Source organism: Talpa occidentalis, unplaced genomic scaffold (assembly GCF_014898055.3).
Source record: "Talpa occidentalis isolate TD23 unplaced genomic scaffold, MPIMG_talOcc4v2.1 talOcc4.4, whole genome shotgun sequence".
In the NCBI taxonomy this organism is placed as follows: Eukaryota; Metazoa; Chordata; class Mammalia; order Eulipotyphla; family Talpidae; genus Talpa; species Talpa occidentalis.
Window position 1 is genome coordinate 67488899 of NW_023604295.1, and position 72089 is coordinate 67560987.

At 35.9% G+C, this 72089-nt stretch overlaps 1 protein-coding gene across 1 annotated transcript; it reads right to left on the bottom strand.

Annotated features, from left to right (window-relative positions):
- Positions 1 to 26441: 26441 nt before the first annotated feature.
- Positions 26442 to 44145, bottom strand: LOC119258152 (DPY30 domain-containing protein 1-like). Its single transcript, XM_037526638.2, has 2 exons — positions 43993 to 44145; positions 26442 to 26990 (listed from the first exon to the last, which is right to left on the bottom strand). Exons 1-2 carry the CDS (start codon positions 44143 to 44145, stop codon positions 26466 to 26468), a joined length of 678 nt encoding a protein of 225 aa, XP_037382535.1. The 3' UTR covers positions 26442 to 26465.
- Between the last annotated feature and the right edge of the window lie 27944 nt (positions 44146 to 72089).

Consider the following 72089-nt stretch of genomic DNA (forward strand, 5'->3'; position numbering starts at 1 on the left):
ATATTTTATAAAATATATAAAATATATTTTAAAAATAAAAGCTAAATTTACTTATCTTGACTCAGGATCTTTCATCATAATTCTAAATTGTAATGATTTCCTATTCTGTTATTTAATTTCAATATTTTCTCTGACTTGTGTGGTAATGTGACCAGACTTATAAAAAGATACCTAAAAGATGTAGGGAAATACATTTTATTTACACTTTCAACTTTCTTTCTCTTTAAATGTTTTGATGAAAAGAGAATGATTATGCCAATACAAATGTGATAGATGTGTGAAGAAATTGAAATGCTAAACTTGGTGAGTTACATTAAAATTTGATATGGAACTATTTAAGTTTATTAGGTAAAGATTTTGCATAATCATATTTGGCTTTGGAAATATCATTTAGAATTCAGTGCAGGAAAACAGGTGATAATGTTTGATGACTAAAGGTCAGAAACATTGTTTCAAGATTTACATAGATGTGATTACACTGGACTTCATAAGAAATTAGTTGCAGAAATGATGTAGGAGTCAAGGATGCAGCTATGCTGATATATGTAATACAAGACAACAGTCAATTTAGGACAAGAAAATCCAGTTTTGATCATGGTCAACATGAGCTGTCAGAGAGATCTTACAGGTTCTGACTCTTTCTGCCTGCATACAATTAGTTCTGATCAAACCAAACTGGTTCAAACTAGTTCTGACTCCAGACTGAGTAAAACCATTTCCAAATCAGGTCAGACTGCTTCTGAGCCAATCAGTTCAATTCTCACTGTATAAAACTGGTTCAAACCTGTTTTGACTGGTTCAAAGTGTTTCAAGCTGATTCTGACTACATAAAACCACTTCTGACTGATTCAAACCATTTCTTACTGGCTCAAACTGGTTTCAAATCATTTCTGACCAGTTCAAAACAGTTCTAAGATGAAAATATCAATTCTGACCAGCATAAGCTGGTTCAAACCAGTTCTGACTGGTAAAAAAATGATTCAAACAGTCTGACTGGAAAAAAACAAATCATACCATTTCTGACCAGAAAAAAATGTTTCAAACTAGTTCTGACAGTTCAAGCTGGTTGTGACTGAGAAAAATTGCTTAAAACTGGTACTGACAGGTTTAAAACAGTTTTGACCAGAAAAAAAAATGATTCAAACTAGTTCTGACAGGAACAAAACTGGTTCATACCAGTTCAAATCTGTTTTGGCTTTTTCAGAATAGGAAAAATACTGGTTCTGACTAGATAGAACTGGCTCAAACCCTTATGACTTTTAAAGCAGTTCTGGCAGGTTATAAATAGTTCAAATTGGTTCTGAACAGTTCTGACAGTAACAAAAAACTAATTCAAGCCATTTCTGACAGGGCAAAAAAAAAGGTCCTGAAAGTTTCAAACTGATCCAAACCAGTTCTGACCAGAAAAAAAGGTTCAAACTGGTTCTGACAGGTTCAAACTGAAAAAAGCCGGTTCAAGCTGGTTTTGACCAATTCAAACAGGAAAAAGCCTGTTTAAACTGGTTCTGACAGGTTCAAACCAGTCCAAACCAGTTCTGGCTAGGAAAAAAACCAGATCAAACCAGTTGTAACATATTCAAATATGTTTAAATTGGAAAAAAGCATTTTCAACTGTTGCTGAACAGGTGAAGCCTGTTCAAACCAATTCCAGTCCTGACTGGGAAAAATGAATCAAGCTGGTTCTGACATTTTTGAAACAGTCCAAATCAGTTCTGACCAGAAAAAGCCAGATCAAACTGGTTCTGACACATTTAAATATGTTCAAACTGGAAGAAAGCTTCAACCAGGTGAAACCTGTTTAAACTAGTTCCCATTCTATCCAGAAAAAAAATCAGTTTTAGTAGATTCAAACCGGTCCAAATCAGCTCTGACCAGAAAAGCCACATCAAGCTGGTTCTGGCACATTCATATATGTCCAAGCTGGATAAAAACAGTTTCCATTGGTTGTGACCAGTTAAAACCTGTTCAAACCTCTTCTGACCAGTTCACACTGGCTCTGACTGTATAAAACTGCTTCAAACCAGTTCTGGTGAGTTCTGATTGTCTCAAACTGTTTCTAATTAGTTCTGACTAGATAAAGCTTGTTCAGGCCAGTTCTGGCTGCTTCTAATCAGATCAAACTGGTTCTGACAGGATAAAACCAGTTCAAGCCGGCACATTTTCAAACTGGTCTGACAGGTTCATACTGATTCAAATGATTTCTGAACAGGGAAAAAAAAAGTTTCAAACTGGTCTGACAGGTGTAAATATATTCAAACCAGTTATCACCAGAAAAATGCCAGCTCCAATCAGTTGTGACAAAGAGAAACCAGTTCAAATCAGTTCTGACAAGTTCAAACTAATTCAGAATAGATAAAACCGGTTCATACCAGTTCTGACAGGTTCAAGCCAGTTTAGACAGACTGGTTCTGGCTCTTTCTAACTGGAAGAAAAATGGTTCAGACTAGTTCTTACCAGGAAAAACAACAAACAAGCAAACAAACAAACAAATAGGTTCTTTCAGGTTCAAACTACTTCTGACCAGAAAAAAACAGCTAGAACTAGTTGAAACCAGTTCTGGTTTTTGACTGGAGGGGGAAAAAAGTTTCAAATTAGTTCAAACATTTTCAAATGGTTTTGACAGATTAAAACCTGTTCAAGTGGCTTCTGACCAGAAAAATCCAGTTCAAGCTGCTACTAGCTGGGGGGGTGGGGGGGGGAATGCTTCAAACCTGTTCTGATAAGTTCAAACCAATTTAAACAGGTTTTGAGTGGTTCTGACTGGTTCTGACCAGACCAAAATGAGCCTTACTGCTCTGACTGTATAAAACTGAATCAAACTGCTTTTGACTTCATGAGACTGGTTCAATCCAGTTTACCAGATCAAAATGGTTTCAGTCAGTTCTGTCAGGTTCAAACCAGTTCTGAATACATGAATCTAGATCAGTCATCCAAAGGAAGGGCAGAAATGAGAATACAAAAATCCAAGTGCCTGGGGTAACACAGGATGTAGCGGTTTAAAGAAAATGGAAAGAACAAAGTGTGTCAAGGAAAAGACTTGGATAAACTTTCTCAAGATGCTGGAGTAAAGTAGTTAAGGCTGGGGAATGTAAAAGGGGTCAACAAAAGGTCATTGTGAGAGTATTTTCTGGAAAGAAATAATTTGTGTCATATACTGCTGTAGAATATAGTGAGGCTTTTGAAATGTATGAACTATGTGTATCAGGTTGGAAATGTAACACTAAGGAAAAAATTTAATATGTACAGTTACATGCTATGCATACACATTTTTGAAATACAAAAATATATAATTAATACTGTGTTATACACACATATACATACACACACATGCAGACACAGCTCAAGGTCACCCAGAGATATTACAGAAAATAGTAACATAGTTCATTCAGACCACGAAATTGTCAAGGAGACAAAGCATTCTCATGATTTTTGTGCAAGTTGGAACACGGCTTTATGAAGATTATTTAATATATATCACAGGACCTCCAGAGTTGAAACTTGTCTTTTAAATCAACTATTCCCCATGATATTATTGTACAAAAAATATCAAAATAGTATGGTCTTGTTTTTCTCATCTGCATGAATCACCAGAAATCAGTTCCACCTTAGAAATTTCACTCTTCAAAACGAACCTCTACTCGCTACTGTGACACACAGACTGTATTTGGAAAATAAACTCAATTGCAAAGCATCAGTTTGTCTTCGATCTTCATTATCTGTGAGTGTTTATTATTGTCCTAGAAAATTATATTACAGTTTTCTTTTAATTATCTTCCTGAGGATTCACCTCATTTCCTGATGACAACTGGAAAACATCCAAATAACTACCAGCCATAATTATGATATGTTATTTATTCAGAACCTTCAGCAGCTAGAGTAATAAGCATTAAGTTCATTAAGTTTAGTTTCAAATTGTGACACTTTCCTCACATTATCCATAAAATATTAGAGTATATCTATCTATGTGAAAATCAAGGACTTTATATTGTTGGCTTAATAACAATGGTTTTGTAAAATTAGTTTTTCAATTGATTTAAAATATTTGTGAATAATATGTACATTAATACATACAGATATAGGAGTCATGCTGCCACTTCAGTCATTCTATATTATAAGGAAAATAAGCATATAGTTGGTTAAAGAAGAAAGACTCCCACAAGATCCTGAAGATTTCTTTGTCTGGAAGGAGAGGATTTTTTTTTTTTTTAAAGATTTATTTATTTATTTTCACAAGCACTGGGTACAGTCAGAAGAGCGGGAGGGTGAGAGAATTCACCAGAGCCAGAGCAGGGAGCAGAGCAGGCAGAAGGACCGAAGCACACTGCTGAGGGGAGCAGCGGGCGGCAGGAGAGGTCTGCGCGCCATGTGGGACCCTCCTCCGGTGGCCAGGGAGCAGCCGGGGATCGAACCGGTGCTGCAGAGGCTGTGGGCAGCTTCTCAACCCAGTGCTCAACTGCTGTGCCACCGGGGAGGCCCTGGAAGGAGAGGATTTTAAGGAAGAAGAAAAATGATATATTTAGTGAAAGAATATGACATTCTGTCTTTTGAGGAAATTAGAGATTCTGTATGTGTTTGTGGGTTCTGAGAGTAATTGGAACATGTGGCATATATCTGAGATAGGCCAGAGGCCAACAGAATATTTTATAAATATTATAATACACAGCCACACTATTCCATGTGCTTGAGTGTGTTAACACATGTTCTATGGTGAAGGAGAAGTGTGAACAGAATCATAGCCACATCTGCAGGAGTTCTAAGCAAGTATTAGTTATGTACCTGAGGAAAGAGGTGTTTTGTTATCATTTTCATATACCAAACTCAGCTTTGGGGCAAATACATAATAAGTGTTTGCTTTTAGTAATCAAAATTGATTGTGATTGAATTTTTATACTAAGTGCAGCTATTGGATGCTTCCAGCAGGGGGAAGCAGACCTCTTCATAGTGGGAGTGGCTGATTTCAAGGGCATCCCACTTGCAAACAACAATTGTGAGGGGAGTTGATTTGTTGACTTCCAGTGTTATCATTACCAAAACATGATGGTACTAATTCAACTTCTTAATTTTCCTTCTTCTGTACCATTTATTCCTTTATCCTACATTTCTTTAATGAAATATGGTATAGGGAGTAAATACTTTAGGGTATTTCTCAAGGTACAAAAATGTTTCATATATTTTATACATTAATAAATGTATTATACTACTGTAGTCCAAAAAGCATTAGCTAATGATTTGTATGTTAGACTCCCTACTGGATCCGGAATCTAGAACCACAAACTACTTGGCAGGAGTCCTCCTAATATGGGCAGAACCACCACAAATTGGGTGTACAGACATAACATAGGGTTCTTTTCAGCTTGTCTGTGGCTATGCCCTTAATTTCTTTTGTCCTGTGCAACTACAAGTGGAGTTACAGTTTTTCACATGCCCTTGTCTTGCTCCCTATGTCAGTGTTTTCTTCAGGATAAATAGAGATTAGCCTGAAACTCAACCTCATCACTGCCTAGTCCCATACCTCAGTACGGACTTAACAAAACCATTATATTTCTAGAAAAATAAATACTATTAGCATATTTTGGAAGCATGATAGACTCATAACACAAACTTTAGCCTTTGAATTTATAACTTCTTAATTTTGTAACTACTCAAGGAAAAACGAATATATACCATAAATTGTTATAGATAATGTTTTAATTACAATATTTTGTAAGTTTGTTTGTTCTAATGTCTATGAGGTTGACATCTTGGAATGGCTTTATAGTCTTATTTGGATACCAAAAAAAAAATTAACAATGCTTTAGGAATATTGGATGTGCTATTGGTATGTAGTTTTAAATGTTGTGTTTGTATATAACTGTGTGTGTGAGCCAGTGTGTGTGTGTGTGTGTGTGTGTGTGTGTGTGTGAAAGAAAGACAAGTCTTTTGATACTATTAAATTTAAGACTTTGCAAGACTGCAACCAATGACCAAATTTAAACTTTCTTGCAATTTTTAAACAATTCTGCTGAGATAATAACATCCAGAATGATTCACAGAGAACAACTAGAAATCATCTTTCATTATCCAGCACATCTTGTTTTATAGTATTGTTCAGTTATTCCTCTGCTGAAATACATTAATATTTGTATTTCAGCTGACTCACTCACTTAAACAAGTGAAAATGAGAAGAGTGGTAAAGACATTTTAGTGTCTATCAGAAAAAAAAGCCACTTTATTTCCTTAATAAAAAAAGGAAACACTGGCTATTTTTACATAGAATTTTTTAATGAACTGGAAATTATAAAAATGGTTACTTAAAAAATATTGTTATTCTCTTATTTGGTTTAAACCATTTAGAAAAACCATTAACACTCGGTGGATGAACTGACGGTATAAATATATTGTAACTAAACTTAACACTACTTGAGAGTTAACAACAGAAAAATCTATTTTATGACCTTCCCCAGAGTAGGGTCTTTTCCTGCCCTTCCCTTGCAACCTGCATGTCCCATACTTTCTTAAAGCCAGAGTAGATACTATTATAGAATTTTATATAGATATGAACATAAATAGTGAATACTTTGAAAAGTAAAATCTGGCAATGTTAATGAAATAAAGTTGGTAGTATATAAAAATAGATACTAGCCATTTGTTATACCCAAAACTTTTAAAATAATTTCCCCCTATTGCCAGTGTGTGGATAGGTGGGTTAGGTACACAAAATAGACAAACCCATGCAAGAATTAAATTGAAGGTGAGCCTCATAAAGTCAGTAGGACAGCTGGCTTTTCACTGATGGAACAGGTGGGGCAGGGACCCTCTATCCTCTGCAGCAGCGGCATCTCCCTTAGCAGGCTGGTTCTGTAGTGATGTCTGGGGAGTTGCTCTGAAGGTGTAATTAACCTGTAGTCATCCTGCAATACTTGTTCAGATTTCAGACATCTTGTAATATGTCCAGTGGTATTCAAACTAGGTAGACTAGACTATTCTAGTCTAGTCTGCTAATAAGAAACTTATATCTTATTTTAAAATATTATATCTGATGCATTTAATCACTTACAAACTCACTCATCCTTAGCTTCACTCACAGTGAATCCTTGAAAACCATATTCGGTCAATCTGCCTGTTCTGTTCCCTACTCTGTCTCTGGTGGACCTCTCACCCCCCTGCACCTCTGGCCTATTATCCCAGCTCTTGTATGCATAAATAAATAAATCTTTAAAAAAAAGTTTGTTGATGATGAAGATAACAAGCATTTGCTGAAACATAATTTAATGAGCTTTTATTTTGCTCAAAATGTATGCTCACTTTTTATTTTTCTCAACAAGAATGTAAATGTCCTGTTATTAAATACATTTACATATTGTTAAGAAAGAATATATATGCATTGTATGGATTAGTTTTTATAATTCTAACTTGAAGATTGAATGTAGTCATGCCAAGAAATGTGCTTTCTGCAATCCCTATAAGGGCGGAGATATATATATATATATATATATATATGCCAAACATTTTCTTTTCTATATCTCTTTTGGAACTATTTCACAAACATTTCTGCAGCCAAATACATCTGTCATTTTCTTGACTATAAAAAGAAAATTTTTGGACTTCATCAAACCACTGCACAGTAAAATAAGAGAAATAGAATAACAATAAGTTGTTTAAAAATTGTATCAATTTAGTGCTCCATGTATTCTTGGCTTCATTTTTGTATATCTGCATTTAAAAAATATAATATTTAAAACTTTCTTTTTTTCTGTAACAACTAAGAGTGAAAGATGATATGACAAAATCGATATTTAATATAATGACTCACCTTGCTGTTCCAACAAACTTAACTCCTTAAATTGCATCCTTTGTAATTTTATTAGAATCATAAGAGTTTTATTGGTTTATCAGTAATACTTGAAATAGCTCTCTGATATTATCCCATTTACACCTCAAGGGCACATAATTGAATTGATCATAACCCTTGCTTATAACACATTCTCACCATTGATCCATGTTCATCCTTCTTTTAATTATTCATTTTTCCTTTGTTTTTGCAATGGTACAATTGACATCTATGACACTTCCTGGCTATTGTTTATGTTGCTCACATTTATAGAATATGCGTGCTTTACAGAATGCCAACCCACTATGGAAGATGAAAAGAAGTAGGAGGCCTAGCTTCAGTCCATCAGAAAATGTTCAGAATCTCTTATGAAGAAAGAGCACACTCATCTTTAAACAGACATTTGTAATAAAAAAAAAAAACAACTTAGTATTGCAATTCTGGTAAAATTATTACTTTCACAAATAAGAACTGCTGGAAACATAGGAGAATATCGAATTAACAGATAAATAATTTGAAACCCAGGCTAAACTAAGTTGTGTAAGTCATGGCTGCTCTATTATCTGTACCTAAGCATGATGTGCTTTATTTAGAAAGTGCGTATAAATTCAAACCACCCAGTGATCCATGCTGCTCCCTTATCCCCAAGTATGATTAAGTTGCAGATCACTCTAGAAATCTTGATTGATGGGTAGCAGGTAAGAGAGCCTGAAAAAGAACAAAAATAATTTTTCTTCATATGAAAACATTATAAAGAATCCTAGAAACCTCATACTTTACCTTTTAGTATTAAGCATGCAGTAATCTTATAACTGCATTTCTATATCCATATTTTTACACATATCCCATTGACTGATTTTCATTATATAGGGATATTTGTGAACATTTTGAGCTGGAGGATTTTTATGGCAGATCTGATGTGGTTGGAGTTATGCTAGATTTAGATAGTTTTAACCTTCAGAGTCCTGTTATGGGTTAAGATGGAGTGGTGCAATAGCAGTTACAACAAAGAGCATGTTTGGGGCATTCTGATGCTAATAATCAACTGAGACTTCCAGTAATATTGATAGTAAATGTCTTAAAGAACGGGTGTGCATATGGGATAGCTTTCCAGTGCTGAGCAAAAGCAAACAGATAGCATTTCTGGGCCTCCCCTCGTGGCGCAGCGGTTAAGCCTGGGCTGTGAAGCTGCCTGCGGCCTCTGCAGCACCAGTTTGATCCCCGGCTGCCGGCGAGGGTCCCACATTGGCACGACAGACATCTCTTGCAGCACCCGCTGCTCCCCTCAGCAGTGTATTTTGTCAGTCTGCCTGTTCTGTTCCCCGCTCTGGCTCTGGTGAATTCTTTCACCCTCCCACGCTTCTGAGTGTAACCAGTGGTTGTATAAATAAATAAATAAATAAATCTTTAAAAAAAAAAAAAAAAGAGAGAATAAAAAAAAAAAAAAACAGATAGCATTTATTTTTCTATTACATCCCTGTATTCACCAGCTAGGATTGTGTTAACACAATACAGTAGAGCTAGTGGCTTATAAAAGCAGTAATTTATTTTGTTACAGTTCTGGAAGTTAGAAGTCCAGGGTATAAGGCAGCAGACCTGGTTTCCCTGGTGGCCCCACTCCTTGGCTTACAGATGTCCACCTTCTCCCTGTAATGAGGATGACCTTTTCTCTGTGTGCACAAATCCGAGTCATCTCTCCTGAGTTTCTCAATTTCCTCTTATAAAGACTAGTAAGATTGGATTAGGTTTACTCTATTGGCCTGATTTTAACTTATCATTTTAAAATATCCTTTTCCAAAAATAGTCACATTGTAAGGTATTGGGGTTAGATTTAAACATAAGAATTTTAGGAGGCAAATTCAGTTCATAATAAGCTCCTTACTTGAACTATAATCTTCACTCAGACATATTATGTTCAAACAAAATTATGCTCAAAACCTCTCCTTTCTTGAACAAGCCATTATTTTATTGCCTTCTCACTTTTGTAAAACTTTCTCTATTATTTTTTTTTCTTTAAATCAGGCACAATTTTACTTATCATTCAAGACTCCACTGCTGCTTCTGGGGTATTTCTTTTCTTTCTTTTTTTGTTGAGGTAACATTGGCTTACAATGTTGTTTGTGTTTAAAGATAAAATATCTCCTTTCAGATGTGGTTACATTCCACACCTACCATAGTCCACTGGGGCATTTTTTTAAAGCTTTATTTATTTATGCATACAAGAACTGGGGCACAGGCCAGAGATGCAGGGGTGAGAGGATCCACCAGAGACAGAGTGGGGAAGAGAATAGGCAGATTGAAATGCACTGCTGAGGGGAGCAGTGGCCGAGACAGGAGAGGTCTGCCTCGCCATGTGGGTTTCTCCTTGGCTGGCTGGGGATCGAACTCATGCTGCATAGGCTGCGGATTGCTTCATAGTGTGGTGCTTAACCCCTTGCACCACCAGGGAGGCCCCCACTGGGGCATTTTTAATTAGCCTGATTAGAAATGATCTCTTCCTTCTGTTTCTGTTAGCCTTTGTTGTTTGCACTCTTTTAGAACTTTTACTAAATGTCGTCTTCTATCAAAACTGATGTGTGTTTCATACTATATTTTATAGAAGTCTTTTGTATTTATTTTTGAGTCCTTGAATCACATGGAACACAACATTGCATACAGTGGGGTGGGTACTAAAATGTTTTATTGACTTGTTAAGATGTAATAATGTAAAAAGGTTATTTTTCCCCATTAGTTTGTTACTATTTTACCTAATGTTTGCAATTTTATCCAAGTTGTATTTACCATCAAATCCCCAATAACTCACTTTGCACTTTCTAATGATTGTATTATTTACTGTATCAAGCATATTTTAACATAATTTTCCCAGTATTCAAGAGATAGACAAAAAAGAGCTGCAAGGATAGATTTGATGAACCAACTAACAAACTTGATCTATTGGTTTATATTGAACATAAATAATTACATATTGCTATCAAAAACAATTCTTTTGATAGCATTCTTAGAATGGGAAATGCACCATGGAGAACATATACATGGAAATGGAATATTTATGAAGTATGTATCTCAAAAAGAAAAAGCAGTGAAAGATTCCAGTGCTTTCCTTTTCTGTTTTGGAGAGAGTAAAAAAAACTATAGATCAAGAGCTATATAAAATGTGTAACATCCTTATATTTTTATTTGGAATTTCCTGCTTTTCCTATAGAGATTTGTAGCAAAACTATTACAATGAAAAATAGTGTGTGTCTTTGTCTTTGGAACAGCAATAAAAGAAGTTGGAATACGATGGTGGTGTTTTAGGAAGTACCACCACTTCCCCAGGTGGTTTTGGGGGAAGGGTGTTCTCATCTCTCGAGGAGTCAAGTGGCTCAGTTTTGAGGACTCTGTCTAAGATGCAAAGAAGACAAGAAAGAGGGTTTTCAGGAATAGCACTGTAATCTGTAATGCCATATATGAGGTTACCAGGACAGGTCTTTGGGTTCAGTTTCATTTTCCCTTATGGTAAGTAAAAGAAGGGTTTCCTCTATTTCCTAATTTTTGACAACCCATCTAGGAGCCTGGTCTTTGAACTCCTACACATATATTCCCATAGATATTCAATTTATCTAGAGCACAGCTTGGCTCCAAACTCAGACCAGATGGAGTGGGATGCTGTCTAAGAAAAGCAGAAATGACAGAATTGTGTTCTGGTTTGAATGTTCTTCATTAAGGTATTTATTGTGCTAATCCTGTGACTGTATCATCCTACTCCAAGGATAAGTGACTGCTGGCCTAAGTATGGTCAGAATGGATAAGCAAAATCATTTCCTACTTTTTTCTGGCCAGCAGTAAGTAAAGATATAAAAATGTAAAGAGGATAAAAGGCAGAGAGGGAAAAAAAGAAATGTCATATTCAGTAGTAACTGGGTGGAGAGTGAGTGTTCCCAGGAAGTGCACTTGGAACTGTATATTTAAACGTGGGTCAGTCTACAGACATCTGGGAAAAACATTACCAAAATTCTCTTTCCTTCTCTTTGAGGTCCTGGTGATTAAAATACAAAAACATAACAAAAGAAACATTAGTCCATGTAGGAATGATAAATTAGCCTACATTGAATGTCAAAAATAAAATAAAATTGGTAAGGTAAATTCAAAGAAAATTTTCAGGAATATAGTCCTTAGAAACATGGACTACATCAGGGTTTACTCCTGAAATAGAAACATTCCAGTGTAAATTCTGTTTCTGGGTCTGTTTCTGTTGAAGTCAAGGATGAATATGAAACCCATGAATGTTTAGATCCTTTGATGGCTGGAATAGGTTGCAGGATATCCCTAGCATATCCTGCATGTCCCCTGAAATTGTCTCTTAATATCTGTAGACACGGTAAACTAGTTAGTGAAGAACCAAAGCCACATTTTTTATTAATATTATGGTAAAATAAAGTGGAATTCTGATTTTCTGCATTTTGCACCATGCATGGAAACATTTGCTCCACATGATAAAACTAGACTATAGGGGCAGGAATGGTCACAGTGCAGGCTTTCTGATCCAGCAGACCAGGTAAAGGAGAAGAGAGAGTCCTGGAGCCCTCAGTGGCTTTTCAGGCTTTTATTGGGATTTACCAGGTACACGACAGGCAGGGGTGCAAGTCTTCACTCTTTTTGGGCTCTCCTGCGCTCTCTGGTGGTTCTGCTTCTCTGCTTCTTCTGGCATCCCCGTGATACCACCCTTAAAAGCCCAGTCTTAGCCCAGGTGAATCCCATCTACCTATGCCCACACCCTAATCCAGGTGCCCGCCATCAGGCATGCATTCAGGACCGCATGGTGTCGTCATCTATCCTAATGGCGGGAGGGCAGAAAAGCCTGATACATTTTACCTTACCCTACATAGACACAGCCTCTTCACATCTTGTCAGAGATCCAGTGAGTTCTTCTCAAAGGTAAATGTGATACTAATGATCTGGGGAATCTTAATAAAATCCTGATTCTGATTCATTTAGTCTGGGATGGAATTCTAGGAGGGAGGGCGTGGGTGTAAGGGGCAGGACAGGACACGGAGCAGGTTTTTTATGATCCCATGCAGACAGGGTAAAGAAGGAAAGAGTCCTGGAGACCTCAGTGGCTTTTGCAGGTCTTTTATTTAGATTTACCAGGCATATGGCAGGCAGGGGTACTGGGGGGCCCGGAGGCTGGCATTCTTCCCAGCCCCCAGCAAATCCTCACTCTATCTGGGCTCTCTGGCGTTCTCTCTGCTTCTCTGGGCTTCTGTTCATTCTTGGCTTCTGCCGGCATCCCCGTGATGCCGCCCTTATAAACTCAGTCTCTCAGCCCAGGTGTACCCACTTCAGGTGCCCGCCATCAGGCATGCATTCAGGACCACAGGGTTCCCTCATCTATCCTAATGGCAGGAGGGCAGAAAAGCCTGATACTTTTACCTTACCCTACAGTGGGTTAATAGGTAAAAGGGGGTTAATTGTATGGTTGAGACTACAATTGAAATTTTAGTGGTGAACTTAATGCAGATGTTGATTTATGATGTTAAAAAATGCAGTATTACTTCAATAAAAAGATCATCAAAAAATTAAAACATTTCTTGGGTCAGCCCTGTATTTTTCCCTCTTGAAAAAGTAAAAATTAAAAAATCAAACCAAAACTCCTACCTTTCCACTTTCAGCCCATCACAAAAGGCACTTGTTCAGTGCTTGTCTCCATTTCTCATGTACTTGAAAATCTTTTAATGTGAAACTGCTCTATCTTCTTGCTCTATGTCAGAGTTAAACTCTTTTGTCTTCTGGATAGCCAGAGAACACTCACATTTTCTCTGTCCCCTAAATCCTCCTGACCAGTGTGCTGGCTCTAATTCCAGTTCTAATGCTATGATTTGTACCCCATTCATCACATTGCTTATTAGTTCTCTCATCAGTAAAATGTGTGGGCTAAATAAGATAATTTATAGGTTCAAAAGGAACAGCTGATTGTAAGGCAGAAAACTTAGGTCCTATTCTCAGTTTCCATTATTTGTCTGTATGACCTTGAGAAAACTAATTGTTTCTCAATTTGAAAACGTTAGTGGGTAGACCATCCATCTAATCCTGAACTTCCAAATTGCAATCCTCTGAAATATTTTTTGATAGTTACTCCATTTGAAATAACTATAATAGAATACACATCACATACATTTGATTAGTGTTTTACAGAACTCTTTCAGTTGATGATATGAATATATGTTTGATATAGTTATGATTCAATATAATGTCCTTGAAAACAGTGAAAATTTCTAATGATGTGGAAAGTGACTCTATATCATACTTTAACGTGCTTTTTTAAAAACACTGTGAAATCATATGTATGATGTATTTTTATGAAATTCTAGAGCTTTTGAAATCAGTATAAAATCAGCTTAATTTTATTGACATAGATATAAACAATTTCTCCAAAGTACTTGGATATGGTTTGTAGGGTAGAGAAAATATCAGGCTTTTCTGCCCTTCCGCCATCAGGATAGATGATGGATCCTTGTCCTGAATGCATGCTTGATGGCGGGCACCTGGAATAGGGTGTGGGCATAGGTAGATGGGATTCAGCTGAGCTAAGACTGTGCTTTTTAAGGGCGGCGTCACGGCGGGACGCCAGCAGCAGCAGCAGCAGCAGCAGCAGAAAGTCAAAGTAGCAGCAGCAGCAGTAGAAGCCGAAGCCGAAGCCGAGAAGCAGCAGAGCGAACGCTAGAGCCCAGATAGAGTGAAGACTTGCTGGGGGGCTGGGAGGCCTGCCAGCCTCCCAGCCCCCCAGCCAGCACCCCTGCCTGCCATATGCCTGGTGAACCCCAAATAAAAGACCTGCAAAAACCCACTAAGGACTCTGACTCCTCCTTTACCCGGTCTGCATGGGATCAGAAAACCTGCCCTGTATCCAAGTCCTGCCTTACATGGTTTTAAAAGACAGTGAGACATTTAGTGTGTGTAGGGTAAGTGAAAAACCATCAGGTTTTTCTGCCCTCCTGCCATTAGGACTGATGATGGATCTCTGCGGTCCTGAATGCATGCCTGATGGCGGGCACCTGGAGTAGCGTGTGGGCATACATAGGTGGGTACACCTGGGCTGAGACTAGGCTTTTAAGGGAGGCGTCATGGGGATGCCCGTGGAAAAAAAACCAGGAGAAGAGAGCAGAACCAGCAGAGCAGCAGAGACCACGAGGGAATGCCAGAGGTCCCTCCCATACACACACCCCTGCCTGCCCTCTACATGGAACAAGCTCAACAAAAGCCTGAAAAGCCACCGAAGGCTCCAGGACTCTCCTTTACCCATCTGCTCCTATCATAGAGATCATGCCCTGTACCCTTCCTGTCCCTACAGTTTATATATACTTTTCATGTGTTTCAGTACAAATACTTAAACCATTAAGAGTAAACAAACCCAAATCATCTATATTTATGATTTTCCAAATTTTTTTTTGCTAATTGATTGAGTGTGGTTAAATTCTAGTTCACTTGTGTACTATAGAACATCTTCCTGAATATGGAAGTCTAAATAAATTGAGGTTTTCAAATAGTGCTACCAAAACTACATTTTTCTCTCACTTATAAAAGGTAACCCTACAAACTGTAAAAATACTTAATATGAAGTACTATAAAAGAGACATAAACTACCCTTACTGAGATGGTCTTGAATTATTTCTGATTTTTTATTTATGTGAAGAAGACCCAATTTCTGTAGTGGAATTTTTGTTCAAAGTAAAAACATCTCCAATGTTTGAAATAGGTTTATAAAATACATTAGTTGCACAATGTCAATTGGAGGTTTCATTGTACTTAATAGTTTAATAATAGATACTTTAATGCAATAATCTAAATTCTAGATATGACTTGGAAATAAAATAAATCCCAAATATTATTAACTAGGTAATTATGTAACACAAGTGATCACAGCATATGTGTTTACATTTTAACTATAACTGTTCATAGACAGTTTTTTTAAGTCTCAACAATAATTAACAAAAAAATTTGATAATAGCATACATTACTTTTTCAAAGGCTATTTTTAAATGTGATGCAATATGTAATTCCTGTTTGATTAATTCACATTTACTAAAAAATGAGAAATAGTTGCTCTTGAACCATTAAAGTATTAGTGCATTTATAATATGTTTTAAATATATTTGGTAATATATATAATATATAATATAAATTATAGTAATATATAGTGATATATGGTAATATATAGTATATAGTAATATATAGTTATATGTGATATGTATTATATTTTAAATATATTTAGTAATATTTTGCATTATGTTATTTCTTTATAGTCAAACTCCTTCAAAACTCTATATGTAAACTCAATAAAATGCATAACATCTATGGGCAATTATTGTGAATATAAACTCAAATAAGTTCTCTCTAGTTTCCAGTAATTTCTAAATGCCACAGTATTTTCATTTTTTTTAACTAATTTACCCAATTTCCCTTTGTATCTTTCATTCAAGACCCTTCATAGAGACCTAAACATTTTGTGATTTGCCATCTAATTTGCTTGACTGTTTCTGATGTCTGGTCTTTAACCAAAATTTAATAACAATTACTGTGCTCATAAAATTAGGTTCAAAGAAACCTAGGGGTTCTCATAATTAAGGTTATTTAAGCTCTTCTGAAAATCAAGATTAATAAGATTTACAAGAATATAAGATGGATTATCCAAATGATTTACTTGAACATTTCAAGAATAAATAGGAATTTTAAGTAGTGTTTTAAATTCTTTTGCCATCTGTTTAACCTAAAGTCATTCTGGTCCTAATTTCATTTTTGCAGTTTGTTTCACCTTGAGGATACCATTTTCGTAATAGGATAGCTTTTTCAAAGTTCCTTTTGGATTTAGTCTATCTACAGATAGCAAATGGAAGAATTATTTATGGAAAACTGATGGTAAAATTTTCATTTTTGTGGGTGCATTGGAAGTATAAATATTTCAATTTTGAAAATCTGTCTGTCTCAGCTCTTGTTTCACTTTAAATATGTTTTCTCATATTAACTTTCTTGGTATACTTCTATTGATTTCAGTTATATCATCAGAAATATTTGTTATATTCTCTGTTGTCATTTGCTTTTATAATGCCATGTTTTCTCTATGTTTACAAGTCTGGAAGAATTTCTCTATAAGTATTTCGTTCATAACACTTAAGTTATTTTCTTCTATATTTGCTGTTCACTTTTTCAATTGCAAAATTTAAGACTATTGCATTATTGCATTTTTTTCAGTAAATGTATGAAATTTGGATTAAGGTGTGGAGCATAAGCATGAGGGTGGGAATTTGAGAAATGTCAGCTTATGAACACAACTGAACCATTCTCGTAGAGGCATGAAATCAGATTGGCTGTAAATATCTCAATGTATTTTTCTTATTTGACCTCCTTATTATTTCCAAGGCTGCATCTCTACTGTGCTTTATGCAATTCTTCTAGGCACTTAACAATCTTTGGAATCAACATGCTTAAATAGTGGTTATAATAAAACAAAAAAAAATCAGATTTTAAAGTCTTTCATTGTACTTAAAACTGATTCTTATAAAACTAGAAATGAAAAATTCTTAGCTGTCAGATAAGGTTGAGCTTAGTACTTCTCAGCACGACTCAGAATTTCCTTTCCCAAAATTTATTTAGAATTGTGGTTCATGAATGGTGTGTCCCAGGAAGTAGTTCAGTAAGCGTAATCACTGAGGAAGTTTATGGAAGTGCCAGTAATACCCTTCTAGGGAATTTTACAATGTGTTTTAGGTAAGCTTTTAGGACTTTTGTGCACATTAAACAAGACATAACCTATGTGAATAAATGTAATTTGAGGGTCACCAGACACTTGCATTAATTAAAAATGATGAAACAAATTTAGCTACAGCAGTTTTTAAACCAACCCCAGCCAGTGTTTCCCCTCCACCACACCTGTTTTTTTGTAATTCACAATCCTCCTTTCTAAGCTTTTGTTGTTTGCTTTTATAAGCTTTTAGAGTGATTTAATAAAATTTAATTATTGCTCACAACAGGGGATCACTTACCACCAGTCTGCAGCAGGCTTAACTGTTCCATGCCATGTTATATGAGTTGGGAGAGAGGATTATGCATTCTTTTATTTAAGATGAACACAGTACATGTGACTTAATTATCTTGACCATCACTTTAAAATGTTTTGCCTATAGTGTCTTTATTTGTTAAAGAATTATAAAATTTGTTTGTGTCACTCAATTAGCTGACTTATTTAGTTTGTAAATATGAATGCTATTCTTTTGACATGAAAATATTAAGAAACATCATGCCATATGGATACATATTAGATTTTTATAAAGAAGAAGACAAAAATTCCTAGGAATCCAGCTGAGAGGGATTGTCTTTAACCCTTTTGAGAGAAAAGAACACCAGATCAAATTTGTAAAACTCAGTGCCCCATAGAGATGTAAATAGTATTTTCCCTCACAAAAGGTACTTCTGGTTCTGGAATCTTCCAAGAAGATTTGTCTTTATGTACTAATGCTTCTCATTTTTCAGTCACTTCAGAAAAGACAAATATATAAAGCCATAAGCTATAATAATTTTAAAAAATTACAGTATTAAACATCTTGGATAACAAGAAAAATTTTAAAACTTATGGACAATCTGTGTAGTTTCATCTATTATCATACAATAAAATATATTTACAAGTGTCTAGGCTCTTGCATTAAGTAAAATACAATTATTCCTTGAAACTTCATAAAAACAATTCTTATTTACATTGTTTTATGACAATTTTTTAAATCTTTTTTCTTTTTTCTCTTCCTCTAAGGAATGAATTTAAACTCTCAACTATGCTATAATTTTATGTCACAATTTATTCCTACAAGTTGTTTTGATTAATTCTGTTATCTTTATATATTATTTCAGCCTTGTAGACTTGTTTGAACTCCAGTGTGATAGAAGAGTCTAGAGAATTCCTTCAACAGAGAAAGGACTAAAGATGGGCAGACTTTAGTCTAAGTATCTCCATCCTAAAGTACAGTAAGGAAGCCTCATTCATACTGGAAGAAAAAAAAAACAAAACACACACGTGAACAGTAACAGTATTTTAGGATATTGGCCAGGAAAAACTTTTAAAGATGGTAAGAGCCAAATTTACCTCCTCTGCTCCAAACACTTATTTCTAATTACTTCCAGAGCAAGAAGATCCCCTGGGAACATCCAATTCAACATATTCGGGATTGAAAGTGTCATAATTTTCTACACCCTCATATTTTTGCATCCTTTGTAGAGTGTTATAGCTCTTATCATTTATTTGGGTACCACTACCAACCATTTTTACCTGATTCCTTTCATTCATGTGTTTTATATAGTTAACAAGACCTCAGTAGTCACCTTCTGAATTTCTTTCTATTACCTTTCCTCTACTCATGCAAATAGCATTTGTTAGGCGTCATCAAAAATCTTTACAACATATATAAATCAAAGATTTAATAGCTAGGGACCCTAGATTTGGGTCAATGACAGTCTTTCAAAATATATAGAACCCCGTCTTGAAAGGGAGAATTTTTTGTGGGGCATGCATAATTTTTTCCCTGGGATTGATTCCAAAGCTTGCCTCTACCCAGGCTTTCCAAAACAAAACAGAAACACCAAAAACAGGATTTGGTGTGCGTATGATCCCTTTATCGGGTTATGAAACATGTGTTGCGTCAATCAACTCCTGAGAGCCTCCATTTCCTTTTTGCAAATGGGAGTTACAGTGTGTTCATGTAGGCTATTGTGACAGAAAATCACTTGTGGCTTTTCCATTTATTCTTTTATGTGAATGCAATAGACATTTGTTTGAATGAATGTAATGTGCCAGATTATGGGCTAGGTGATGGGAAGAACAAAAAGGACTAGATTCTGTCCTCAAGTAGGACTGCACATATGAAAGCAACTTGAAAGTTATAGTTCTCTACAGGGATGAGGCAAAGTAGTAAGAAGTGTGTTTTGAGGCTTATATCCTCAAACATCTTGACTATGGTGGTTGATTTTAAATTTTAATTTAAAAATGGGTTAATAATTTATCAAGCAGAATTATCTGAATTTTCTATGAACACATATCATTTTAAGTGTATGAGTATGTGGAATAGGACTTTTATCCTTAAATCTAAGTGCTTTGTATAATTTATACATTTTAATAAAATAATAATGAAATTCATGTCATAAAGTAATATAAATTTGGTGTAACATTTTTAAATAATCCATGACTATAAATATTTTAAATTTCTAATAACACATTGACTAATCGATATCCTGTTCTTGAGAAAACGTGATAATTTAAAAATATAAAGCTATTACTTAAATTTACCTGGGACTTTATAAACTTGATTCCAATCTCCCTTAGAATAAATCACAAAATAAATATTTAGAATTCCTTATGCCATAAGAGTCTGCTATTAAAGAAAACTCTAGGATGCTACGTTAGTTATACAGCCCTGTTGGTTGATTCACATGACATATATGTTAGTAATATATACAATAGATTTTTTTTTTTTGTGGGACCCTTGCTGATGGCCGGTGATCGAACTGGCACTGCAGAGGCTGTGGGCACCAAGGGAGCCCCTACAATAGATTTTTAAAATTAAATTACAGAGCAGCCTTAATAGTACGCTATTTAATTCTTTAACATGCTTAGGGCATATTTCTAGAATGCTTTATATTATTTAGAACAAGTTAAACCATGAAGTTACATAGTAGCAAACAAAATACCTCAAAATAAATTCATGAATTTTAAAGTATAATATTTTGGCATTAATATAAAATTATCTTTAAAATGCTTATAACAAAAAAGGAATCCCTCTCACAGTCTTAGTATCTAGTCCTATAAATATATAGGCTATTATGTGACCTCCCTTAAATTTGTTATATACTCTCCTTCCTGTAGTGAGCACTTATAAAACAAATTCATGACACTCCTGGTTATATATATCTGAATTTTACATAGAGAAAAGAACCTCTATTTAGGCTTAATGGTTCTTTAAACATAATGTTTTGGAAAGGATGTTAGAAACATTTACTATATAAACAATAAACTAGTCAATAATTATCAAATTTCAATTTTGAGTAGAAGATAATGCTTTAATGACTTGATTTACTATTAAATTTGGGGTGAATAATATTTAAAATAGTTTATAATTTTATTGTTAGTATTTCTGAAATGCCAAACCTTGGGTACATCAGTGATTTTCTCTTACATATTCATAAAGAATTTTTAAGTTTTTGAACAGTCATCTTGTTCAATTTTATTTGTGAGTTTTCCTCACTCTGAGACCCCTCAGCACAGCGTAAGTTAAGTTTATGATGAGAGAAAGAACAAACAGTAATTTCAAATTTGATAATTTCAAATCTTTTGATCTGTGTTCATCAGGAATATTGGTCTGTAGTTATTATTTATTTATTTTTGATGTCCTTGTTTGCTCTTGGATACATATAATGTTGTTGTCCTCAAATGCATATGGTAGCATTCTGTCATCTTCAATTTTTGAAAGAGTTTGAGAAGGATTGGCATTAATTCCTCTCTGAAGATTTAGTAGAACTCAGTAATGAAACCATCTTGTCTTGAACTTTCATTGCTTGGGAGATTTTAAATTACTTTTTCAATTCCCTTGCTTGTAATTGGTCTGTTCAGGTTTTCTATTTTTCCACAATTCAGTCTTGTACCATTTATTTTCCCCTTGAAGAATTAACTCCTATGACATTTTTAAAAATCCTCAATTCTCTTAAATTCACTACAGCATGTAATTATTGAAAATATACAATATTTTTATTATGGTGTTTGCTGTTGAGAGTGGGAGGGAAAGGATGTATGAATGAAGGCTATAGTAAATAATTAATACTTTATCTGATTGTAATTTCTTCACCATTCTTGAAGTTGAGGTGGATATATTTGAACCACTTTCTCTTTTTGCCTTGAACTGGTTCATCCTGTCAAAAGACCCAGTCCATTCCCCAACTTTCAATTTGACTATCATTACTGGGGTCACACATACTCTTATTCCACAGCCATCTTTGATTTGTAGACCCTGCAGTATAAAAGTGTATCAAAGCAAAATGTTGCAACCTTAAATTTACATAATTCTAATTGTCAATTTAGCCAATTATAAAAATAATCCAAAACTGTTTTCTGGAGCCAGAACTAAAGTCTCTCTAGTAAACAGTATGAATGCAATTCTTTATACCTTTTTTGTAGTTTGGAATCATTTGAAGTACTGCATCACAAAGCTTAAGTATATTTACTATGGACTAACATATATTGGGCTAAAAGTAAAACATCCCTGAAACTATTTCAAACTTTTCTTTACTAGGAAGTAGTGAGAAGAAGCACCTTAAAATGATTTTAAATAAATTATTTTAAATTATTTTAAATGGTTTTCCTAGTCATAGTTTCTAAAATTAAAAACTGAACTCTGGCTTTTGTTCCCAAAATTTAGAATTAAGATCTATGGAATTTATGAGATGACTCATTAAATGCACTGAGAACTGATTCCTATGACAAGTGATTGGACAATTCCACTGTTCCACCAAAAACAATATTTTAAGTCAACTACAAGGTAAGCCTTTTTGTCATCATTATGTTTTTATTTTTGTGGATCTACACTTTTGGAAAGCTTTATTATTAATTTGGAGTCTTTATGTAGTTTTCAAGGTTTTACTAGCTGCTACTCCCAAGCTTATCCAAACTTTATCTCAAAGTTTCTGATAGGTATTCGGTGAAGAGATACAGGGAACAACAAACGATGCAATCTTTTGCCTAAACATCAAAACATTTCATTCCATGCAAAAGTGAGGCAGAATACATTTGCATGAATAAATGTCAAAATATACTACCTTGAAATGACTTATTTGGTCCATGCTGTCATTTCCTCCTGAAATTTAGAGCATCAAATAGAATCCCCAACTCTTTAGCTATTGCCAACTTGTTGATACTTAGTTTCTTTATTAACTGTATAAACTGTTACCCAGAGGCATCTGAATTATTTTAGCTCATATCTAAATTGATTCATTTTAAAATTTACATGATAATTGCATAGTTGATGATAATAAGATATTTGCTTAATTTTTGTTTATTCATATTATTTGGGTCTATGATTCAAAACAATATGAATTTTTCTTTTTCTTTATTTTCTTTTTCTTTTTCTTTATTTTTCTTCAATATGTATAAAATAATAAAACCGGTTTTAAGTAGTACCTATTAATTTCCTCACATCTCTAGATCATATTATTTAAAAAAATAAAGGTACAAAGGTACAAATTAGACATTTGTGAGGTATGAAAGAAATCACTGCCTTTTAAAGATACTTCTAGTATAAAAATGACTAATTTGAATGTGGAAATCATCAAAATGTAAATTAATACTTGAAATTTGACTGAAATATTACACTTTCATTAATGTGTAATCATGGAATGATTTCCATGCATTTTTATAAATTCAGTGTACCAAAACAATAAATTTGTAAATAGGAATTCTAATATTAAGTGTAGTGATCATGGAAATCACCAAAATATATTAATATAAATCAGCAAACAATTTAATATCTGCTCTTGGAAGGGTGTTAAGATTCTAATGCCAATACCATGAAATGTCACTTTAAAAAAGACTTGTTAAAAGCTCTGAAGTTACTATTATGATATTTTAAGAAAATCTAGATATCAAGAGATTGATACAACTCAAAATAGAGCACCTACTAACAGCTATAAGTTAAAATAAAAATAAGGTTCGTTTCATTGGAAGATACATTTATGTTTATTTTTATATTCTTATACATATATAAAATTCATTTTTTCCCCTCTGGTTTCATCAAGATCCCCAAAGCATAATTGCCACCAGAAGATCAGTTAAGCTTATGTAATCAGGTGGCAACAGGGGATGAAATACTTTGATTTACATATACAGCACCCATGCTGGTCTGTAGTCAACTCTGCCTGTTTGCCTTTATGTAACAGCCTCTGTACTTACTGAATTCAATGATGATTTAAGGCTCATATTGTTACTTTTGGATTTTTGAGGTTGCATTCATAGGTCTGGACCCGCCACTGTCTTCAGCCAAGAACTCTTATCTTTGACGATCATCTTTACCTAAGAATTCTACCTATCAACTAATTTATCTGTTAGTTCTACATAATATTGTACCAGGGTAGTTAGGAATTTCAGGACCCTTCTAGAACATATGTGGGAAGGATTCTCAGGATAATTCATCTAGATCAGCATTCATCACTGTATTGTAATGCAAGCCACAAGTATGAGCTATATATGTTTTCAAAATTTTTCTAGTAGTCATATTAGGTAAAACTAAAAAGAAACCTGAAAAGTTAATTTGTCTTTTTTCCAATATCTAAAATATTACACTAATAGTAATCAATAAAAAAGATTATCAGTCATGAAATATTTCACCTTTCTTACTAAGTATTCAAAGCAGTGAAAAGTTATAAGGTTAGTTCAGATAATCTAGCTTCATTGTAAATGTTCAGAAGCCACATATTATTAATGACTACCATGTTGGAAAGTGCCTAGTTAACCAAATGACATTTGTATTTTGAAATATGTTAAGAGGCTACATTGTAAATTAAGTGTCCTCACATTAAAAAAATATAGCAAAACACAAAAGGACACAAGAATTGATTGTGGTGATAGTTTTATGATGCTTGCATATACCCAAATGTATCAAATTATATGTGTTAGGGATGTATGGTTATTTGTATATCAGTTATAGCTCAGTAACCCTGCTAAAAAAGAAATGTAAGTGAGAAAACATCTAATATATATCAATAAAATTAATCCCCATTGCACAAAGTTTGTTTTTTTTTTTTTAAATAAAAAGACTCCCTGAAATTACTTTGACTTTAGTGTAAATAGGCCTACAGAAAGTAAGAAAGAACTTCATATCTTCTGAAAGCAAGTCTGGCAAAAACATTATTGGACTCTCAGTTTATGATTTCAAGTTAGGTCTTGCAATTTATTACTCAGATAATTTTAAAGATCTAAGTCTCAGGTTCCTACCTGTAAAATGAATATAAATAGCTCCTGAATGATGGATATAAGGATGCAACAAATTTATCATGAAAAATGAGGGTGCTGTTATTGTAAATTGATGAAAATCCTTATTTTTCACTTGAGTAAAGCCATCACAGAAAGTAAAAATGAACACAGTGAAATCCACATTGTACAGTCTTCACAGTAAATGAAGCTGAGATGTCCCCTAGTGAGTATCAGGCATGTCCCCCAGTGAGTACCAGGCAGTCCCTTGCTAATCCTATTCCAAAAAGCCCTATGGAACATAAGGAATTTATTATTCTGCATCACCTTTATTTAACTTCGCAAAAGTAGGACACAGTCTGTTACAATTCTTATGTTCCCTGAGGGTGCTTCTGCCAAGATGTTGCAATGATGATTGCATCATTAGTCAACATTCAATTTGATTACCCACTTAATTTTTCTCCAATATATATATTAGTCAATAAATTCATCAAATAATAGGCAATATACTATTTGACAAAGAATAAAACTGTGCATTTCAAAAAAATTTCTTTAACTTTGTGAAAATTTTCCTAAATTATAATTTTGATAGAAATTTTCATAGTTTTTGAAACAATAAATATTAAAACTTACCTGAAGGCAGATTATATAATATACATTTAAAATTATGTCTAATGTTCATTCTCTCCTCTTTCTTTCATAGTAGAAACTCTAGTTTGTATCAGGGCTCATGGACACCCAGTTTAAGAACATCGCTTAGTCTTTGCTTATAGAGCAAGTCATATGACTAATTTCTAATTAATGAGATCAAAAATTTTATCTAACAACTTTAAGAGCCTTCCTATAGGGCCTCCCCGGTGGCGCAGAGGTTGAATGCTGGGTTGTGAAGCTGCCCTCAGCCTCTGTGGCGCCGGTTCGATCCCTGGCCACCGGGTGAGGGTCCCACATGGCACGCAGACCTCTCCTGCCGCCCGCTGCTCCCCTCAGCAGTGTACTTCAGTCCTTCTGCCTGCTCTGCTCCCCGCTCTGGCTCTGGTGAATTCTCTCACCCTCCCGCGCTTCGGACTGTACGCAGTGCTTGTATAAATAAATAAATAAATCTTTAAAAAAAAAAAACCTTCTTTAAAAGGGAGCTATCCATTACCATGACAGTTTTATCTTTCTTTATTCTGCTCTACTTTGAGGACTTTAAAAAACTACCATTTTGGATCATAAGAACAAGGGACACATGGGAAAACTTGAGCTAGGAGACTTTGAGGGAGAAGAGCTGACTCGCCAGCCCTACAGTGGTTCTTTTAGAATGGTAGTTATTGTGACAGAAACTTCTGTTATTAGAGCACCACTATATTGTAAACCATTACTTGTAGTCATTTCTTAAGAAATATAGCACGTTTGTGATATTTACTTACTTTACCTAAATTTTATCTATTTAAATATCTTGAGGATTTCATTTCATTGAGATTTTTGTAAATTTAGTTACAAAATAATTTATTGGCTTAGTTGTACTTCAAAAATGCTACTTTAAATTGGAACTACAAATATGTTGATACTATTACTTATTTTTATTTATCTAACAATCCAATTAACCGCTTCAATATATCTAAGGAAAATCTTCATTTTTACTTTTTTTTTTTTTAAACTTGAAACAAGCAAAAAAATTTATTACCCTTGGGTTGGTTGAGACTATAAATCTTGATCAATGTTCAACGCAACATCAGATAGCATCGGCTCATCAAGCTCCTCCATTCTGCTCAAGTTAGGCGCCCCATACCGGTCACTAATTTCAGCTAGTGTTTTGCCTGATTCCTCTAAATGGGCAGCATCTTCACCCTTAACTATATTTTCCATATTCATTCTTGCCTCCTTTGCCATTATTTTTTCTATTTTCTTTAGTTCTTCTATTCTCACTCTCTCTTTTTCTTGCATTTCCAGCTCTAGCTGGAAGGCCAGTTGTTGCTCCTGGAACATAAGCTCCTCTGCTTTGAGCCTCTCCATTATTTCTTGCTCCATTAGAGCTATTTCTCTTTCACGTTCCAACTCCCCCATTTCCCTATCTCTTGCTTGCTCTGCGGTCACATTTTCTTTATACTTGTAAAGCCACAATGCTAAATATTCTACTGGATCCACTGGACGAAGTTTTGCCACTTCTGCAAGACCCTGCATTAGACATGCCCCGAGGTGCTTTTTTAAGGTATGCTGACTCCATTTCTAATTTTTATACACAAACTTCCACATCTGTTTCAACCAGTCCAGGACCAAAAGGCAAGCGCAGCTTCTTCACATGTCTCTCTGCTCCATGTGCCTCCTCCAGGTCTCCTTCTGGCTCTCCATCCTGCTTCCTTCTTTCCCCAGTCTCCTCTCTTCTTTTTCACTTTTTAAGCTACTGACGCTTGTGTCTTCATGTGTATCACATATAATGACTTAAAAGACACACTATTCTGCTAGGGAATAGCAGTTTACTAATAGTTACCTCTTTTCTTTATGTATAGGAATTTTTAAAGAATGGGATGATTTCAGCAAAGACAATTATTGTACTGTATTCTCACAAAGTGGAAAAATGTAGAACTTAAATTAAGGTTTATATTTTCAAATTTGTACTTATGAATATGTACACATAATCTTAACAATTTTTTTAAAAAGAAACTTGAAGCAAACAGGTATCTGTTTACATCAAGTTAAGAGGAAGAAAAAAACATTCTTTTCATTTCAAGAATCATTAATCAATGCAGGAGTGAAAACAAACAGGAGAGTCTGCAAAGAAGGTGATTTGGACTTGTTTAGTCTCTGGCCTGTGCTGGTAACATCTGTAAGTGGGACTAATGAAAGGCAAAGAGGAAAGCAGCAAAGTGATGCAAGTGTTAGGTAAATGAGGCTTGAAAAAGTTAACATTTTTAGTTGCTTGTTTTTCTTTGACATTTTAGATCTACCATTGAGTGGGTGTATAGAAAGGCATCTTTCCAGGCTACTACATTTTCTGGCTACCTCTTGAGAAATTATGAAACTCTGTTAGGACAAAGTGGCAGTTCCATCTGTTAGCCTCCTTCGTAAAATGAAACCTGAAAATATTGTGTGTTTGAGCAGTGCTAATATTATTAGAGTTCGATAACTAGAAGAAACTTGTGTGGAACATTTCTAAATGTCATTCTGAGATTTTCATGAGAAAGGTGTCATCTTATAAATATTTATTATTACTCTCAAGCAAAATATTTTTCTAAGAAAGTATTTCTCTCCTTGGTCAAAATGCATGGAGTAAGTTGTTGCATGCTTTGGATCAGTTTTTAACCTTGTAGAAGGTATAAATTATCATACTTATGGAGAAAATTTCTGTGACCTGAATGTATTCATCAACATGCTATGAATAAATTTGTATTGTCTTCAAGTATTTATTGTCCAATCTTGAAGCACATGCTGATTTCATTAATAAATATTGAGATATGTGTTTGGTTATAGTTGATTTGTGAAAGAGGTAATACCAAGTGCCAGTTTTGAGTGTTCAGGTGAGTTAAAGATAGATAGAATTACCATTAAAGTATAAATTTCTAAAAGGTCTACAAAGGAAATAGGACTATTTAAAAAGAAAGGGAATACTATCAACAGTCACTTGAGTGAAAATAAATAGGCAAGGACCTAGAAGAATGGCCAAGAGGAGTGAAAATCTGTTTTCTCTGTTTACTATACCCCAAATATTTTAAGGCCCTTGTACAGAAAAATAATAACTAACAATTGCTAATGACTAAGAAAAAAAATAAACAGGTAATAGGCAGTAAGTAGAAATTGTGGTTGACATGGAGGCAGGGTTTTCAAAGATTCATTGATTTTTGAAGATTGATAAAATTTTTTGGCTATAAAAATATGTCATCATAATAATTGCATATGTGGTGAAATATATTGTAAAATTAAAGACTGCAGATTTGGAGCTTGCTTCAATCTCTTCTAATAATGAGAGCACAGTTAATTCTCATTCTTTGACAGCCTCTATCCTACTGTTTCCCACCCAGCCTAATCTCACTCATATATATTTTTTTAAAGATTTATTTATTTATTTTTATACAAGAACTGGGGTACAGGCCAGCAGCATGGGAGGGTGAGAGGATTCACCAGAGCCAGAGCAGAGAACAGAACAGGCAGACTGATGAAATACACTGCTGAGGGGAGCAGCGGGAGCGACAGGAGAGGTCTGTGGCATCATGTGGGACCCTTGCCGGCTGGCCGTGATCGAACCCGCGCTGCAGAGGCTGTGGATAGCTTCACAGCGCAGCGCTCAACCACCTGCGCCACCAGGGGAGGCCCTCTCACTCATCTTGATCTATAGCATTTCTTTTGTCATCCTTATTTTTACTATGGGCTAACTGAAGTTGATTGAACTTGAGCCACCAGAAAAATGTTTGGCTTCTATGGTGTTCTAGTGCATTTTTTCTTTTCTTTATCACAAATGAAAAAATTGTTAATGAAATACTAGAAAGATTAAGGTGGCAAATTACTTGTAACGAGGCAGTAAAGCAGAGATAGGTGAATGGCAACTATAGAGTGTTACTTTTCAACTAATACTTTAAAGTTCTTGGACTTGGAAAGGAGATTGTTCTAAGCACTAGTACTCCAAAGATTTCTGCCCTCAATGAGATAGCAATCCACTGAAAAAGAAAGATGTGTAAAGAAAAAGTATAATACAAGAATATAAGCATCATAAATGTTAAAGGAATTAATAAAGGAGGTTCAGGAAAGTTCTCTAAAAGAGAACAATCCCTGGGGTGAATCTACTGGAAGAGTATATATCAAGGAAAAGAAGAATTTGGAAAGTGTTAGGAAAAAATATTAATAGAATAATCATAGAGTATATATAAAAGGAGAAGTTCTGGATCTGGAGAATTTTGTAAAGAGGTATTGGAATAATATAGGAAAGAAAAAATTGAAGTTAGGAATATGTCATTCTTACCTTGGATAGAAAAAACACATTATATGGGCTCCCTTGTGGCTATTACCCATTTATTTTTTTCTTAGCCATTAGCAATTGTGAGTTATTATTTTTCCATACAAGGGCCCAAAGTATTTGGGGTATAGTAAACTGAGAAAACAGATTTTCATTCCTCTTGGCCACTTACAGCACGTTGAAGCTATCTGCAGCCACTGCAGCACGAGTTCAATCCCCGGCCAGGTCTGCCTACATGGTGCAGCAGACCTATCCTGTCTCATTCTCTGCTTCTGTCAGCAGTATATTTCAGTCAATCCACCTGTTATGTTCTCCACTCTGTCTCTGGTGAATCCTCTCATCCCCCACACCTCTGGCCTGCGCCCCAGTTCTTGTATGCATAAATAAATAAATCTTAAAAAAAAAAAGAAAAGGGCCTCCTCTGGTGGCGCAGCGGTTGAGCGCTGGGCTGTGAAGCTGCCCACAGCCTCTGCAGTGCCAGTTCGATCCCCGGCCGCTGGCGAGGGTCCCACGTGGCGTGACAGACCTCTCCTGCCACACCCACTGCTCCCCTCAGCAGTGTATTTCGTCAGTCTGCCTGTTCTGCTCCCCACTCTGTCTCTGGTGAATTCTCTCACCCTCCCGTGCTTCTGACTGTACCCTGTGCTTGTATAAATGAATAAATAAATTTAAAAAAAAAAGAAGAAACACATTATATTTGAAAAATGTTTTAGAAGTAAATGAACAAAGGTTTAGGAAGTGGTTAATGTGAACAATAATAAACAGATATTTAAGGTGACCTGTAGACTTTGCATACCATTGTGAAAGGTGGTGTCAATATGTGAGGTGAGATTTAAGAGGTTGAGTTCTGGAAGATCAGATGAGATGCACTTTTTGAACAGAAATTATCCAGATAGCATTCAGAAATATATGTCCATCAGGCAGTTTTATATGAAAATATGAAATTCAAATGCCAAGTTACAGTTAGAAATAAAGCCATGGATGTTACCACCCTGTAGTCTTCATTAAAAATATGACAGGTAAAGACATCAGAGAGAAGATAAGGGGATAGATTAAAAAACAAACAAAAATTCAGTGATTAGACTCATGGCCACCATTAATGTCTAATGGGAGAATGAAGAAAAATGTTCACAAAGGAAATCAAGAAAAAATAGATCTGAGAGTTTAGGTGAAGAACTAGGACAATGTTATATCACAGAAGGAAAGGGAGTTGTTTTCTAGAAGAAAGAATTAATCGGAGGTGAGAAATGCACTGGTGAGCTCACAATAGCGTGAGGAGTACAAAGTGGTTTGTGGATATGAAGGTATAAATGTTAATGGACATGATTTTAGAGTGATGGGAGTGAGTTGCAAGGGAGGAGAATGAACATTTCATTTTCAAGACCATTGGCTAATACAGAAAAGAGAACAAGTTTCAGTAGGAGACTTTACTTGAGACCCTGCATTCAAGTTGGTAATAGCCACTTTCATTCTCATAAACTAAATATTTTTGTGTTAATAAGCTGACTACTTTTATTAAGTATTTGATAAATATTAGCATGAAATTTATTGATATCGCAGTATTTCCAAAAATCATAGTATATTATTTTTGTCATTTTTCCATTAGAATAAGTTCATTTGTAATAATCTAAGTGATATACTGCTTAACTTTCCAAAGATCATTTAAATTTATGATTACCTACTTTCATTTTAGCACATTAACTGTCTAAGAATGTTATTATGTCAATAAAGAGGTTTATTATGTTATGTATGCACAAAGTCTAAGGACTGAGAATGTAGCAACTAATTTATAGTTTGTGTTTTTGATTTACCCTTATAAGAAATACACAAATAATATTGTAAAAGTACATTTTAAGCTGATAAGGAAATGAAGTCATCATTAATCATATAAATCCTATAGCAAAGAATAAAATAATTACTATTAGAATGCAAGCAAATATGTTATTATACTATAGACATTTGAGAAATTATACAGATTGCCAGCCCTTTTCCAGGTAATATTTATACAAGTGAATAGAATTTATGAATGAGGAAAGCAGAGGTTGTTCTTTGAGATTTGGTAAAGAAGCTTTGAAGGAGTGAACTTTTTTGTGTTGCCTTTCTATCTTTTTGTCATTTTTTAGCCATTATTGCATATTGAAAATTCCTTTCTGGCTATCATTTGTGAATTAACCAAATTGCATTAAAAGCAAATCTGGGGCCTCCCCGGTGGCGCAGCGGTTGAGCGCTGGGTTGCAAAACTGCCCACGGACTCTGCGGTGCCGGTTCGATCCCCGGCTGCTCCCCGGCCACTGGAGGAGGGTCCCACATGGCGCGCAGACCTCTCCTGCCGCCCGCTGCTCCCCTCAGCAGTGTACTTCGGTCCTTCTGCCTGCTCTGCTCCCCCCTCTGGCTCTGGTGAATTCTCTCGCCCTCCCGCGCTTCTGACTGTACCCAGTGCTTGCATAAATAAATAAATAAAAAAACATGCCTCTATTAAAAAAAAAAAGAATTTAAAAAAAAAAAAAAAGCAAATCTGTAGGCATCTTCCCTGAGTGTCGAGTTATTTCAAAAAAAAAAAAGGCCCTTAATTTATTTTGTATTTGTTCAGATCTTTTAAAAGTATTGATTTAAGAAACAACCTCCCTGTCTTAAAAATGCTACTATGGTGCTGTAAGCATTTTGAAGGTTCTCCAATACTTGGTTCTCCTTCCCTTCTGTATACAGAAATGTTAGCCCTTCTCTGGCCCCTAGCAGATGGACAAGGTCTTATGAATAATTCTGGGCTATGAAATGAGCCTAGATCCAACTTTGTCACTTGGCTAAGATAGTGAAGAATAATGAGAATTGTTCCAGTGTCTTCCTCTCTCTGGTAATTGTGAATTATTAAGATAGTCGGCCCAAAAGGTAGAGGCAACTGAATTACTAAGTTGTTGCCTAGGCCCTGCTGTCCTGAAGTCATTTGAAATTGTAATCAATCTTGTGTGAGTCAGAAATAAACATTAGAGATGTATGCAATGAACGTGATACCTACTATACTACAGACACTAAACATTAGAGATACTGAGTCACTGACATATGCAGATTATTTGTCATTGCAGCACAAGCTACCCTTTCTTAGCCATATAGTATTCAGAGCATCCTTCGGAGTTAAAGCAAAACCTCCTAATTATGTTTCTTCTTGTATGAGTATGTGTGTAAAGGAGTTTAAAAAAAAAGGAGAGAGGAGAAAATCAAGAGGATGGTGCCAAATGAAATGTTAGTAATATCCCCAGGACCAATTGTTGAACTGCATATAACTATCCATCTAGTTTTATATTGTCATAGCAAACTTACTATGTTTATCCTCTTTGCATTCTTCATTTCAGCAAAGAAATAGCTTGCCATACTTATTAGAGAAAATTTCTTACCCACACTAATGAGGAAACTGTCTGACAATTCAGCTATCATTGCTTTCTTTTATTCACTTGCACATTGTCAAGAAGAAAAAGTATAAAACACTACATTTCTTTTTACTTAAAAAATTTTAATATGTGATTTTTTTACAAATGAAAATATTTATTATAACATCCTTCTCCCTACATCTTGTCTTCAGTGCTACCTCTGGGTATTTCACAGAGTTCCAATTCTCATTATATCCCTTGAGTTGCTTGTAATTGTAAGAATGAAATAGAAACTAACCACTCTTTCCTGGAGGTTCATTATAATTTCAGATTGTAAGATTTTTGTTTCTAGGTTGTTTTCAGTTATACGTGTAAGTGTATATAATGTGAGTATGCGAACACACATGTGCCTCTACATGTGATTAACCCTGAATATGATAGTAATGGAAAAACATATTTTACAGAGAGACTTAGGGGGTCCAACAATTCAGAACTCTCTCATTAAAGAGTGAAGTTTCGTTTTGTGAAATTACTGACAAGAAGTAAGAAAATTAGATGAAAGAACATATACAAAGAATAAAAGCAATCTGACAATCCTATCACAGTATCATCTTTGTTTAATTGCTTTTGAGAAATTAGACAAATGCCAATATTGGCCTATTAGACAGAATATATCCCTTAAAGAAAGAATATTTAATTTGATCTATATTTTATTGTTATTAACTAAAATGTTATTTCAGCCCAAAAAGTATACTTGGGCATTTGGCATCACTTCTGTGTTAACTCGGGTAGCATAATATTCCTGATTGTTCCATAGATTTTTGGCACAAGCTATGGTGGCTCAGCCCAGCAATCTGTTCATTCTTTCAGTTCTGCTGCTTTTCTTTGAGTCTATTATTCTAGATCCTATTAGTGGATCATGGTATGTTGTCTGAATGCTGATGACCATAGGTGTGCTTAGTGTTATATGCTACTTATCATGTCCCCAATTATATTTAAGTGGTTTTGCTAATAGACTGGTCCCTGCTTGCTAGTCATTATTTTGTGTTTTGCTGTTTGACCATTAGCAGGTGTTATGGCAAACATTCCCTCACTCAGGAAAAGAGCTGTAGAAGGACCAATCCCTATCATCCACTTCTGGCTTTATGAAGCATGCTGGGACCAGATAGTATTCTAAAAGGAGCTTTACAAAGAGCTTATTAGCATGCTATGCTTAAGCAGGTATTTTCCCTTCTTCCAATACATAGGTGATTCCTTAAAGGCAGTGAGAGCCTCTTGCTCTTTATTTTCCTTCTTTTTCTGGAGTCCTCAGACATTAATATGAGGGAAAGAAAATAGAAAATGTATCTATTATAAATCTTGAAATATATGACTATCTCTTTTTTATAACAACCCTTTAGATAGGGTAGAAAAATTATCTCCATTTTTAAACAGAAAACCTGACAATCAGAAAGATCAAATTCCTTGACTTCTGTAACAAAGGAATTCCATGACAGGTAATGTGATAATATTAGTATTCACTATTAATTTTTTACTATTTCCAAAGATTGTATTAGTGGCTGTTATGTTAAGGTCCTCATAATCACTACTTGCCTTGAAAAAAAATAGAGGCAGTGTATAAATCTATTTTATTTCTGACAGGAAAAAATCTAGTTCAAACCAGTTCTGACTGGAAAAAGAACAGTTTAAACTGGCACAGGCAGGTTCAGAACAATCCTGGCTGTTTCTGATGAAAAAAAAAAAAAATGCTTCAAAACAGTTCTGACAGTTTCAAACCCACTTGAACCAGTTCTGACTGGGAAAAAACAGCTCCATGTGGTTCTGATCAGGTTAAACCTGTTGAAACTTATTTGGACCAACTCACATTGGGTCAAATTGGTTCTGGCTGGTTCTGACCAGTTCAAGCTGTTTCTGGTAGCTGTAGACTAGATAAGTGAATCAAATCAATTATATCCCATTCTTACCAGTTCAAACTAGTTCCAACTGGTTCTGACAGGATAAAAACATTTTAAACCAGTTCTGACCAGTGAAACCAGTTCAAACCAGTTCTGACTGGAAGAAACCAGTTCAAAGCAGTTCTGACCAGGTGAAACCTGTTTGAACTGGTTCTTACCACTCAGCCTGGTTCAGACCAGATAAAACTAGTTCAGGCTATATCTAAAAGGTTCTAACACTTTCAAATTAGTTTTGACTGAAAAAACAAATTGTTCAAACTGGTTCTTAACTCTTCAAATTGGTTCAAACCTGTTTTAACCAGATAAACCCATTCAAAACCAGTTCTGACTTGGTCATACCCATTCTGACCAGATAAAACTCTCAAACCAGTTCTAACCAGAACTGGTTCAAACCAGTACTAATGGGATAAAACCAGTTCAAATAGTTTCTAACCAGATAAAATCTGTTCTGAGTAGTTCTGGCCAGTTCAAACTGGTTCTGAATTGTTCTAACTAGATAAAACCATATCAAACTGATCGTGACTGGAAAAAAAAAATTCAAACTGGTTCAGAACAATAGTAAATGGTTCAAACTAGCTCAAACAGGTTCTAAATGGATAAAACCAGTTCAAATGGGTTTGTTCAGGTTCTGAAAGCATTAAACCAGTTCTGATCATTGAAAAAAAAAATGAATCAGTGGCCTCCCTAGTGGCACAGGGGTTAAAGACTCAGCAACATCAAGCTACCACCAGCCACTGTGGCATGAGTTTGCTCCCCAGCCAGGAAGCTAACCCACATGGCATATCAGACCTCTTCTGCCTCACTGCTGCTCCCCTCAGCAGTGTATTTCAGTAAATCTGCCTGTTCCCCACTTTGTCTCTGGTGAATCCTCTCACACACCCCCAGTTCTTCTGATCTTCCTCCCAGTTCTAATATGCATAAATAAATATAATTCTTAAAAAAAATGGATCAAACCAATTCTGAAAGTTTCAAACTATAGCTGGCTGGTTCTAAGCAGATAAAACTGGTTCTCACCATTTCAAATCTCTTCAAACTCAGTTCTGACCAATAAAACTGGTTCAGAACACTTTTGACTGTATAAAATCAGTTAAAACTGGTGTTGACCAGTTCAAAATGGACAAAACCAGTTCAAACCAGCTAAAAACAGATGAATATCATACACTGTCAAGTGAATATCATATGATGGTCAGGCCAATGTCATGCAAATTTATAGTGGTCATGCAAATGTATGTGATAGTCATTATATTTAGGTAAATGTCATGATGATCATGAGAATGTCTTGTGTGGGTAGTAAATCAAGTGAATGTCATGTGGTGGTCATGCAAATATATGTTAATGTCATGTGATGGTCACATGAGTGTGTTGCAATGGTCATGCAAACATTGTATGATGTCATGTGAATGTCACATGATGGTAATGTGAAGGTCATGTAAATGTCATCTGGTTCTGACCAGATAGAACCATTTCTGGACTGGTTGGAGATATGTATGCCAACCTGTTGACTATTTCAGATACAGAATTCACAATGTGACAACTCAGTGCACTTTTCCATTCTTGACACTTTTAGTCATAAATTAAGAAATAGGTTTGAGATTCAAGGGTGGGCGGAGCAACATGGCGGCGAGGAGACGCTGCGAGTAAGATCTCCCATTAAAAAAGTTAATAGGGAGGAAAAGCGGCAGGTCCAGTGAGAACTGGGACACGGAAGATAAACAGACGACTCCAGCAAACTGCCCGAAGAAGAAAGTTGCCATAAAAGAGGACGAGAAGGGAGGGAAGCGCAGAACCCTGCTCCCCTCCCCCGCCCACAGAGGCGGCACTCTCCGACCGGCAGAGAGGAGGAAACAACAAACCAAAACGGCCAACAAGAAAAACGGACACAGCAAGCGGGACTGTGAGTGGAAAGGAACTATTGCAGCCACCACACCCCGTGAACGGGAGCTGAGGCGAACCCTGCAGGATCCGCCTCGGAGGTGAGCTCCAGGCGCCATTAAAGAGAGCCCCGCCCAGGAGGAGACCAGCCCCAGCACACAGCCCCGGCCGCCTGGCTGCTTGAAACTGACAGATGACTCCTGGAAGAACCAGAGGGGAACAGAGAAGCCCACCCAAGATGCCGGCCAGTCCCAACAACACAGTGTCCCAACGCATACGGCAAATTAGAAAACAGACAGTAGGGAGGAGAAGAACCACACGCAACCTAGCAACTCTCCAGAGAAAAAGCACACCACAAAAAGAAAGCCAGCCCCAGATTGCAAAGACAATAACTTGGAAGAATTTCTGAGCCTTCCAGAAAGAGAATTTAAAATTGCCGTGATTAAAAAACTGACAGAAGTCATAAGGAAAACAATGATAAGGGAAAAATAATCAACGATCAGAAGAATGCAATTGAGTCCCTAGAGAGGGAAAACAATGGTCAGAAGAAAGAAATTGAGTCCCTAAAGAGGGAAGTAAAAGAAATGCAGGAGATCAAAGAATTAATGGAAGAACTAAAGAATTCTGGGAAAAGCAATGAAAGCAGAATAGATGAAATGGAAGAACGAATAAGTAATCTTGAAGACACAGAAATAAAAAGAACCAAAACAGAAAAGGAAGAGAAGTACGAAGGAAAAAGAACGAAGAAAGACTTCGGGAACTATCTGACTCCATGAGGAAAGGAAATATAAGAGTTATAGGAATACCAGAAGGAGAGGAGAGAGATGTAGGAACAGAGAAAATATTCAAAGAGATAATTGAAGAGAACTTCCCAAATGTGAAGAAGGAGCTGAAAATTGATATACAAGAAGCAAGAAGAACACCAAACTTCCACGACGAAAGGAAAAATACAGCAAGACACATAATAGTAAAGCTCCAAGAATCCAGGACAAGGAAAAAATAATGAAGCTGGCAAGAGGGAAGAAACAGATAACATTCAAAGGAAAACCAATCAGGCTGACATCAGACTTCTCCGAAGAAACACTACGGGCAAGGAGAGAGTGGAGGGACATAGTCAACAGACTCCAAGAAAACAGATGCCAACCAAGAATACTCTATCCCGCAAAGCTCTCCTTCCTCTTTGAAGAAAGAATATGGACCTTCCCAGACAAACAGAAACTCCGGAATTTCATTGCAACTAAACCCCCACTCCAAAAAATACTACAAGGAGTCCTAAAGCCAGAACCTCAGAGGGACGAATAACAATGAAAGAAGGCCAAAAAAAAAAAAAAAAGTTATTAAAAGAATAAATAAATAAAATCAAAGGAAAGACAAACACAATGGCAAATACAGATGTTAACATATCAATATTAACTCTAAATGTAAATGGACTAAACTCTTCAATAAAAAGACACAGAGTGGCAGCCTGGATTAAGAAACAAAACCCAACCTTTTGCTGTCTCCAGGAAACACATTTAGCTACAAGAGATAAAAATAGGCTCAAAGTTAAAGGATGGAAACAATCCTACAAGCAAATGGACCAAAAAAGAAAGCAGGAACAGCTATACTTATATCAGATAAAACAGATTTCAAACTCAAAAAGATAAAAAGAGACCCCAATGGTCACTACATTATGATCAAGGGGACAATACTTCAAGAAGAAATAACACTCATTAACATATACTCACCAAACGAAGGAGCACCAAATATATCAGACAACTGTTGTCCTCTCTGAAAACAGACATCAGAGAAAACACATACGTAGTGGGAGACTTCAACACACCACTATCAACAATGGATAGATCAACAAGACAAAAAATAAGTAAAGAAACCAAAGCTCTAAATAAGGACCTAGAGCAATTAGGCTTAACAGACATCTATAGAACACTAAACCCCAAAAAAACGGAGTACACATTTTTCTCAAGCGCACACGGATCATTCTCCAGGATCGATCACATACTGGGGCACAAGACAAACATCAACAGATACACCAAGATTGAAATCATATCAACCATCTTTTCTGACCATGAAGGCATCAAACTAGAAATAAACCATAAAAAGAAGGCAAGGAACTTTCCTACCTCATGGAGATTAAAAACCACACTACTGGAAGACCATTGGACTAATGAGGAGATCAAAGAAGAAATTAAAAAATTTTTTGAATTGAACGACAAGGAGGACACTAATATCCTAAATGTATGGGATGCAGCAAAAGCAGTAATAAGAGGAAATATATAGGCAATAGAAGCTCACATCAAGAAACAAGAAAGAACGCAAAGAAACAACCTCATCTCGAAGCTCAAAGATCTAGAAAAAGAACAACAAAAAAACCCCAAAACCAGTAGAAGAAAAGAAATAATAAAAACCAAAGCAGAAATAAATGAAATTGAAACTAAAAAAACAATCCAAAAGATCAATGAAACCAAGAGCTGGTTTTTTGAAAAAATCAATAAAATAGACAAACCCCTAGCCAGGCTCACAAAGGAAAAAAGGGAGAAAGCACAAATAAACAGGATCATCAATGAAAGAGGAGAAATCACAACGGACACAGCAGAAATCAAAAGAATAATCAGTAACTACTATGAACAGTTATATGGAAACAAGTTTAACAATCTAGAGGAGATGGACAAATTCCTACAACTCTACAATCACCCAAAGCTAGATAAAGAAGAAATAGAACACCTAAACAGACCAATTACAATTAGCGAAATTGAAATGGTAATAAAAACCTCCCCAAAACAAAAGCCCAGGACCTGATGGATTTACAAATGAATTCTACCAAACATTCAGAGACGAATTAGTGCCTATCCTTCACAAACTCTTCCAAAAAATTGAGAAGGAAGGGACAATACCAAACACGTTTTATGAAGCCAACATTACACTAATACCAAAACCGAACAAGGACAACACAAAAAAGGAAAACTACAGGCCAATCTCCCTAATGAACACTGATGCAAAAATCCTCAATAAAATTTTAGCTATCAGAATCCAACAATGTATCCATAAGATAATTCACCACGACCAAGTTGGATTCATTCCAGGGGCACAAGGATGGTTTAACATCCGAAAATCAATCAACGTTATCCAACACATCAACAAAAAGAAATATAAAAACCATATGATAATATCAATAGATGCTGAGAAAGCTTTCGACAAAGTGCAACACCCATTCATGATAAAAGCCCTTGAAATTCTGGGGATACAAGGAACATACCTCAACATCATAAAGGCCATCTATGACAAGCCAACAGCCAGTATCATTCTCAATGGTGAAAAGCTGAAAGCAATTCCATTAAGATCTGGAACAAGACAAGGATGTCCACTCTCACCATTGCTTTTCAATATAATACTGGAAGTCCTAGCCAGGGCAATAAGACAAGAGAAAGACATCCAAGGAATCCAAATAGGAAAAGAAGAAGTCAAACTATCACTATTTGCAGACGATATGATATTATACATAGAGAACCCCAAAAACTCCACAGAAAAGCTAATTCAACTCATCAATGAGTTCAGTAAAGTGGCAGGATACAAAATCAACACGCAAAAGTCAGTAGCCTTCCTATACACAAACAATAAATCTGAAGAAGAAGAAATCAAAAAGACCATCCCTTTTGTTATTGAAACAAAAAAAATCAAATATTTGGGAATAAATCTAACAAAAGAGGTAAAGGACCTATACAAAGAAAACTATAAAACACTGTTAAAAGAAATAGAAGAAGACACAAAGAAATGGAGAGACATCCCCTGCTCATGGATTGGAAGAATAAACATTATTAAAATGGCCATCCTACCAAAAGCAATATACAGATTCAATGCTATTCCAATCAAAATTTCAATGTCATTCTTCAAAGAAATAGAACAATTATTGATGAAATTCATATGGAATCACCAAAAACCCCGAATAGCCAAAGCTCTCCTGAAAAAAAAAGAAGGAATGGAGGCATCAGACTCCCAGACTTCAAACTATACTACAAAGCCATAATCATCAAAACTGCATGGTATTGGAACAAGAACAGACATACAGACCAATGGAATCGAATAGAAAATCCAGAAATAAACCCACAGATTTATGGTCAACTAATCTTTGACAAAGGAGCAAAGAATATGCATTGGAGCAAAGAAAGTTTGTTCAATAAATGGTGCTGGGAAAACTGGGTCGCTACATGCAAAAGAATGAAGCTTGACCACCACCTCACACCATACACAAAAATCAACTCAAAATGGATTAAAGAACTAGACATAAGACCTGAAACCATAAAATATATAGAAGGAAATATAGGCGAAACACTACGTGATTTGCACATCAAAGACATCTTTACAGACACATCACCCAAAGCAGTGATAGTGAAGGCAAAGATAAACAGCTGGGACTACATCAAATTAAAGAGCTTTTGCACAGCAAAAGAGACAATAACAAAAACAAAGAGAAACCCCACCAACTGGGAGAACATTTTTGCACCCAACACTAATGATAAAGGACTGATCACAAAAATCTGCAAAGAGCTGATGAGACTCAACAACAACAAAGAAAATAATCCAGTCAAAAAATGGGCAGAAGAGCTAAAAAGAAACTTCTCTGAAGAGGAAATGCAAATGGCCAACAGGCATATGAAAAAATGTTCAACATCACTTGTCATCAGGGAAATGCAAATCAAAACTACCATGAGATACCATCTTACACCAGTGAGAATGGCACATATTAAAAAAACTAGCAACAACAAATGTTGGCGAGGGTGTGGAGAAAAAGGAACTCTTCTGCACTGTTGGTGGGAGTGCAAACTGGTCCAACCACTGTGGAAAGCTGTATGGAGATTTCTGGACCTACTAAACATAGAGCTTCCATATGATCCAGCAATTCCACTCCTAGGTATTTACCCAAAGGACACAGAAACATCAATTCCAAAGAACACCTGCACCCCTATGTTTATAGCAGCACTGTTTACAATAGCTAAGCTTTGGAAACAACCCAAATGCCCAAAAGTAGATGACTGGATCAAGAAGATGTGGTACATATATACCATGGAATATTACTCAGCATTCAAAAAAGATAAACACATGCAATTTGCAGCAACATGGATGGCGCTGGAAGGGATCATGCTCAGCGAAATAAGCCAAAAAGAAAAAGAAAATACCGGATGGTCTCACTCATAGCAGGAATCTAGAAAACTTAAATAAGGGACCAGGAAAATGAATAACTATAAGAAAGTGAAAATCAAAATCAACAAAAAACTATGAACCAGAGACACTTTTAGGGGGGCGGGGGTGGGAGGGAGGGATTGGGGTCAGAATGGGGGGCTGCAATTGTATGGGGAATATAACAATAAAATTTATTAAAAAAAAAAAAAAAGAAATAGGTTTGAGTTGATTTTAAAAGTTTACTTAGTCCATTATATTAATTACAATATTTGGAAAGTACACCCACAAAAATAGTATTTGATATATGTATTTTAGTGGAAAAAATATTTTCCTAATCACATTTTCAGAACACAAGAAGTTATCTTGTTAAATGGATCCTTCTTTACATAAATTTTTTATATTTTACCTTTTGACATTTCTAGGACGTTCAGTTCTCATGTCATACTTTTAAATTTAAAAGTTTAGGACCGATAGAAATATGCATTAAATGACATATTTAGTTCTTTTAAAGTGAAGATGCATAAAATTCATGTAGATTTCTGGTGTTTTATTGAAGTAGAGTGGTCTTTCTCTTTTCTCAATTGTAATAATGAAACTTCAACAAAGATAATACTTTCTAAATATTTAGACATGCTTTCTTTTATTTTTAATTTTTATTTTTTTAAACAATATTTTCTTCCCGCCACCCCCTCAGGTTGAGTCCCCATAGAATTTCCTTCTCCAATAGTCATGCTTTCTATACCCCTACAAACTTCTTTACTTCAGTTTTTTGCTATTAAAGCTAAACCATAAAATTTCTCTCCTCAGGGAAAGTCTCTCCTTAAGAGATTTTTAAGAAAGGAGTCATTGATTTAAGAAAAAGGCATCATTGATCACCTCTTTGTCTCAAAGCTTAGTCCTTGAATCTGTGGTATACATTTTTCCAAAATTGAAGATCTCCTTTTAGAGAGGTTAGATTAAGATTAGAAATAGTTGACTCTTCACATTGAGATCATATATAAGTCAAGACAAATAATGTAAAATAACCCAAATCAGAGAAAATAGAAGTACAAGCACTGTGTCTGATCCAGAAGGGCATGAAAGGAAACTGAGAAACAAAAGACAGTGGCCCTGCCTTAGGGTAATGATAGTGATGGTAACCATGGTGAATATAGCAAAGGGATGAGAATAACCAGCCTATGCTGGGAATAAAAAAGGACATAACTGAGACTTAGACTTTCTGAGGTAGTGATATGTTCAAAATGATGATCAAACCTGTTTCTCCAGAAAATAACTTACAAACAAAAAATATACCATCTTGATTTGCAATACTTAGTGATTTCAAGCCAGAGGAGGTTCAACATGGAGACCTGAAAATATATTCATGATTGTCTCACCGCTCACCCATGCCTGTACTAGCACAGCATTGTTGAAGCATTGTGTCGGTCTCTTCCCAGCCTGTACCTCTTCCCATGTATAGTTTAGACCAAAAACAAGCCATAAGGGTCAATGAGAGCTGCAAGTTTCCTGTGAGTTCTGTGGATGGGATGAAGCTTCAGATCACAGAATGAAAGTTTATTCAAGAGAACATGGAACATTTTTCAGAGTTGGGGTCTGCAAGTTCCTTCACCATGGAGTTTTCTCAAACAGTGACTCCTAAATTAGTTTAAGATACTACAAGACATCGATTATCTGAATCTTTGGGGGCAACAAGCAGGGTTGGGATGTCCAGAATCCCAGGCTGTTATAATCTCTAGCCTCTGGATACCCGAGTTCATGAGATATTATCTCTCTCTCTGTTACCTTATAAAAAATGCTGGGAGATTTCATTTTTACTTGTCTTTCTCACACCCCAACTCCACTGAGGTTTGCCTAGGTGTCCCAGCACTGATATAGTTCAAGGAATAATGCCCACAGGATTTTCATTAGCCTAAGTTAACCAGCAAGATCCTTGCAACTTGATGAGGCTCACTTAATGCCTCTGGGACCACTTGGCAGGTCCACCAATGAATGATATTCTGGGCACTCCGGTCCTGGAGACACTGAACCAGGCAGTGGTAATGCTGACAGCAAACCTTAGACCAGGTCCCCATGGAGGATGGGAGGTGGTAGTGATTTTAAATATAGGATGTAGAATTTTCAATCTTTAAAACCTTGCTTAATGCAGTTAGAGGCAAAAGCAGCCACTGGAGTTTCTGCTCTCTGAAATATTGATAACAGTATCTTTGAGATGCTTAGACTCCAGAATTATCTGGAGGCCTTAATGGAAGCCAGAATTAAGAAGATATTATCAGAAATACAAAAACCAGATGTATAAAGACCTGGGAAGGTCTTTATTTGAACTTAAAATAGACACTTTTAGAAAAAGAACTGAAAAAAAGGGAAATCTTCATTAATAGAACAAGTTATGCTGTTGGTAAAAGTAACAGGAAGCATTCATTCTTTAAATGATGCATTAAAACACTTCCAATTTTAAATAGCTGCAACTAAAACAGTCTTCAAAGTACATCAGAAGAATAAATAACAGCTTTAGACAGTGCTAAAAAATTCTCAAAATGAAAATTCTGATCTTTGGGAAAGGATAAAACTTCTTTTGCAAGAGGCAGAAGGATGTGAAAGAATTAGTGAATTTAAAGATGATATGGAACAAGTTCTAAGGGACAAAGCCAAATTAAATCTCTGAGGAAACATTTGCTGTTCTTCCCAGGCATCTTGGATAGTGGAAACATGGAATCCAATTTAAAAATGCATGGAAATGGACACCTCTTAGAAGATGTTTTGAAAAAACCCATGGATGAAATTGAGTTAAATACTTATTGCACTAAACTGAATAATAACCTCTCCCCCAAAAAATGTCTGCATAGCAATCCTTGAAATCTATGAGTTTGTACCCTTTCTTGGCAAAGGGGCTTCAAAGGAATCTGAAATATGGGATTATCCAGGATTATCTGGGTAGTCCCAGTGTAATCACAAGAGTTCTTATAAGGGGAGGTAGAGAGGCCAGAATCAGACAAGAAAATATGACAACAGAAGCAAATAGTAATGTGACCAAGAAGCAAAGACTGTGAGCAGCCTTTAGAAGCTCAGAAAATAAGAAATGACTTCTGTCCTTGGGCCTCCAGAAAGAATGCAACTCTGCTAAAATGTTAATTTTAGCCTACCAAATTTAATTGGGACTTCTGATGTCTTTCCTTCTTTCTGCAAGTAACAAATTTGTATTTTTTGAGTTACTATGTGATAATTTATTACAGCAGCAATAGGAAACAAATATATTTGTTTAAAAACTATTAAAGAAAAATGCAACCAAATGTACACTAAATTAGCTGAAATGTGCATTTTGAGATTTTATTAAAATTCATTAAAGTGAAAAAAATTCACTGCAGTAAGGAAAAAAACAGAGAGTGAAAGGCAAAAGATCCAGGAAAAATGCCCAATTCTTTCTGAACTACATGAGAAAAAGAAATGAGTTTTCACCAAAAATTTAGAGGATTTTTTTGGTACAAAAAGAGAATATCAAAGTAATCAAATAGATCAATCAATCATCTGAGGAGCTGGGCATCTATTAAATACAAGTGTAATAAAGAATTTCCTAGAAAAACTAAAAATAATCGCCAATTATTATCAAATGTCACCTTGTGTCCTGTGAAAGGATAAGCTCAGAACAATAGGTTGAGAGTGCTGCTGGTTAAGAAAAGTTGGTTATTTAAGAAATTTAAAAAAGCAAACATCGAAAAAACTTTATTGAGGAAGAATTTAAATATGAATATTTCAGGGTATTTTCTTTTATCTTACAAGTTGCAGTGTTAAGATTATCAGGAACGCTTTGGGTGAATGCTTTCACAGAAGGGAGGGAAATCAGGATATGACTGCAGTGGGGTTGGGGATAATTAAGATTGCTGCCCACTAGAAGAGACATGCTGCCCAGTGGGTTCCCATAGGCAAGGACTTCCTCCATCAGAGCATCTAGATTGTGCTGTACCAGGTCCTACTCAAGACAATAGTTTTTTCTGCTGCTTGTTGTACTGGAAGACCCTTTGATCAGACTCTGGTGTTTACATAATCCTGCAATCAGAGGTCATGTTACAGAGGGATCCAGAGAAGGGGATCCCTTCTTTTCTCCCTTTTCTGGCAAGCAAGGGAAAATCTTCCCCAGAATCCTCTCTTCTAAGTGTCTTCCCTTGCCCATCAAAAATTCATTAGCGATAAGAAATATCAATACGCCAAGCACAGATTCAGTCTTGTGTCTACACAATCTGAAAACAAAAATGAGTCACTCTTCATGTTTATTTCTTATTTAAATGAGTCTTTCCAGATCCATAGTGAAATGCCCTCAAATGTTTATTCCCCCCTCTACTGGTTATTTTGATTTGCCCCTCTTTTCACTTTATTCCTATTAGTTAAGTAGCATTTACTTAAATGGAAGCTGAATACCGCTCTAATTCAGAGGATATTTTTTGTAACTGTATATTATTTCATTATGAAACATATGATTTAATTACTTCTATTTAACTATTTACATTTTGTGTATTTACAGCATTTTTATTAACTAATGCAATAAAATAATCCAGATACACATCAATTTTTTTCTTTTAAAATAATATAGACCTTTCTCTATTTTGGATTTATTGTTATTATTTAAGTGAGTATACTGTAGCAGAAAATGGAAGCTCCCTAGGGCTATAATTCTTAATTATGTAAATATCATAAGTGAATTGCTTCCATTTTATTTGTTTACATAGTATTACAGGTTTAAATACATTATTTTTACTGTTGCTACTTAATATGTCTCATTGATTCATAAGAAGATGAATTTTTGTTTTTTTTTTCCTTAAGAATTTTCTTTTCATTCTGCTGCTGTAGTTAACTGATTGTACAATAGCTCAACTGGAAGTATAACCACAATTATAACCTAGAAAATAGTATTTCATAAAAGTAGTTTATTTTAAAGTGAATTTCATGAATAAATTACTTCTTTTTCTTCTATTTCTAGAAAATGGAAAGCTAGTATTTCAATAGTTAGGGCTTAGCAAGATCCTGATAACATGTAAGTTTTACATGGTCCTTTCTCAAATATGGAGACATTTGAAACTTAAAATCTGTATCTGTGTATTTATTAAGTACTGAACTTACTCTAGTTGAAAGGATAATTAAATTTTAGTTTAAAAGAAAACTCTGAAGGCTCTAATTGTGTTAGCATAAAATCCAAGTCAAGCCCTTCACTATGAACCCTAAGCTATAAGAGACAGTCTTCCATGACATGGTTTTATGAATAAATGTGAAGATAAGACTGCTACAGAGATTTCACTGAACAAAAACCAACCAAAAAGCAAAATAAAACCCCTGCCCCACCAAGAAGATTAAAGCTAAGGGAAACACAGGGAAATGGAGTTTGATATTAAGTTAAATTAATCCTGAACCCACTATTTATCTAAATGTCCAGTTATGTGAAGAATAAAATTCCTTAATGTTTGCACCATTTTTGAGTTGCACATTTTCTTACATGCAGTCATTTTCATACTAACTGAAATTCTCTAAGAGAATTTCAAGCTAAAGCACCATTAAATGTGGTATTTCACATATTTCGATGAGATTAAAATTTCTGACAAGAACTTGTATAATCTCCTCTGAAATGAAATTATTACTTAATAACATTTCATATTCTGAATCTGTTAGATAACATGATGTGTCACCCCTTTAGGAATGAATATTTTACTCCCTACACTCTCCCTTTGTTTTGAACGTTCTGCCCTCAGGTGGCATTCCCCTGCAAGATTTTCACTCCTTCCCAGAAAAGCCAGCATCCAAAAACTGATTGAGGTGAGGTGGTCAAGTACTAGCTCTCCTGCTCCAATTCAGATCAACTCTGAAGGGTCCTCTTAGTTTCAGACTCCCTTACTGGCTTGACTGAAGTCTCTCCTAAGTCTGCATCAGAGTTCAAGCACATCTTTCCCCATTCATACTGCAGGCCTTTTCCTTCCCTTCTCTTTTGCAGCTACTGATTCCAAGAGCACTCCCCACTAAACTCTCCACTGCTGAATTCAGTGCAAGAGTGTTTTCCAGGAAATGGAACTGAAATATAAAGATAACACTTATAATACAGGAGAATAATTTAATTTGTTTCACAGAACCAAAAATGCCTACACAGAGGATTAATTACCCACCCCAAAATACTGACAAAGCCAGAATACCATTTAAAAAATCTAAATTTTTGCTTGTTAACTAATTTTCAATTTTCAAGAATGAATGTTTGCTCACCCTGCCCTACTTCACCACATTCACATGACGTATCGATTAGCAAGTTGTCATAGTCACAAGTTTACTTTCATTTATTGAAATTTTTGAAAAATTAGGGTTTAGGTCCTTTTTCTTTTCATATATTCAGTTGTCGACTACCCTTATGCCCTAATTTTACATTATTTTGATTGTCAGCTTGGAGGTTGCCTATAAAGATGTTCTTTGCGCTTCAGATTATAGGGCTTTGCAGTTTATTTGTAGATCATTTGTAGTTACTTCTCTAATGCTATTGTTACAATGTGATCTTTACTATGCCTGTCACTAAGGTTTAGTGACAATCTCTGCAGTATATGCACCTATTGTTTCCTGTTTGTTTTATTTTTGCCTTCAACTTCTCTTTTTCTTTTCCATTTACTAACCTGGGACAATAATTTATGGGATTAAATATAAGATGCTACAATAATATCCTCAGGTACTCCCTGCTGCATGTAGTACAGATCAGTATCTTTGAAAATGAATAATAGTCTCTTTCAAACATAAGAAAGATTGCAATTTATTAGATCACATCAAAGTGAATTTGAGCCTACCAAGCTTGTGTGTGCTGTATTCTGTAATTAATAATTTGTATAGATGCAACATGCCAATGCATAACACAGTACATGCCTTTAAAAGGCTAAATTCAATACAGTGTACCAACTCAGAGCAAGTAGGTCCAGGCCTAATATGCCTGCCTTTAATATTTTTAATGAAAAGAACAAGTTCATACTTGATTCTCCATGGGCCAGGAAATTAGCAACTTGTTACTCCTGTCACCATTTGTATTTCCCAGATTTCCACGTCATTCCCACTCAACACTTTTTCACTGAAATGGGAAAACTGTGAAGACAGCTACATCATTTATAGGAATATATTTTTACAGCTCTTGAGGGAGAATAAAGACTAATTTGGGGCAATATTTACATGTAGGGGAATTGTGAATGTAAAAATGACATGTGGAGAAGCTGTTTTTGCTTTTGTCCTTGGATTTGTACCAGGGACTTGGACATTGAAGGATACATTTGGAAGATACAGAGATGTGGGTGAAAGACCTCTGAGGAGGCTGACAATGGCAGCCTTTATTTTGACTTGGGTTTTGACTTTGCTCTTTTTCTGAAAGACTTTCTGAACCCACTTACCTGTCACTTACCTGTGCAATAAGGAGAAGAGAAAGAATATAGTTATAATAGTTTGCAAATGAAGCACCCAAAGTTACCCATCCCCTCATGGGTAAATGTCCAGCCAAACAGTGTTGGCCCAAGGCAGGACCACTGAGGCTCAAAAGCTTGACACATGTCTAAGGCATCTTCTGGTGGGGAATCCAAAGGAAAGTGGCAAAAGGGGCCAGGAAAGTCTGGAAGAAAAATAGCAGTCAAAAGGCTGTCATTGTCAGTCTCCCCATGGGTCACTCACCCTTGTCTCTTTCAAATATCTCTTTCCAGGTTCCCCAAGTAAGTCTACCATGTTCCCCAAGCTAAGTCTACCCTAACTTTAGAGAGTGACATTAAAAAAAAAGGGATAGATGCAGAATTTATGTATGTTGTTCCTAAAAGTGAATTTACAATGCTATAAGTCCAAGACCAAGAAGCAAGCACAGCTCTTCACATGTCTCTCTGCTCCATGTGTCTCCTCCAGTCTTCTTTCTCCATCTTTCTCTGCTTTATCTTCCTCCTTCTGCCCCTTCTCAGTCTTTTTTCCCATACTCTTTTTAGCTACATCTCCCTGCCTAACTCCGCCATCCTTAGGGTGGGGTTCCTAAATTCACCTCTCTGCCCAGCTCCATCCTTCTTTAGGGTGTGGCAGGGAACTGACACTGTTACAATAATACTTAAACACTGTTGGTGGGAATGTAAATTGATGCAATCATTTTGGAAAAACACTGTGGAGATTCCTTAAAAATCTAAATTGAACTGCATATGATCCAGCAATTCTACTTCTGGGTACCTATTTAAAGACCATGCAATCATCAACTCAAATAATCATATGTAACAAGGTGTTTATTGCAGCATTATTTACAATAGCCAAGAGAAAGAAATAATCTATATATCTATTGATAGATAATTGAATAAAGCAGATGTGTAATATATATCCAGTAGAATATTATTTAGATCAATTATGCCATTTTTAGCAAAATAAAAGGAACTTCAGGAGACTAAGTCAAGTGAAATCAATCAAAGGAAGACATACATTGAATAATTTTACTTATATGTGTGATAGAAGGAAACAAAGCCCATGAACTGAAAAAACAAAATAAAAATAAAACCCAGTGAACTAACTGCAGAACTGAAGTTACCAGAGGGGAAGGAGGTGAGAAGTGGGGGCAAGTATGAGGGCATGTTTATTTTAAATCAAAAAAAAAAAAAAAAGTCTGTCCCCACACATGTCTACCTTAGCTTTGGAGAGTGACATTTAAAAAAAAGGGGGCTAAGGCCTCTCCAGTGGCGCAGGCGGTTGAGTACCACGCTGTGAAGCTGTCCACTACATCTGCAGCACCAGTTTGATCATGGCCAGCAGGGGAGGGTCCCAAATGGCAGAGGAGGTCTGGTGGCAGACCTCTCCTGTCACGCCCGCAGATCCCCTCAGCAGTGTATTTTGTCAGTCTGCCTGTTCTGTTCCCCGCTCTGTCTCTGGTGAATCCTGTCACCCTCCTGTGCATCTGGCCTGTACCCCAGTTCTTGTATAAAATAAATAAATAAATAAATAAATAAAAATAAATAAGAACAACATCTATGTTGTTCTTAAAAGTGAGGCTACAATACTATAAAATTAATTTATAATACTTAAATTAATTAGGAAATTTGAATAATCCCAAAAAAGATCATTTTAATTGCTAGATATGTGCCCTCAAAAGACCTCTAATGAAAATAGAGTTAAAAATAGTCCAGATACTCAACAACTGTATATATCATATGCCATTGATCATCAAAAGTCCAGTTCATTCACTAACAATCAGCCCCCCCCATTCTCTCCTTACTCCTTTCCCACTGATAACCACCTTTCTGTTGTCAAAGAATTTGTGTTTGTTTTAATTTTATTTGCTTTAAAAAAAATTCCATGAATGAGTGAAACCATATGGTATTCATCTTTTTCCTTCTGAATTATTTCATTTAAAATAATCCTAACAACATCCATTTTGTTGCAAGTGACAAGATTTCACTTTTTTTGTGATTGAGTAGTATCCTAGTATATAATGCAATAAAATATTCTATATGTAATATACCCGTTGACAGATGAAATAAGACAGTTTGAATAGATGACTGACTACTTATAGGAAGGAAGATAAATTAAAGGAAGTTAAATTATCAACTCCCATTGCTTTCCCTCGGGTGTCAAATTATCCCCAAAAATAGGGACGCTTAATAGATAGTTCCCTCATTCAAAACTTCAAGTATCCTGTTTCTTACTCTTAGTCAATAATCAATGACTTCAAACGACCCTATTCAAAATGTCACATAGGCCACCTTACTGCATGCAATAAAGGAAAACTTTGTTTCTGCTTAAGGGAATTGAAGTCTATGTAATTTTTTTTTTTTTTTTTTTTTTTACCATATTGTCTCTACTCCAAAGTAAGGTCAGAAGTTAGTGGCAGCAATTAACAGCTATGCTTAACAGCTATGAGTCTTTTCTTAGTCACTGTTCTCAATTATGGTTATAAATTAAAATCACCAAGAAAAGGTTTTAAAATCACTATACCCCAGCAACAAAAGCAACCTACACCAAAGACTTTTATTTGATGTGTTTTGAAAGAACCTGGTATACATAACAACATCAACCATATGGGCTCCAGTACAAAGCAAAAAAATACCATTTTCTGATCTGTCAGAATTACTATTGGAATAAGGTATCCTATGTGTCATCCATAATAATCACTCTATTTTTCTACCTGGAAAAGGATAAACTTTCCAATAAATCATTTTGATTCAGCCAATTTGCCTCTGAAGTACCATAAGAACTTATATAGGATGGGCGGAGCAACATGGCGGCGAGGAGACGCTGCGAGTAAGATCTCCCATTAAAAAAAGTTAATAGGGAGGAAAAGCGGCAGGTCCCAGTGAGAACTGGGACACGGAAGATAAACGGGTGACTCCAGCAAACTACCCGAAGAAGAAAGTGGCCATAAAAGAGGACTAGAAGGGAGGGAAGCGCAGAACCCTGCTCCCCTCCCCCGCCCACAGAGGCGGCACTCTCCGACCGGCAGAGAGGAGGGAAACAACAAACCAAAACAACCAACAAGAACAAACGACGCAGCAAGCGGGACTGTGAGCGGAAAGGAACTATTGCAGGCACCACACCCCGTGAACGGGAGCTGAGGCGAACCCTGCAGGATTCGCCGCAGCGGTGAGCAAACGGCTCCGGGCGCCAATAGAGAAGAACAAAGACCCCGGGAGACGCGCACACAGCCCGGGCTGCCGGTAAGCTGGCGCTGAAACGCGGCGCGCGCTCGGGGAGCTTGAAAAGCAAGTGCAGACCGGAATCGCGGCTGCCCAGGTACCCGCGCCTGCGACCTAGGCTTGCGGGGAGACGACCTAGGCTTGCGGGGAGACGCGCGGAGGTCCTCACTGAGGTGAAGGTCCCTCCCTGAGTGAGCAGGAACCAGGCACCCGGGCACGGGAGCAGTGCAAAAGACGCCATTCCCGTGCCACTGAACTGGGCTACAGCCCGCGTCCTGGAACTGAGGGCTTTGAACTGAGACCCGGGGCACGAAAATTCGGGGCGTGGGTTCTCCACGACAGTGGGGCACAAGGCAGACACAGCACCCCAAAGCTGTTGAGGTGTACCCTACCATTCCGCTCTGCTCCCTGTCCCACGGGGTTGGGGGGACGAAAACAGCCCCCCAAGGACACTAGGAGAGATCTCTGGCGCCACCTAGTGACCAGGAAAAAAAAAGTCACTAACACCCCATAGAACAGGAAATTTCTTAAGACTGCTTGAAAAGGGCAGAAGGCTTCTGCAGTGGCCAGCCGGGAAGTTATTCCACGCCAGGCCCCTTCCGACCAGCAGTCTGAGCCCACAGAGGGAGCAGGCACTCACGTCCGGGGCAGACCGGGGGCGAAGAAGAGTGTGCCTGAAACCGGAGGCGCAGGGACTGCATCCCGCTTCGCCATTTGAGAACAGGGACATTTCTTCAGTAAAAACTGCCTAAAACCAGCAGAAAGCTCCCCCAGAAGGCAGAGATGGCTCCTGGAAGAGCCAGAGGGGAGCGGAGAAGTTCACCCAAGATGCCAGTCAGTCCGAGCATCACAGTGTCCCAACACATACGACAAATTAGAAAACAGACAGTAGGGAGTAGAAGAACCACACACAACCTAACAAACTCCTCAGGAAAGAAGCACACCACAAAAAGAAAACCACTCCCAGATTGCAACGACAGCAACTTGGAAGAACTTCTGAGCCTTCCAGAAAGAGAATTTAAAATTGCCATGATTAAAAAAGTGATAGATCAGAAGAAGGAAATTGAGTCCCTAAAGAGGGAAAACAATGGTCAGAAGAATGAAATTGAGTCCCTAAAGAGGGAAGTAAAAGAAATGCAGGAGATCAAAGAATTAATGGAGGAACTAAAGAACTCCGGGAAAAGCAAGGAAAGCAGAATAGATGAAATGGAAGAACGAATAAGTTCTCTTGAAGACACAGAAATAAAAAGAACCAAAACAGAAAAGGAAAGAGAAGTACGAAGGAAAAAGAATGAAGAAAGACTTCGAGAACTATCTGACTCCATGAGGAAAGGAAATAAATGAGTTATAGGAATTCCAGAAGGAGAGGAGAGAGATGTAGGAACAGAGAAAATATTCCAGGAGATAATTGAAGAGAACTCCCAAATGCGAAGAAGGAGCTGAAAATTGATATACAAGAAGCAAGAAGAACACCAAACTTCCACGACGAAAGGAAAAACACAGCAAGACACATAATAGTAAAGCTCCCAAGAATCCAGGACAAGGAAAAAATAATGAAGCTGACAAGAGGAAAGAAACAGATAACATTCAAAGGAAAACCAATCAGGCTGACATCAGACTTCTCTGAAGAAACACTACGGGCAAGGAGAGAGTGGAGGGACATAGTCAACAGACTCCAAGAAAACAGATGCCAACCAAGAATACTCTATCCCGCAAAGCTCTCTTTCCTCCATGAAGAAAGAATATGGACCTTCCCAGACAAAGAGAAACTCCGGAATTTCATTACGAATAAACCCCCACTCCAAAAATACTACAAGGAATCCTAAAGCCAGAACCTCAGAGGGACGAATAACAACGAAAGAAGACCAAAAAAAAAAAAAAAGTTATTAAAAGAATAAATAAAATCAAAGGAAAGACAAACATAATGGCAAATACAGATGCTAACATATCAATATTAACTCTAAATGTAAATGGACTAAACTCTTCAATAAAAAGACACAGAGTTGCAGCCTGGATTAAGAAACAAAACCCAACCTTTTGCTGTCTCCAGGAAACACATTTAGCTATAAAAGATAAAAATAGGCTCAAAGTCAAAGGATGGAAAACAATCCTACAAGCAAATGGGCCAAAAAAGAAAGCAGGAACAGCTATACTTATATCAGATAAAACAGACTTCAAACTCAAAAAAAATAAAAAGAGACCCCAATGGTCACTACATTATGATTAAGGGGACAATACTTCAAGAAGAAATAACACTCATTAACATATACTCACCAAACGAAAGAGCACCAAAATATATCAGACAACTGTTGTCCTCTCTGAAAACAGACATCAGAGAAAACACATACGTAGTGGGAGACTTCAACACACCACTATCAACAATGGATAGATCAACAAGACAAAAAATAAGTAAAGAAACTAAAGCTCTAAATAAGGACCTAGAGCATTTGGGCTTAACAGACATCTATAGAACACTAAACCCAAAAAAAACGGAGTACACATTTTTCTCAAGCGCACACGGATCATTCTCCAGGATCGATCACATACTGGGGCACAAGACAAACATCAACAGATACACCAAGATTGAAATCATACCAACCATCTTTTCTGACCACGAAGGCATCAAACTAGAAATAAATCATAAAAAGAAGGCAAGGAACTATCCTACCTCATGGAGATTAAAAGCCACACTACTGGAAGACCACTGGACTAACGAGGAGATCAAAGAAGAAATTAAAAAATTCTTTGAATTGAATGACAAGGAGGACACCAATATCCTAAATGTATGGGATGCAGCAAAAGCAGTAATAAGAGGAAAATATATAGCAATAGAAGCTCACATCAAAAAACAAGAAAGAACTCAAAGAAACAACCTAATCTCGAAGCTCAAAGATCTAGAAAAAAAACAACAAAAAAACCCCAAATCCAGTAGAAGAAAAGAATAATAAAAACCAAAGCAGAAATAAATGAAATTGAAACTAAAAAAACAATCCAAAAGAGCAATGAAACCAAGAGCTGGTTCTTTGAAAAAAATATAAAATAGACAAACCCCTAGCCAGGCTCACAAAGGAAAAAAGGGAGAAAGCACAAATACACAGGATCATAAATGAAAGAGGAGAAATCACAACGGACACAGCAGAAATCAAAAGAATAATCAGTAACTACTATGAACAGTTATATGGAAACAAGTTCAACAATCTAGAGGAGATGGACAAATTCCTACAACTCTACAATCACCCAAAGCTAGATAAAGAAGAAATAGAACACCTAAACAGACCAATTACAAGCAGCGAAATTGAAATGGTAATCAAAAACCTCCCCAAAAACAAAAGCCCAGGACCTGATGGATTTACAAATGAATTCTACCAAACATTCAGAGACGAATTAGTGCCTATCCTTCACAAACTATTCCAAAAAATTGAGAAGGAAGGGACAATACCAAACACGTTCTATGAAGCCAATATTACACTAATACCAAAACCGAATAAGGACAACACAAAAAAGGAAAACTACAGGCCAATCTCCCTAATGAACACTGATGAAAAATCCTCAATAAAATTTTAGCTATCAGAATCCAACAATGTATCCATAAGATAATTCACCACGACCAAGTTGGATTCATTCCAGGGGCACAAGGATGGTTTAACATCCGAAAATCAATCAACGTTATCCAACACATCAACAAAAAGAAATATAAAAACCATATGATAATATCATAGATGCTGAGAAAGCTTTCGACAAAGTGCAACACCCATTCATGATAAAAGCCCTTGAAATTCTTGGGATACAAGGAACATACCTCAACATCATAAAGGCCATCTATGACAAGCCAACAGCCAGTATCATTCTCAATGGTGAAAAGCTGAAAGCAATTCCATTAAGATCTGGAACAAGACAAGGATGTCCACTCTCACCACTGCTTTTCAATATAATACTGGAAGTCCTAGCCAGAGCAATAAGACAAGAGAAAGACATCCAAGGAATCCAAATAGGAAAAGAAGAAGTCAAACTATCACTATTTGCAGATGATATGATAATATACATAGAGAACCCCAAAATCTCCACAGAAAAACTAATTCAACTCATCGGTCAGTTCAGTAAAGTGGCAGGATACAAAATCAACATGCAAAAGTCAGTAGCCTTCCTATACACAAACAATAAATCTGAAGAAGAAGAAATCAAAAAAAACACCCCTTTTATTATTGAAACAAAAAAAATCAAATATTTGGGAATAAATCTAACAAAAGAGGTAAAGGACCTATACAAAGAAAACTATAAAACACTGTTAAAAGAAATAGAAGAAGACACAAAGAAATGGAAAGACATCCCCTGCTCATGGATTGGAAGAATAAACATTATTAAAATGGCCATCCTACCAAAAGCAATATACAGATTCAATGCTATTCCAATCATAATCTCAATGGCATTCTTCAAAGAAATAGAACAATTATTGATGAAATTCATATGGAATCACCAAAAACCCCGAATAGCCAAAGCTCTACTGAAAAAAAGAAGGAAATGGAGGCATCAAACTCCCAGACTCAAACTATACTACAAAGCCATAATCATCAAAACTGCATGGTATTGGAACAAGAACAGACATACAGACCAATGGAATCGAATAGAAAATCCAGAAATAAACCCACAGATTTATGGTCAACTAATCTTTGACAAAGGAGCAAAGACTATGCATTGGAGCAAAGAAAGTTTGTTCAATAAATGGTGCTGGGAAAACTGGGTCGCTACATGCAAAAGAATGAAGCTTGACCACTACCTCACACCATACACAAAAATCAACTCAAAATGGATTAAAGAACTAGACATAAGACCTGAAACCATAAAATACATAGAAGGAAATATAGGCGAAACACTACGGGATTTGCACATCAAAGACATCTTTACAGACATATCACCCAAAGCAGTGATAGTGAAGGCAAAGATCAACAGCTGGGACTACATCAAATTAAAGAGCTTCTGCACAGCAAAAGAGACAATAACAAAAACAAAGAGAAACCCACCAACTGGGAGAACATTTTTGCACCCAACACTAATGATAAAGGACTGATCACAAAAATCTGCAAAGAGCTGATGAGACTCAGCAACAACAAAGAAAATAATCCAGTCAAAAAATGGGCAGAAGAGCTAAAAAGAAACTTCTCTGAAGAGGAAATGCAAATGGCCAACAGACATATGAAAAAATGTTCAACATCACTTGCAATCAGGGAAATGCAAATCAAAACTACCATGAGATACCATCTCACACCAGTGAGAATGGCACATATTAAAAAAACTAGCAACAACAAATGTTGGCGAGGTTGTGGAGAAAAAGGAACTCTTCTGCACTGTTGGTGGGAGTGCAAACTGGTCCAACCACTATGGAGAGCTGTGTGGAGATTTCTGGACCTACTAAACATAGAGCTTCCATATGATCCAGCAATTCCACTCCTAGGTATTTACCCAAAGGACACAGAAACATCAATTCCAAAGAGCACCTGCACCCCTATGTTTATAGCAGCACTGTTTACAATAGCTAAGCTTTGGAAACAACCCAAATGCCCAAAAGTAGATGACTGGATCAAGAAGATGTGGTACATATATACCATGGAATATTACTCAGCATTCAAAAAAGATAAACACATGCAATTTGCAGCAACATGGATGGCGCTGGAAGGGATCATGCTCAGCGAAATAAGCCAAAAAGAAAAAGAAAAATACCGGATGGTCTCACTCATAGCAGGAATCTAGAAAACTTAAATAAGGGACCAGGAAAATGAATATAAGAAAGTGAAAATCAAAATCAACAAAAAACTATGAACCAGAGACACTTTTTGGAGGGTGGGGGGCGGGAGGGGAAGGATTGGGGTCAGAATGGGGCGTTTGCAATTGTATGGGGGAATATAAAAATAAAATTTAAGATTAAAAAAAAAATGAACAATGATGTAAATAAATAAATTTTAAAAAATAAAAAAAAAGAACTTATATAGAACTTGCTTTGTTCCTGCTACTTTATATGGATTTTAATTTCTTTAATATAAATTGTGGCTTTGTGAGGTAAGCATTACCATTGTATTCTTTTTATAGAAGAGTCTGTTGAATCCCCAGAAGCATTACGTAATTTAATCAAGGTGAAACAATTTATAGAGTTAGAATACTAACCCACTGTTTGATTCCAGAGTCTGTGACCTCAACCAATTGGCTATACTGCCTTTCAAAGGGAAAAAAAAAATTCCTCTGACTTATTTTTAATTAGTTTTGTATCACTTTTTTTTTGCTTAGTTTAAATATTTATTGAAGATTGTGAACATAATATAAAATTTTCTAGGGATCCATTTGGTAAAGTTCTAGAGACCCATTTGATACAGTGCCTGTTCTGGTGAGCAAACAAAAAGCTGTCATCACAGTATCTAACTTATATGCACAAATCTACTTCCTGAAAGTGTCAGTGCATTCTTGTCAGATTTTAAAAAAATTAACAATGGGAGACCAGCCTCTGCATCTCTGCAGGGTATTCTTCAGAGGGATGGTAATTGATTCTTGTATTACCACGTCTAAATCAGTACATCTTAGATCAGGACAATTTGAGCTGGAATCCCCTCTTATAAGAATGACTCTACCAAATTTGATGTCTGAAGAGCCTTGGAAAACACCAGTATCAATCATTTAATTTTAAAGGACTCACTGTTTGTAGCTATATAAACTGCACTTACACTTATGTTTATTTGAAACAGTTGTCATAGCATAATATTTGGTGGGCTACTTCCTCACTTTACCTTGTAAGTTCTTTTCCCAAAAAAATGCAAACAACAAATGTCAGTGAGACTATGGAGAAAAAGGAACACGCATCCACTGTTGGTGGGAATGCAATTCTGTATAGCCTCTATGGAAGTTAAAAATGGAAACACCCTATGATTCAGCAATACCGCTGCTAAGTAATAGCCAAAGAATATGAAAATCTTAATACAAAAATATTTATTTGTGTTACGTTCATAGCAGCTTGTTCACAATAGCTAAACCATGGAATTTACCTAAGTTCCCAGGCACAGATAACTTGTTAAAGAAATTGTGGCTTACACACTCAAAGAAATATGTTCTCAGCTGTTAATTAAAAAAAAAGATGAAATAGTGCCTTTTGGGGCAAAGTGGGTGGATAATGAGGTGATTGTGCTAAGTGAAATAAGTCAGAAAGTGAGAGACAGACATAGGATGGACTCACTTATGGAATATAAATAACCCATGAAAACAAATTGGCAAGTACAGTTAAAATAATTCTTAGACTCTGAAAAGTATTGGTTACCAGAGGGACTGGGCTGGGGGAAGGAGGTGGGGATAAAGGAAGGAAGAAGATAAATGATTGACAGGGCAGTTTTGGTGGCGGGTGAGTGAAGCATGTGCACATATAGAAGATGAAAATATACCCCAAAAGTTACATAAATGCCTGACAAATTTAAAAATATTTGAGGAAAGTTGAATATAAAATCATTCCTTCTTGAGGATCAAGATCTGTTTCTCATGGTGGTGTTATTTCTCCACACCATCTCCTTTCTTGTGATCTCTCTTCATTCTTTTCACAACTGTTTCCATTCCTCATCCTAACTCTTATCTGTAACTCATTAGTCAAAGACTGGGTATATCTAAATCAATTTTTAACTTTTCATCTGCATATGCAATATCATGGAAATATATCAACAGTGTATTTCTCTAAAAGAACTTGACTTCAAACAACATTAAAAATTTAGTTAGTATCAACCCATGTATTTTAAATTTAAATATTATGGACTTAGCATTCTCAGCAACTCTAACAAATTTGATGTCTGAAGAGCATTGGGAAAACACCATTATCAGTCATTTAATTTTAAAGAATTTTTCATTTTTCCCTTGGGTTCAAATACATATAGCAAGACCATTTTATATATCTGCTTGAAATATTTCAGTTTTCATTAGGTATTTACAAAAATTAAATTCTGAAGCATAAAATTCCAATACTGTCTTTTACATCTGTTGTGGTAACAACATACAAAACCTTATAATCCTCTATCCACTTACAGAAAACTCTCTTTTAAAGCTCAAGAAAGTGTCACGTACCTGGTAACTGCTTCCCCTAAATACTATAAATCACAATGCCCCGCACATTCAGTTTAGTAATAATATAATTTGCTCTCTAAATTTTCTCTTGACTATTAAATCTCATGTAACTATGCTATACCATCTATTTTTAATAAAGTATGCTATGCCTTCTATAACTATATAAACATATACTCAGAATTTTTTTTTTGTAGCTGTGATTAAATATTAATTATAGTGTGCTGGAACTTTACCAGTATTTAAAAACTAAAATGCCACCTATAATAAAATTTATTATATGCATACATTTTTGCTTGAGAAAACATTCTTTGCCTTTTTCATAAGTAAAATTTATACAGATTGAAGTGCATAGATGCTGAGTTTGATGAGTTTTGACAAATGCATATGCTCATATAATCCATGCCTCTGCCTCTATAAAGATAAATATTAACCTGTTCCTGCTAAGTCCCTTATGAATCTCCTCCAAAGGCAATTACTATTATTTTTATCATCATAGATTCATTTTGATTGCTATAGAACTTCAAACACATGGAAATATATAGTATGTACTATTTCATTTCTGCCTTCTCTTACTCAGTCTAATGAGTTTTGAGATTGATTCCTACTATTGTAACAGTAATTTTTCTATTTTATTGCTGAGAGATATCATCATATAAATGTACTCCATTTGCTTATCTGTCTTCTTAGGAATGTTCATTTGGACTTTCTAGATTGAAGGTAACTAAGAATAAAGCTGATACGGACATTTTGTACAAGTCATCAAGCAACATAGGTTTTTATTTTTCTAAGTTAGTCTAGGTATACTCACAGAGAATCACTGAGTCACGTATGATACAAATTTAACTTTATAAGAAATCTCCAAAAGTTTGTGAAATGTTTAGCATTTTGCATTTTTAAAGCAATGTGTAGAGATTTAAGTTCTTCTTCATCCTTGCTAACATTCATTGTTTTCAGTCCTTTTAATTCAACCGTTCCTGTGAGTGTGTACAAATATCTCATGATTTGAATTTACTTTTTCCTGATGACTAATGCTAGATATTTTTGTGTTTATGTTTTCATTTTATATGCGTGTGGTGATTTAGCTAGCCTCTTTTATAAAGTGTGTTCAAGATTTTTGCCATTGGGCCTCCCCTGGTGGCGCAGCGGTTGATCGCTGGGCTGCGAAGCTGCCTGCAGCCTCTGCAGTGCCGGTTCGATCCCCGGCCACCGGGTGAGGGTTCCACATGGCCCGCAGACCTCTCCTGACACCCGCTGCTCCCCTCAGCAGTGTACTTCGGTCCTTCTGTCTGTTCTGCTCCCCGCTCTGGCTCTGGTGAATTCTCTCACCCTCCCAAGCTTCTGACTGTACCCAGTGCTTGTAAAAATAAATAAATAAATCTTTAAAAAAAAAAAAAAGATTTTTGCCATTGTTCTGTTGGTTTGAATTCTTTTTCTTATTAACTTGTATGAATGTTTGAGTTCTTCTAGATACAACACCTTCCTTTGGTAGATATTTTGTAAATGTTTTGTTACATTTTGTGGACTGCCTTTTTCTTTGCTAATGTGTCTTTTGATGAACACAATCTCTTAATTTTGATGTAATGAAATTTATCATTCTGTTCTTTGACAATTTGTGCTTTTTGTTTCTTGTTCAAAAATCTATTTTATGGTCATAAACAGCTTTTCTTATGTTTTACTTTAAGTGACCTAGACCTAGACCTATAAACCTTCTGGAATTGTTTTGTTTGTTTGTTTTCTAAAGTATAGGGTGATAAGTACAGGGTAATGCAGTAATCAAGATTGTTTTTAACTGGACAGTCATATGCAAATGAATAAAACTAGACCATTATCTCACTTCATATACAAAAATTAACGAAAATGGGTTAAAGACTTGAATGTATGACCTGAAACCACAAAACACTTAAACAAATATGTTGAGAAAACATTATAGGACTTTTGCTTCAATGATGTCTTTATGGATTTGTATCCAACAGCAAGAAACCGGAAAAGAATATAAACAATTGAGAATGCATCAAACTAAAAAGCTTCTGGATAGAGAAAGATACATTATTAAAGCAAATTGACACCCTACTGAAATTAGAAAATATTTGTACACTAGACATCTGACAAGGGACAATACTTTAGGTTTAAAAAGAAGTCATACAAAAAAAAAAAAAAAGAACAAGTAGCCCAATCAAAAATGGGTAAAAGAGCTGATTAAAAACTTCTCCAAAGAAGATACACAGATAGCCAACAGGCATATGAAAAAATGCACATTATTACTTATCATTAAAGAATGCAAATCAAAACCACAATGAGATACTAGCTTGCTCCTGTGAGAATGACCCTTAAAAAAATCAGAAACAGCTTGTGTTGCTGAGGATATGGAGAAAAAAAAAACTCATACATTGTTAGTGGGAATGTAGACTGGTCCAGCCCCTATGGAAAATATTATGGCGCTTTCTCAAAATATTAAAAATTTATCTTCCATATGATGTAGCAATTTCACTACTAGGAATCTACCCAAAGAATTCAAAAACACTTATTTGAAAGGATGTATGCACTCCAGTGTTCACTGAAGCACTATTTACAACAGTCAAGTTATGGAAAGCACCTAAGTGCCCAAGGACAGATGAATTAAAAGGTGGTATATTAATGCAATGGAATTTTACTCAGCTATTTAAAAAAAATGAACTATTCTGGGATAGAATAGCAACAGCAGAAGTAGAACTCTATGGGATAATTAATAATGAGTGAAATAAGTCAGAAAATAAATGGCAAATACCAGATGGTTTCATTTATATGTGAAATACAGAGAAATAAAATAAATCACCCAATAACAAAATCAAAACAATAACAAAACATAGAAATCTGCTGTAGAAATGAATCAACCAGAGAGGGAAGAGGGAGATGAAGAGCAAAGTGGGGAAGGGACCCAATGGACAATAGTTGAGAACTATGGGTGCCTTGGTGGTGGGTATAGTATGGTAACATATACCTGAATGGTGTGTTCCTACAACTCTCAGTCATTCACAGTGTTGTGAACCAATGTTGCCTCAATAAAAACAAAAGATTGAAAGAATTATTTTTCTGGGCCTCCCCGGTGGCGCAGCGGTTGAGTGCTGGGTTGCAAATCTGCCCTCAGCCTCTGCAGCGCCGGTTCGATCCCCGGCCACAGGGTGAGGGTCCCACATGGTGCAACGGACTTCTTCTGCCGCCCACTGCTCCCCTCAGCAGTGTATTTCATCGGTCTGCCTGTTCTGCTCCCCGCTCTGGCTCTGGTGAATTCTCTCACCCTCCCACGCTTTTGACTGTACCCAGTGCTTGTATAAATAAATAAATAAATAAATAAATATTTTTTTAAAAAATAAGATTTAAAAAAAAAAAGAATTATTTTTCCCATGGATTGGATAGTTAATTGTCCCAGCTCTATTTGTTGAAAAAGTCTTTTCTTTCTGCCTAACTTCACTGACACATTGTCATAAATTACGTAATAATGTGTGTGTAAATCTACTTCTGGGTTTGTCTTTCTATTGTGATGGCCATTTTGTCTGTTCTTTTATTACTTTTTTTTTTAAAGATTTATTTATTTATTCATACAAGCACTGGATACAGTCAGAAGCGCGGGAGGGTGACAGAATTCACCAGAGCCAGAGTGGGGAACAGAACAGGCAGACCGACGAAGTACACTGCTGAGGGGAGCAGCGGGCGGCAGGAGAGGTATGCGCGCCATGTGGGACCCTCGCCCAGCGGCCGGGGATGGAACTGGCGCTGCAGAGGCTGCGGGCAGCTTTGCAACCCAGCACTCAACCACTGCGCCACTGGGGAGGCCCTGTTCTTTTATTACTTTAATCACTATGTCCCTCTGTTTTTGTTTTTTGTTCTGTGGTAAAGTCCTTCCTACATTGTGTTCTTTTTCAAAGTGCCTTGAGTATTCCTACTTTTTTTTACATTTCTTTAAAATTTTTAGAATCATCCTGACAATTTAGGGGAAAAAAAAGAAAAAGCAACAAAATCAAAACCCAAACTTGTTAGTTCCCTTAGTGGGATTTCATTGAATCTAGAGATTAATTTGAATAATTTTAACAACTTTACAATATTGAATCTTCCCATTCATCAACAGAATTGGGAACTCTGGCCAAAATAAGTTATGTTGCAGTAATCCTAAAATTCAGTAACTTTAAGAAACAAAGCAAGCAATCATTTATTCTCACTGATGTGCTGTTTATGAAGAGGCAATAGTGACTGGCTTGGCTCATCACTACATGAGTCTGTTACACATGTTTCTTCTTTTTGAGATTGCCCCCACATACCTCTTACTCCCTTGTGACCAGCAAGTAGAGCAGAACATGGCTTTCTCATGGTAGAGGTAGAATTTCAAGAGTGCAAAGAAATTATATGGGTACATTTCAAACTACTTCTTGAAAAACATCTGCTAATTTCACATTGACGCAAATAAGTCATTTGATTGAACCCATACTCTACAGTGGGAAAATGTGCTCCCTCTTCACTGGGAGTGAAGCTCTTTACTATTGTAAATGGTGCTTCAGTGACCATTGGAGTGCATATATCCTTTCAAATAAATATTTGCAGAGTGCCTTGCAAAGGACATTGGCATCAGAATGGGTGAGTAATTCCATGTAAGCTTGAAAATGTATCATCCCGGGCAAGCTAAGAATCTTGTTTCTCTAACTAGGCTTTGGTGTTGTCAAAACTGCAAAATCCTTGGCATACAAATGTTTCAACCTTCCTTTTAGTCCTCACTATACCTCTGAAATTATGTTTCACAAGTAAAGAGAAGAAGTTCACATTTCCTCAGTTCTGTTCCACTTTATCATAAGAGTACTAATAAAGGTAGAGTGATATACAAAGCTTCCCTCACTACTCACCACTTAGATTCTCCTGTAGGCCCTCATTTCCTAACTAGAAGCAAACTAAGGTTTCTTAATTCTTAGAATAAAACAAAGGAACTGGCAACTTCACAACTTCTGTCTACCTCCTCTCTGATTTCAGTATTTCATCACAAAACTTTCCTTTAAGAGGCTTTGTCCCCGTTCTGGTCACTCATGTAAAGATTCTAAAGACATAATTGCTCTACTGTTTACAACTGTGAAATAATGGCTACACAATAGTTTTATTTTTAGTGCTATGAAATATTCTTTGGTGATTGAAATCAATACATGTTTATGTAGATTCAGGTTTTCCTTGCTATCCAAAAGTTAAATATACCTATTTTTGGGTTATCTTTTAGGTTAAGAATGCTCATTTCTTTTTCCATGTAAGTTAATAGTAACAGACCCCCCAAAATAAAATAACCTACCAGATATTGGGAGAAACTTGTGTAGCAACATGCATAAATGTCAAAATACAATGTGGAATAAAAAATAAAAGTCAACTGTGAAAGTATATATTCAATATTATCCATTAATGTACTCTGGAAAACTGTAAAACAATACTATATTTTATGGCTGGATGTTAAAATGGGAAGAGGTGCATGCAACTTACATGCTCCAACTCCAGAGCCCTGGTCAGTAAGAGGGAGAGCAGTAGACTAAAGGATACAGACATATAGCATTTGCTGTTTCTTTCATGTTTTCACATTTAGCAACATAAATAAGAAATAAGATCAAGAGTTATGATCTTATATCATAAGGGTCAATACATGCAGGGGTTTATTGCATACATGTTCCTAGATTTGATACAGTAAATAATTCCATTTTTGAAAATTGAACATTGACAGCATGATTTTACAATCTGCCTCACTTCTTCTCTTCAAATGCTCTCTTCCAGTCCAATTAAAATAAAACTCATGGTCCTTTATTATATATCCTTAACTTGACACTTGCTACCTTTATAGACAGAAGATGTTGATGAGTTAAATCATCATCATGAGCAGCGAAAGAGTCATGACATTAAAAACCCAAGTATTCTGTTAATGATGTGCAGCTCCCAAAATGGGCCTCTAAGAAGCTACAACTATGGGGATATTAACTTTAACTAAAAGATAAAATATTTTTTCTGACTGACATGCATTAAATTTGTCCCTAAATTTTTGGTGGTTGGATGCAGAGCACTCATTTTTTTCAGAAATTGCTAATATAGCATATTATATTATGCAGAATTAGACAGCATTGGGGCTTGAACTTCAGTGAATGTTGACAAGTCTTCTCATAAGTAGACTGAAGCATGACTTAGTGTTATCTGTAGTGAGAAGGTGCTATTCCACGGAGAGCTCCAGTTTTGTGCAGACTCCCTTCTGCCAGGTTTAAAGTCTTTTCTTGATAACAAGGCAGTTATTGGAAGACCCTCAATAACTTTAAATCATTAGGATTCCTTTTACATTTTGGTGTTTTTTAAAATAAAATTGAAGTTGCTATATAAGGCTTCCAAAAAATGTACAATAAAGAAATAGGTAAATTAATAAGTGAAATAAAATATTCTGGATTATTAATGCTGAATGTTAATTGTACTGGTTATTATTTATTGCAAAGAGATTATTTTGACAATATAATGAATATTTAAGAGAGAAATGTATCCATCATCTTAAGATATATTACCTGTACCATAAGTATATGTCTTTGTACATAACACAACACACAGTATTATTTAGTGCCATAACTGTAGAGAATGTGTTTTGTAATATTTATTTCCATTCTGCTTCATGTAGTCTTAAAATATGCTATAATGTGAATTTTAGGTTTATCGACTCACATATTGGTTAAAATATGATTTAGGTAATATTCTTCAAAGTTCTTTAAAACCATAAGCATTTTATTTTTAAAAGCAATAGTACTTCATCAATATGGACTTCTAAGGTATTCTAAGTAAGTAAAATTTTCCAGATACCTAAAGCATATGTACAATTGTGTCCACATTTTTTTACCTTTTATCTCTGTTAATTTGCAATGGTACTAAAAAGGAACATGCCATTTAATACACCCTCAAAATGGAATATTGAATATATTTCCTTGATAATTTTACAAAATCTCTTAAGCATCCATAAATTGTACTCTGTAGATTAGCAGTTGTGCACTGTTCTTTAATTTTCTCCTTACTCTGCCTTTGTCGAGCTATTTGTCACTTTTGATGTGATTTTTTAAATGTTCTCCTGCTTCCCCTTTTGTATGCTACTAATTTACTTTGGACTGAAGGAACAGAAGGACAATCTTATTATGGTTATACTTTAGTAAGTGTCCATATGGCACTGATTGAGGAGAGCTTAAGAAGTAAATATCACAAGGTATTTGTCCCTATTTTGTGGATCACCTTTTTTTTTTTTTTTTTTTTTAAAAGATTTATTTATTTATACAAGCACTGGGTGCAGTCAGAAGCGCGGGAGGGTGAGAGAATTCACCAGAGCCAGAGCGGGGAGCAGAGCAGGCAGAAGGACCGAAGTACACTGCTGAGGGAAGCAGCGGGCGGCAGGAGAGGTCTGCGCGCCATGTGGGACCCTCCTCCGGTGGCCTGGGAGCAGCCGGGGATCGAACCGGCGCTGTAGAGGCCGCGGGCAGCTTCGCAACCCAGCGCTCAACCGCTGCGCCACCAGGGGAGGCCCGGATCACCTTTTTGACTCTCATGTTCAGAGACTTTGCTCTACAAGAGTTCTGAAAAGTGAGTTTTTTCTACTGGTTGTTTCTGATACAGTTTCTTTTCAAAAGAAATTTGCATAGATTCCTGATTCAGGTTGTCCTTTAGTAATCATTACACATTTGCAGCAGTGTGTACAGCCAACCTGTAACATGTTTCCACCGTTAGCATAACTGCTTTACAGGAAAATTAGCAAGCGCTATTTGTTCAAAAATATTCCTGTTACTGTGGGTATTAAAAACCTAATTATTATTCTCATGGCGCCATGGGCCATGCAATTTCCAAGGAAACCCATGGTGTACTATGTTTATAAAATACTCTTCAAGTAGACTGCACCCCATATTTGTTCCATTTTTCTCTGTTCTTGCCCCACTATTTCTAGAAGAAATCACATACATAATTCTACCATTTCAAGCTACCAATTTTGATAACAAAATATGCAATGTAACAAATTATATGGTATTCTTTAAATATGTTTTATAAATAAAGATCTGGGTTTTAAATCATGGTTGTACAAAATGTAAACAATATGTGGTAAAAACATCGATACATGATTTCTTATTTCTATTTCATTCAATTATTTTATGCAGTGTTTCTCATTTGCTATTAAGCAGAGGAGGTATATTGTGATTATCCAATTCAGAAAATCAGAAAGATTCACTATGACATGTTAAATTTCTTTAAACTTGAAAATAGCTTGGAAAAATTCAGAATGTCCCCAAAGTTTTGTAAATTAGAAAAAAGTAGCAGGATGAAAATATGTGAGTAGGAAACTGAATACATTACCCTCTCTCTGACTTAAGGAAATAATTATTCTAGATGTAGTTACGTAAGATCCACTAAAATAGGGCTTTTGCTTGGAGGATTGGGACTGGAAAGGGACAGTGAGGAAAAGTTTCTTAAAGATGTCTTTTTGATTTTTGCTTCCTGAGAAATGAGAAAAGACAAGTTTGTTTATGAGTGCAAGCACCATGATGAAAAAGCCTGCTCATCTGAAAGCTAGAATGGCTTAGCTCGTGGTGTTACTAAACATTGTCTCACAAGCTAAACTCAGTGAGCAAATACTGATTAGGATTCTGCTTCAAGTGATAGTGTTGTAAGAATAAATAAAGCCGAGAAATACAACATGCAGTGTTTGCGCTCTTATCCTTTGGAGAGGGACTGAGGTGGTACAGACCATCACCTGATGCTGGAAGAGGGATGAGATGGGGGAGGAGGCAGGACAGAGAACTGATAATCAGGAATTTCCTGCTGAATTAGAGGTCACACTGAGCACTCATGTAACTTTTTGACTATGGAACAGCCCAGGTACACAGAAATAATTAAGTCATAATAGAGATAATTATTAAATTGCATCTGTCACCCGTTGTATCCTTTTCCCAGAGAGTAGCTACTATAGAGAATCACGTCCAGGAGTAGATTCTTGATGCCAAGGCAGCCTCCTCTGCCCACTATAATCCACATTCCTCTTCATTTTATGAGCAGTGACATTTTAAGAGGATTGAAGTAAATGCAAATGCTAAAAAGAAGTGAGTCAAGAATTTTCTCCTGAACTTAATTCCTCAGCTATTGACAGATGTGAGGTTTATGTCTGAAATGGCTTTTATTTTGTTCTATTATCCCCAATTAAATTGTATCTTTTCTTTCCTTTAAGTTCAAGTTTGATATCCAAAAGAACAGCTGCTACTTAGGAAGCACATCACCAGCTAGCTGAGGTGAATTCTTCCACCTCTTTAAGGTTTCCTTGTATGAGTGGGTGACTTTATTGAACTGCTGGACACCCTGCCTCTAGACATTTTGTTAAATGTGAAAAATAACCTCCCTTTAATGAAGCCACTTAGACACATCTGTCACTTGCATTCAAATAAGTACCATTAGATGGATGAACTCTGTTCTAAAAATATGTATATTTTCTAAAAGCTTTCCCATCATTGCCAGTTCTTGAATTGAAAAGATTTTGCCCTTCAAAGTGCATCCGGTTTGCCGTGATGTCCCCCCCCCCCCAGAGAAGAACCTCCAAGGAGGAAATGGCATTTTTTGAAGCCAAATATTATAGATATCATCAATAAATACAGATTAAAAAAAGCATTTAGATTGTGGCAATACTTAGTCATAACAAAACACAAGGTCACAACCTTCAGCATTTATAACTGAATGAAAGCCTGAGGGAACACAAGCAAATTGGTATTTTATGCTGAAGATTGCGACAATCGCTGAGCCTATAAACGTGGTCGAGCACAGGGAAAATCTGGATTCAATCAAGTTAGCATAGAAGAGGCTGCTTAGAATTCGCCTCAGGAAAAAGAAAAGTATGTTTATAAGATAAAAGTGTTTTCTTGAAAGGAGACGCACTGTGAAATGCCAATTCCATAATAATACTTTTGGATTCCATGGGCTGGAGAAAATATTGCTTGGAATTAATATTTTTATAAAATCAAAAGAGACATAGTTTAGATGCTTTAAAAGTTCATTCATGTCAAATCCTGAAATCCTGAAACTATTATAATTTTTGAAAGTATTCCATTTTTTCAAAACTGACAATTAAAATTTTCCATTAGAATATGTTGGTATAGAGGCAATAGCATACTGTTTAAACTATCATAATTTTGACCAGTTAGATATTTTATCAAGGATCTTGATTTTGTGTTCCAGTTGATAAGAGAAAAGGAGCTAAAGTAACATATAATTTGACCTGAGTAAAATAACTGGCAAGAAATTCTACAAACCTCAAGTAGAGGTTCTATATATTTGTAAAATGAAATTTGCCATGGGAACAAGATTTTTGCTTGCTCTTTCACAAAGCAAATAAACACACAACCAAAATGTCAAGTCATTACAGAAGAAGCCAGTCAGAATGTTAAGAACCCTATTCCACCATCTGAGTGTCACATGGTAGCAGGAAGTCAGATGAGAGAGGATGTGTCAAGAGAAGGAAACTTGAATCTATTTGAAGGAGCATGTTTATGAGGACTTTAAATATTGAAAAGAAGAAATATTCTTTGACTTATCCATGGATTATGACCTATATTTCCCAACATTTAGAGTGTTTTCCAGATTTATTTTTTCCAATACACTTAAAGCTTTCCCAGGACAACAACCTAGTCTTGTTCGTTATTATTATCAATAGTTACTGCCATCTGGGTGTGTTTATTATTATTCTGCAAATGTTGTGGATGAAAGAACTAGACTTTCAACATCTTTCAAGGGGTTAACTAGGTCCATTTCTTCTATTAACTTTATTGACGAACATCAGTCAGAATCTTCTCTGTTATTCTCTAAACTCTCATTAGTCTGGACCACCTATACCTTCATAAATATCTGTTTTGTTTTCATATTTTGTTCTAATTTTTAAATTATGTTTCTATTTTATATAAAATAATTGTTGGACACTTAAGGAAAGGGACTATGCTTTATAATTTTTTTGGTTGTTAGTTGATTGATGAAAACTTTAATTGTAAACATTCAGTTAATTCTATCTTTTCTGTCCAGTCTTTCCCAATTTGCTCATGTTAAGCTGAACAAAATGTTTCACATGGTTCACAATTGCATTTCTGTCTTCTTGGCTTATTTTTGATCTCCTTACAGGTGGATATTTTATAGATCACTTCACTGCCTATAGGGGCAAAACCCAACTAGAAATAATTGCAGAAAAATAAAAGTATTATAAGAAAGCATAAGTATCTCACAAAACCCAAGGATAGTAATGAGACTGGATTTCAAGAATAACT

Bases quoted from the DNA above. Each gene is read 5' to 3' on its own strand.
- LOC119258152 (XM_037526638.2), bottom strand. From the start codon at position 44,145: ATGGGGACCTGGTCTAAGGTTTGCTGTCAGCATTACCACTGCCTGGTT. The intron at 26,991-43,992 runs GTTAACTTAGGC...TATAAAAATTAG, and splicing joins AAGTTGCAAGGATCTTGCTG to AAATGGAGTCAGCATACCTT.